The 72,089-nt window shown below is 36.2% G+C and overlaps 3 protein-coding genes and 1 long non-coding RNA gene across 11 annotated transcripts; 1 reads left to right on the plus strand and 3 right to left on the minus strand.

Moving 5' to 3' along the window:
• Positions 1-9,098: 9,098 nt before the first annotated feature.
• Positions 9,099-11,812, minus strand: LOC142553873 (3-methyl-2-oxobutanoate hydroxymethyltransferase 1, mitochondrial-like). Its single transcript, XM_075664396.1, has 5 exons — positions 11,191-11,812; positions 10,454-10,660; positions 10,105-10,251; positions 9,629-9,682; positions 9,099-9,534 (listed from the first exon to the last, which is right to left on the minus strand). The coding sequence occupies exons 1-5, from the start codon at positions 11,623-11,625 to the stop codon at positions 9,298-9,300; spliced, it is 1,080 nt and encodes a 359-aa protein (XP_075520511.1). The 5' UTR covers positions 11,626-11,812; the 3' UTR covers positions 9,099-9,297.
• Positions 11,813-13,252: 1,440 nt separating this feature from the next.
• On the minus strand, positions 13,253-42,642 carry LOC142553875 (lysine-specific demethylase JMJ31-like). Of its 8 annotated transcripts, XR_012822027.1 has the most exons (17): positions 42,455-42,640; positions 42,300-42,377; positions 20,301-20,384; positions 20,041-20,214; positions 19,421-19,489; positions 19,190-19,316; positions 17,639-17,711; positions 17,435-17,551; positions 16,521-16,640; positions 16,388-16,406; positions 15,819-15,900; positions 15,409-15,704; positions 14,986-15,101; positions 14,804-14,897; positions 13,848-14,015; positions 13,488-13,572; positions 13,253-13,405 (listed from the first exon to the last, which is right to left on the minus strand). XR_012822027.1 is itself a non-coding variant. In XM_075664398.1 (15 exons), the coding sequence occupies exons 1-15, from the start codon at positions 42,539-42,541 to the stop codon at positions 13,289-13,291; spliced, it is 1,647 nt and encodes a 548-aa protein (XP_075520513.1). In that variant the 5' UTR covers positions 42,542-42,642; the 3' UTR covers positions 13,253-13,288. The 8 variants fall into 8 exon arrangements, 6 of the variants coding, with proteins under 6 accessions (XP_075520513.1, XP_075520512.1, XP_075520516.1 ...); XR_012822026.1 differs by lacking the exon at positions 13,488-13,572; XM_075664398.1 differs by lacking the exons at positions 13,488-13,572; positions 13,848-14,015 and having other exon boundaries at positions 15,409-15,698; positions 42,455-42,642.
• Positions 21,057-22,807, plus strand: LOC142554243 (uncharacterized). The gene is made up of 2 exons (XM_075664940.1): positions 21,057-21,452; positions 21,527-22,807. Exons 1-2 carry the CDS (start codon positions 21,444-21,446, stop codon positions 22,805-22,807), a joined length of 1,290 nt encoding a protein of 429 aa, XP_075521055.1. The 5' UTR covers positions 21,057-21,443.
• Positions 24,658-33,600, minus strand: LOC142553874 (uncharacterized). Its single transcript, XR_012822025.1, has 2 exons — positions 33,537-33,600; positions 24,658-25,831 (listed from the first exon to the last, which is right to left on the minus strand). It is a non-coding gene; the product is annotated as an uncharacterized LOC142553874 (long non-coding RNA).
• Positions 42,643-72,089: the final 29,447 nt, after the last annotated feature.

The following is a 72,089-nucleotide window of genomic DNA, read 5'->3' on the forward strand; positions in this document are numbered from 1 at the left end:
GGCATGTTTGATATGTCTGATATTAATTCTCTCCAAACTTGTGAATCCTGTCTGAAAGAAAAGATGACCAAAATTCCCTTTAAGGGCCATGTGGAGCGAGCCAAAGGGTTATTGGATTTGATCCATACCGATGTGTGTGGTCCGCTTAGCATCACCACTAAGCATGGACATGCCTACTTCATCATCTTTACCGATGACTTTTGGAGGTATGGGTATGTGTATTTTATGAAATACAAGTCTGAAGCCTTTGAAAGGTTCAAAGAATTCAGAAGTAAAGTAGAGAAACAGTTGGGACGAAGCATCAAGACACTTCGATCGGATCGAGGTGGTGAGTACTTGACTGCCGAGTTCCAAGAGTATCTTAGGTAGAATGGGATTCTCTCGCAGTGGACTCCGCCCGCTACACCGCAGTTGAATGGTGTTTCGGAGAGTCGTAACCGGACGTTGATGGACATGGTTCGGTCTATGATGGGGTTCACGAAGTTGCCGCCATCCTTTTGGGGATATGCGCTTGAGACAGCGGCACTGTTGTTGAACAATGTCCATTCAAATGCAGTTGATAAGACACCATATGAGATATGGATGGGTAAGCCTCCCAAGTATTCTTATCTTAGAATATGGGGGTGCCCTGCTTATGTGAAGCAGGTAGTGGGAGATAAATTGGATAGTCGATCCATTTTATGTTACTTTGTGGGATATCCAAGGAACTCTGTTGGATATTATTTCTATCATCCCCAAGAAACAAAGGTGTTTGTTTCTAGGAATGCAACCTTTTTGGAAAAGGAATTTCTATTGGATAGAAAAGGGGAGATGATAGAACTCGAAGAGGTTCGAGAGACACCCACAATTGAAGAACCCACACCCGAAGAGCCAAGAGAGGAGATACAAGCTCCTAGAAGATCCGAGAGAGTCTCGAGACCACCTATGAGGTATGGTCTGCTTCCTGAAGAGGGCCATGATGAGCCTAACCATGGATATGATCCAAGGACCTTCAAGGAAGCGTTATCTGATGCCGATTCATCCAAGTGGCTTGAAGCAATGGAATCTGAGTTGAATTCCATGCAATCAAAACCAAGTGTGGAATCTCGTGGATCCACCTGAAGGAATTGTTCCCATAGGGTGTAAATGGATTTACAAGAGGAAACTTGGGGCGGATGGGAAGGTATTGATCTTCAAGGCTCGATTGGTGGCAAAAAGATATACTCAAAGACAAAGAGTTGACTTTGAGGAAACCTTTTCTCCAGTTGCAATGTTCAAGTCCATAAGGATATTGCTAGTCATAGCTGCATGGTATGACTATGAGATATGGCAGATGGATGTCAAGACAGCCTTTCTTAATGGGGATATTAAGGAAGAGATTTACATGTCTCAACCTGAAGGGTTTACATCTGTCGGAAGTGAGCATATGGTATGCAAACTTCAAAGATCTATTTATGGTCTAAAGCAGACATCTAGGAGTTGGAACCTTAGATTCGATAGTACAATCAAAGAGTTTGGTTTTGCTAAGAATCCTGAGGAACCCTGTGTGTATAAGAAGGTTAGTGGGAGTGCTGTGACATTCCTGGTGCTTTATGTTGATGACATTCTACTCATTGGGAATGATGTAGGAATGTTGCAATCAACTAAAATATGGTTAGAGAGTAAGTTCTTGATGCAGGACTTGGGTGAAGCATCTTTTGTATTGGGAATACAGATCTATAGAGATAGATCGAGAAGATTGCTTGGTCTCACCCAGTTCACATACATTGATACCATCGTGAATCGGTTCTCGATGGATGAGTACAAGAGAGGACATCTACCAATGTGTCATGGCGTGTCCCTATCCAAGTCTATGTCTCCCAAGACTGATGCAGAGATAGTGGCGATGACACGCATTCCGTATGCATCTGCAATTGGTAGCATCATGTATGGGATGATATCTACATGTCCTGACGTGGCTTTCGCACTAAGTGTAGTGAGTAGATATCAATCGAACCCCGGTCTTCCACATTGGAAAGCTGTGAAAGACATCCTCAAGTATTTAAGAAGGATCAATGAATTGTTCTTGATCTATGGGGGTGGACAACTGAATTGGAAGGCTATACCGACTCTAGCTTCCAAAGCGATATCGATGACTCGAAGTCAACCTCTGGATTCGTATTCATGCTCAATGGTGCTGCTGTCTCTTGGAAGAGTTCCAAGCAAGACAGTACTGCGGATTCCACCACTGAGGCCGAATACATTGCTGCATCAGATGCATCAAAGGAGGCTGTTTCGATAAGGAATTTCGTCCAAGAGTTGGACGTCATTACTAATGGAGTTGCTCCTGTCCCGATGTTGTGTGACAACACGGGAGCTATTGCTCAAGCAAAGGAGCCAAGGTCTCATCAGAAATCCAAACATGTATTAAGAAAGTACCACATCCTCCGAGAGATTGTGGAAAGAAGAGAAGTGTTGATTGACAAAGTCGGCTCCGCAGATAATGTTGTTGATCCACTAACTAAGCCTTTACCTGGATCATTATTCGAGAAGCATCGCGAATCGATGGGATTGAAGCATATGGGTAGTTGGCTCTAGTGCAAGTGGGAGATTGTTATAGTAGGTGCCCGTCGAGCCAAGTGTTGGCCGAGTGTTCACAATGAAACTCTATGTATAAACAATCTTTATTTTAATAAAATTTGAAATTTTTGTTTTGGCACTTCTTTATCTGTATATCCATGCTAGTTGCATAGATAAAGTCCTTGAATATACAAATAGTAGAAAGAATATGAGATGCTCATATGATGAGTATCATGAAACTCATATTTGGAATACTGTATATTCTAAACAGTTCCTAGTCGATTCAAGCCGCCGCTAAGAAGGATATAGTTCGAGACTAGTATCTGCGATGTGAGTACCATGTTTCATTGGTAGGGGACATTGTGTTGTCCGAACATGCAGATAGGTGCTCTTTGTAGAGTGCACTGAACAACCCTCCATAAAAGACTTTCCAAGTGGTTCTCACTTATCGAGTGGAAACGTCCTAGTTTATGGTTGTACACCATTAGTCCTTATGATCCGGGACAACATTGAGACTCTATGTACAGCATTACACTTTGACTTGTTTACCGACTCTCATAGGGTCATCAGGTGGCAAGGTTGGGTGTTTTGTAGAAACATATAGGAGTCGATGCATTGTAGTCGGGGATTCACCGCTTACCTTCGGGTATGGATATCCTATGTGAAATCATGTGTATGTAGTATGAAATCTCTGATCAGAGTATGGTGGTAATTATGAAAGGGGTTTCATAGATCACACCATCGATGCAACTACGACATGACACATAGTATCGATTCATTGACAACTCTCGATATACCAATGGTTGTCGAATCGGTCGGGATATATGAGTTGAAGGGACCGTACTGTACGCTAACCATAATTGAATGGTTCTTGCAGGCACTATCATTTGATACCTAGGGAATCATGTAAGCGATGCTGCTAGGCGTTTAACATGATTGGTTGGGTACTATCAGACTTGAATTCAGACGTTCTTGTTATCAAGGAGTTGATAATTAAGAATAGAGCAATTAGGGTATGCTCGTATAAGGACATGTTTAGTCCGAATCACATGGAGATGTGAACCCACGGCTAGTTGTATCAATGAACCATTGAGGGCCACACAAGTGCTAGCTTTCTAGATCCCGTTGAAAAGTAAAATAGTTCAATGTGTTGAACGGCTTATAAAGGAGTTTATAAGCGTAAGGAAAAATAGAAGTATGACTTCTATAAGGAGAATGTAATTTTTTTTAATTTGAGGAAGTGTTCCTAAATTAAAAGTAGGCCAAACAAATAATGTATTTGAAAATTGTGATTTTCATAAACATTATTATGGACTAAATTAAATTAATTCAAGTGTTGAATTAATTAAACACTAGTGGGCCTAATAGAGTCCAAATAATTAAATTAATTCAAGTATTGAATTAATTAAATAACATTGGGCCTTGTAGAGCCCAATTAGAAATAATTATTAAACTAGTGGGCTTGAGTAAAATCAAGTAAAATTTTAAATGGACTCAAATGTGTTTGAGACATTTAACTAAAGTCCATGGGCTTTTGTAAATGTTACAAGCCCACTTAAAAAGCATGCTATGGAGGTGAAGAGTTGGGGACTACTTTTTCATTAAAAATTGCATGGCATGCTCATGCACCATTATCACTTTTTCAAGGACCAAGAAAAGTCTCCCCCTTCTCTCCTACACTTGAGTTGGCCGAAATATTGCTCAAGAATTCTTCTCATTTTTATTTCTTCAATTGTTGAGGAATTCATACTCTTCTCTATGAAAAATCTTTTATTTTTCTTGTGCAAAATAAGAGGGGTTTCTAGCTAGTTGGTGGTGGGCCTAATGTTTGAAGGAAGGAAGCTTGAAGAATTGTCTTGCCATTCAAGAGCTTAGTTGTATATCAACTAAGTTGGAGCCAACATCAATCTTTTAATATTGATAAGTATATTTTCTTAAAAACACCCTATGTATGACATTTCGTGTTTTTCGTATTTGCTACACATCTTAGTAGAGGTGCTCGATTTTGCTATGAAATTTTTTTTTGAAACTTCCGTTGCGCATTTTGGGCACCTTAATCGATCCTCTTTCAATAGGATCGATTAACTGGTGAAAGAATGTTTAGAAGGGGAGGTTGAATAAATACTTACGATTTTCCAACCTTTCGAATGTTGATTCAGTTAGTGACAAACTGAAAATCGAAATCTTGTTAGTCGATATCAATCAGTTAACAATAAAGTGCAGAAATAAACTGACTTGATAGATAGAACAAAAACTAAAATAAGAACACACGAGATTTTATGGATGTTCGGAGATTTCAATCACTCCTACGTCACCCCTTTTATCACAAGTATAGGATATCCACTAAAAGATTTTGATCGATACAAACACTTGTACAGACCACTTCAGTTTTGAGTTAACAATACCAAAACTGAAACTCTTAGTTTACAATATGTTTCACAGTGTTCAACTGGACTTAGCACAACTGATTTCTTTAAAGATCGAATATACAACAAAAAGATTTGTGCTAGTAAGCTCGAAAAGTAGCCTAGAATGCTACGAGTAAATCTGATAAGTGTGAGCTTCTAATTTTTTATATGAGCGAGAATTTCAGCAGAGTAACAGCAAGATTGATAGAATAGTGAATCGTTATTTTTCAACTGCTCTTCCCTGCTATTTATAGGCTTCTCTTCAACGATAATAATCAATGTAATTTGAATCTTTATATCCGTTGGTTGCCACGTCAATATATTTCTTACATTCGTACACTGCAGCTTTTCTGATATGCGGCGTTCCCACTGTTACTTGCAGTCTGCTTTGTACTGTTGTCGGTTGAATGTCCTTTTAGTTAACTGATAACGTGTTCAGCTGAAGGATCATCTGAATAGCTGATAAGCTCAGAACTGAATGTAGCAACTGATCAGTTTCCAACTTATCAGTCAGTTGTGTGTGTAAGTTCAGTTCAGCTGGTTCAGTTGCTTTAGCGCATTAATCTTCAGTTATAGGCAGCTGTAAGTTTGAGTATTTGTTCAGTTACTTTCGAACATCTTGATTAGTTAATTCATTCGATTTAAGCACTTAGTTTTTTAAACTACTGAAATTTAGTTTCCAACAACTGATCTCTTTAAGATCGAATAATACAACGATATATGTTTGTGCTTGTAAGCTTAATGTATAGCCCTTGAATGCTATGAATAAATACGCTAAGTGTGAGCTTTTGAAATCTTTGAGTATGAACAGAAAGCTTAGTGAGGATTTCAGCAGAATAACAACTTGGTTTTATGTGTCACTTGTTTTCTCAGCTGCTCTTCTCGGCTATTTATAGCCTTTGCTTCCAACGGTAACAATAAATATGTTTGAATATTTCTTTCCGTTGTTTGTCACGTCAATATCTTTCTGACAGTCGTACACTGTAGCATTGCTGGTATGCGGCGTTCCCACTACATGTTACATTTTGCTTTTGTACAGTTTTCGGTTGATAGTTACATTCCTTAATTGATGACGTATCAAACTATCAGTTTGACACAGCCGATGGAACTAGCTGATAGCTCACAATTGATAGTAGTAAGACTGATCAGTTCCAACTGATCATCCAGTCGACTACACATTTCAGTTAGCTTAGTTCAGTTGCCTTGACTAATAGTTTGCGTATATTTTGGATCAGTTCTATTCAGTCTTTTTGATCAGTTAGTTCAATCTTTCATCGCGTCAAATTTCCGAAATTAAGTTTCCAACAAATTGTATTGGTTTATGCATTTATTTAGTATAATAGAGTGTGTTTGAATTTTCACATTTTATAATTATACAAATTAATCTTAATAGATCTCGTGTTATAATTTAATTTAATTTGTATAATATTTTAATTAAATAAAAAACTATTTAAACAAATTGTGTGCAATATATAATATCCACGTATTTTTACATATAATATATAATATTAATAAAGACAGAGTCTTAGCAAGTAACTCGTTTACTAGATAAAGTCGTTAAGTAGGTCTTTTGTGATACGGTCTCACGAATTTTTATCTATGAGACAGGTCAACACTGTCAATATTCACAATCAAAAGTAATATTCTTAGCATAAAAAGTAATAATTTTTCATGGATGACCCAAATAAGATATATGTCTCATAAAATACGACCCGTGAGACCGTTGTTGGAACATTTCATGTTCGCAATCTTAATTTTGATGTTAACAAAACTTGTTTATTTGTTTTTAATAATCTACCTTAGTGCGCAGATAGCTGAAACTGAAATAATCACTTATGAGCCAAAACTGAAGCTGTCGAAGACGCCAACTGAAAGCATCAACTGATCAACCAAACTAGACCAGTTCAACTGATGTATCGTAAATGAATTCAACTGATTGTTCAATTGACAGGTGGTTCAGCAGGAGAAACTCAAAAGCCCGGCCAGCTGAAGGAGTGTTCAACTGATGAAGAGCCCAACTGAAACCAATTCAACTGAACAAGAATGAAATCAGTTCAAACTGACTAATCAATTGATTTCACCAGCCCAACTGAAGATCAGTTCAACTGATCAGTTCAGAACATCAGTTAGGAGCAATCAGTTGCAGATCAAGACAAGCTGAACTAAGTGGAATACAGCTGTGCGCAAAGGTACAATAACTTTTGTCCAGTCAAAAGAGAATAATGGACGTTGCATCAGAGCTTAAAGATAAAAGTGTTCCAGAACGAACAAGACAAATTTCGAGGAACAAATTCAAAATGCAACGGATACAATAATTGAGTCTCACTGTACGACCAAACTTCGCGCCTATAAATAGAAGATGAAGATCAGTGAAGACAAAAGGAAGACATATACAACAAAAGAGAGAAAAGAGAAGGGCTCGCTTCAAAGTCATATCAGCTTAAGAGAGAAGCATTCAGCCGAGTCGAGGGAACACTTCAACGTGTTATCAGCTTAGATTAGAAGCATATTTCCCTCAGTGTGTGAGAACACTTTCGTGTAGTGTTCAGAGATCAGTTCTCTCTAACACACACACACACACCACCACTAAAATACAGTCTTGCACAAAGACGTTAAACTTGTGTATGTAGTCTTTCTCACATAGACATTAAAGAAGTGTTGACTGGAAGATGCTGTCTTCAGTCTAGTCTAGGAGTTCAGTTTAGGCAGTAGTGTAAGTCCTAGCTGGGTGGGTTTGTATAAAGTGTTGTATAGATCAAAGTCTTCTAGTGAATCCTACCCGAGGTGGTAGAAGGGGTGACATAGGAGCAGTTGAAGTCTCCGAACATCCATAAACATATCTTGTGTATTTATTGTTTTAACTATTGTTTTCAAACTGATTTAACTAGTAAGAGCATCCGTTGATTCAGTTCTCACCATAACTTAATTATTGAATGCAAAAACTAATCTAGTCTTTTGGTTATTCAGTTACACAAGATATACAAATATATCAGTGTTTCTTAACGAAGGATTATTTCGAGTGTGTTCCGCTTGGTTTTAACTCCAAACTCGATCTAAATCATCGGTAAATATATTCTTAGAACACGAGCTATTGCAGCTTTTGAAGAATATTTTGTTTGAAGCACCACAAGGTGCTAGGCAGACGATCCTACAATCGTCTAACACAAGTTTTTGCCAGAGTCGTTTTCAACATTATCTTTCATAATATCTCTACCTAACTTATGATGATGTCATATTGAGCACAATCACGGAGTATACGGTAAAATCAAATTTCATGCATAATTAATTTTTATGCAAATAATCATTAAGAAAAATTATAATGTTAATCTTATATATTCGTATTTTGGTTCTATATATTATTATCAATTTCAATTTCTCTTGTTTTCAAGTTTTGACCATTTTTTGTCATTTTTCAACGACAGATGTACAAGGTTGGACAAGACCAGACACGCGGCCGCACCTGCCAAAAGAGGGGGCCTGAATGTTAATTTATTCTTTATAATATAGATACATCATACAAAGCAAAATGATAGTGACTTAATATCAGGGATTTACTATTTTATATTTTTCTTTTGGGAAAATTGTTTCTATCTGACATGATATATCCCAACAAAAGAATTTTTAAACATCATGATACATTATTTCTTTTTATAAAATTCAAAGTTTCAGTTAAGAATTTCTTCAGCTGCTTTTTTTTAAAAAAAAAATTATTGCAGTTAGTTTTATTTTTTGATGTTGTTCTCGCTACCTTTACTTTTTTTTGTATATTTAAAATTTTACGTGAATTTTTTAACTTGGTTTTCATACTTGTGCATTGATTTTATATTTTAATCTCTTAATTTTATCTAGGATTTTTGTAGTTTGATCTTTTGGACTTTGATAATTTATTAATTTGAAATTTTTGCATATATGATTCGATGTAAAATTCGTTACTATGTAAGTGTTATTACGTTTTAGTACTCGAGTATTATTATGTGACATCAAAATGATTAGCATAATTTAAACAAAAAGGATTTGGACGATTATAATTATGAATTGAGATAGAAATGATTTGACAACAGGATTTTACAAATTTTATAAATATTATTTCTTGTAAAATAGTTAGACGAAATGGGCATCAAATCAAATAGAAAAAGAACAAAAAGTGCTTTTGACATCAATTTAATTTATATAACTCAATACTAACTAGTATCAAGATTTAGGCAGAATCTAGCATTTGTTAGTTGAAACCCCTCTATTATTTAGATGCCTTCTGTCAAACCATGAACCCAAAAATTCACATAGTAAAAAACTACAGTTTATTTCCAAAGCTTTCTTCATATACTCTGGCGCGTTTTGTACTCACTTTATCTTATAATTTCGTAGCTTCCATCTTTTCAGCTGCATTGGCTGCTGCAGATGCTGCGTCTTGTAAACCCATCTTCTGCAGCTCATGCATGAAACCGTCGACATCTGAAGTAGCAATTTTGTATGGGCTGTGAGTCGAGGTAGGAAAAACACCGGTTGTCACTTCTTGCTTGTACTCCAGAAGAGCCTTGTTGATGACATCCCCAACACAAGCATACTGTTTACAGAACTTGGGAGTGACCTGTGATGCCCATCGGACAAAGAACTTACTGACTATCAATTTTTCGAGAATACAGAAAGAAATTCTTGCGATACAAATAATGGGTCTAGTGAACCTTGGCATGGTGCGGATGTTGCAGCATTCCAAGAAGATCGTGGTAAACTAGCACCTGCACCAGTAAATTAGATTGTGTTACTGCCACTGTGGATTTGGATCTCGTAAGAAAAATACTAAGTCTCATTATGACAGGCAAAACAAGAAAACATGTGCAAGTTGCAACATTAACTTAACCAATGACAATCGCAATATTCTTGCTGGTCGTCTGTTCGAGTACTGCTTCACTCTCTACCATCCCTAACCCCTTCCAGACCAAATTCTATGACAAGAAACAGAAAAAAAGAACACGGAAAGTGACTTTTTCCTCTTTGAGACAGAATCTGAGGTCAGCCATAACCAAATGAATTTCAGTCTCTGGATTTTACAGGGACAAAAAAATTGGTAAAAGCAGGCAATATTAGAGATCATGTTGGTCTTCGACAAGAAGTGGTGTCATTACTCTTGTGGAAAATGTAGGAATAGCTAAAGGCATACCTGACCACTACAGAAAGGCCCGGCACCAATGCCAATTGTGGGGATCTTAAGAGCTGATGTGACAGCAGCAGCCACAGGTGCAGGGATGCATTCTAAAACAACAGCAAAGCATCCTACTTCTTGCAAAGCTATGGAGGTCTCAACAACCTGCGAAAACATAAATTCATCAGTAAAGCTTCAATTTATTGACTTCAACAAGTAAACAGAATTTCTATTGAAATCTATGCATAATTTTTTATCCATCTAAACTCCATTGAGTTGCCGCCCTCAAGATCTCAACTCCTCATCCAAATTTATGGGATTGCCCCTGCATTTAGAATGGTAGCCTATCAAAATTATTTAAAAAGACCTTGACAGCACTATCGACACTTTTGCCTTGGGGCCTAAATCCTCCAAGAACACTTATGGCCTGAGGAGTTAGACCCACATGCCCCATCACAGCAATCCCAGCTTCTACAATAGCTTTAGCTGCTGTAATTCTCGAAGGTGCTCCTCCTTCCAATTTAATTGCATCCATTCCTCCTTCCTTCAGGACCCTCACAGCTGTTTCAACTGCCTGCTCAAAATTCAAACTGCAAATGAGCAAACATTTTATGTTCACCACCGAAGCATCCGTCGTTGTAGAGCACAACTTTTGCTCTATTTGTGGTCATATTACATATATAGGATAAGTAAGACACTGTTCACACAATGCTATTTCATAAAAGATTTCATGTTAAAATAACTAATTCTTTTTTCGTCTCCGTAAAACATTTAGAATGCCATTCAGATAGTCCAAGCTCATCTATATGCTTCAACTACGAAGCACATCAAACATGACAAAGAAACTTCTTCTTGCTTCACAAGAATAAGAACATTTTATCCAGCCAATCAAAACCAAGCACAATGCAAGCACTACTCCCATTAAGTGGCAAAACTATCATCGTTTAATCAGAACTTACAATATTTAAGCAACACAGACAACAAATTAACCAAGATCACCATACTGTAACAAAAACAGCTAAAAAATAAATTAGAAAACAAGAAAATTAAACACCATATAACATTAGATAGCAATGTGACTATAAAGAATTTAACTTGCACCACCTGACGAGTGCTGGACTCGTAACTGCCAAAAGGCAGGTCCCCAGCGAGCAGCGGTGACTTGGCGCCGCGCGCCACTGCTCGGCAGTGCACGAGCATCTCGTCCAGCGATATAGGCAAGGTGGTGTCGTGACCGTGAACCACCATAGAAGCAGAATCACCAACAAGACAAATATCAATCCCGGCCTGGTCCAAATGCACGCCCGACGGGTAATCATAAGCCGTCACCATCGTTATTGGTTCACCCTTCTTGTATTTCTGGCGCAGCTGAGTGAGCGTCACGCGCTGATTGGGGTTCTGGGGCTTTGGCCCGCCGTAGACGCTGTTTTCTGGGACGTTGCTCATGCATTTCAAAAGGGTCGGCATAGAACAGGATTTTGGTTGCTTTCTGTTGATTGAATTGCAAAGGGTCTTTGAAATTGAAGAGAAAACTGTCATATTGAATTCAGAACAAGTTCTACGGGCCCGGAATGCAAATCGTGCGAGTATACGCGGGTTGTATTTTGCTGGGCTGCGCTACACCAGCAAGAACTAGTGATGACAGGTGCTGAGTTTGTAATATTAAGAGATTTTAGTACCTGCATTTTCTTTTTTGGTTGTACCACCTGACAATTTCATGGCTTCGCCTCTTTTTTTTTTTCTTTTTTTATAATAGGCTTTGTTTGTTCCATTCTAAGGTGATTCCCCTTTTAGTTATTGGATCAAAGTGTACACATTGTTCATGTGCTAGTATCATTCGAGCTATATCCGGTCTTATTGATTGACTCAAATGTCTCAGCAAAATCTTTAAATATAATGTTGAATTCGTGTTTGATTAATATAATAATTATTAGTGACACATTTGATATATCTATTGGTGTATTCTTTTTTCACAAATAGAGACGAACGGAAGTTTAAAAATTTTATTTTTGATATTCAAAACATCTTTTCGTATGATTTAAAACATTCATAGGTGTTTAAAACTGTATGTCACTGTGGATCTAATGGTGGACACCACATCAATTTGAAATTAGTTGAGTTGGTCCTTCTTGTAAATTCCTACGAACAGATCTTCCTCCTGTAATCACCTAATCAAGTCCACGACCGGAGACTGAATTCCTCGCTTAGATCACATTAGAGATCTAAATGAACTTTGCGCCGAAACTAGATTGACTGAATTCCAGAAATCTGCGACGATGTGGCAGTCAAGTGGACGTGAATTTTCCTTGTGAAAATGGTGGCCGAATTTTTGAGGAGAGAGGGAGGTAAAAAAAATTCTCTTCCAAAATCTGTGTTAAAAATCTTGTTTTATTTCATATGATACTTAATGAAATATTTATAAGTTTTGATTCCAGGAATCCGACTCATATTATGATTCATAATCATAATCTCATTAGGATTCACATTTAATTAAGTATTTAAAATTCTCATATTGTATATATAATGGAAAGTTAACTCTTGATACTGCATGATATATATAAATAAATATATATATACATACATATATATACATGTATAAACATATATGTGAATTTCTTAATTGATTAATTAATCAATTCTAAAATACTCTAGAATATTTCATTAAAATTACGTACATATGGTATACTATCATCACTACTAACATTGTTTTTTAATTTGTAGATTCTAAATTTACTAAATAAATAATTGTGAACTCATTATAACCTCGATCAACGATGAAACAGCGCCGATAAGTTATGGTTAACGTACAATACGATCTCTTAATGTTATTTTATAATTAGGGAAAAAAAACAAATTTTTATAGGAAAGTATATATAAAGAATATCTTAATATGCTTAGTCAGAAGTAGAGATTTTCTCCTAAAAAATATGTACAGATTTTGACAGAAATGTGCACATTACATTATAGCTTACTGAGATTCCTGCATAAAACCAATGAGTTTAAGTTGAAACTTTTTTGAACACATCAATATATGCGGTTTCAGATTTAGAAGAAGTTGAAAGTTAGCAACCACATTCCAAACAACGTGATTGTCGCGCTCACTTGGTTTATCGGTTGTAGAACCAATTCCACACGCACGCACGCACACACATGCATTATACATTCATTCACTTCATTATTATTTCATAAAAGAAATGGTTTTTTATACAACCGAGACGAAGGGATTCACATAACTATTAACTAAACATATATCACGCAATCGATGAGATTCGAACCCAAGACCACTAGGATTTTGAGACCTCGTCTCTGCCAGTTGCATCTGAACAATGAATCATATGCAGAAAGAGTTTAATTAATAGGGGTACGCCCAGATTGTAGAAATTAGTTAAAGGATCTCTCACTGTGATTCAAGTCGAACGTTTCTAGTTCAGTGAACCAAAAATCTTAACATATAACAATAAGGAAGATGACGGTGGTGTTTCGTAGCTGTATCGGCATTATTACAAACACAATGAATATTGCACCATGTAGTTTGTATTGAAGATATAAAAACATTAATTAATGTGTTTTAAGACTCTAGGAATCAGTATAATTGTTTATTAGTCCATGGTGTTTGCTCATCATATATTACTACCACGTGTTTGAAATATTAATTATTTTCTTTCACAACATCGGTTTCAGCTCTGCTGAATTTCAGGTGTCACTGTAAAAGACTTGAGAGCTCTACAAAATTCATATTCTAAGTTTTCCCAAATGAACACAAGTACGATATGAAACCAGCAAGGAGAGGCTCCATTGAAGTGATTTGCAAGCCAACAGTGGCCATTCACCAGTATAACCAATATGTTGGGATTGATGTCCTATTGAACCGACGGTCTTGGCCCATCAAACTTTATTCCCAAATACTGAAATAGCACATTCTTGAACGCCTGTTGAAAGAAAGAACCATAAAAAATTCTCTTACCTTCAACATTTTAAAATTATGGAATTGAAGTCCATCTGAAATTCTATCAAAAGAACAAATATTTGTTCTGCAGCATACTCATTACCGAAATCTTCTGGACTGAATCTTAGAAATAATGTGTAAAGATGCTTATGCAGATTAAACGTCATAATAAGTGTCTATGCTCCTGCTTCCACTTAAACAAAAAAGAGAGGGAAAGGAGCAAAAAGAAACAAAAAATTCAACTACAAAAGCCTCTGTTTATATAAAACAGGTGAGGTCAACTTTTTCTTTCTTGAATCATTAAATTAAACATAACAAAAGTTTCAGCGTTTGAGACCATTACTATGATCATATCCTTACAGATATTAGTTTCAATAATCTTCTGTGTCTGTGAGACCCCATTGAAAATGCATTTTCTACTGTCGATCATGGAAACTTTTAAGTATAGAATGTGCCCATGTGAGTAAGGAAGCAACGATGGTCTGTCCAGCTAGTCTCAATTTATACAAGCACACCACCTTGTGTGGAATGATGATGTAGCAGGGAACATAATCATTAGAGATACAGTAGCCCCTTGAGGATTTCTAATTTTCTGGATATAAAATTGACATATCCCTAACTTAAAGCGTATGTAAATGGAGAAATACCGAGAAAAGGCGCGGGGGAGAGAAAATTAAAGATGAAAAAACTAAAAACACTTTTTCATCCATTTCAAAGACAGAAATTATTCAAAGAAAAATTGTATAAATAGGTTGAGTAGTAATAAATTACCTGGCATGCAAACAACTCTTTCCGACTCAGAATGGTATCCATGGCAGAGAACTGGTCATCAAACACATTATAAAATTTCTGGTAGAATTGAACCCTAAAAAATTAGAAAAGTAATAGAAGTCAAATAGATATTCCTTCTCTACAAAGAGAAAGAAAAACCATAAAATAAAATCATTAAGTACTGCTCGTTTGTCGCTATCATTTGATCCAGCTGCTCAAATTTCTTGGTAAGGACTTCGGAACCCACTGGAGAAAGTGCATGCAACAAAAAAGCTTCCAGAGTCCTTGGGAAATTGTGCTAAACAATGCAGAGTTAGCACTTCATAGAGGAAGATGGAGGGGAGAAATTGTCAGTTTCTTACCAGTCTATTAACGCAATAAATTTACCCTGTCAATGACCAAAAGATCTTTATATTTTTACTGTTAGCACGTTTATATTATCACCTGTGCGTAGAATATCCAATATCAATCTAAGAACATCACCAGGGTAAAGAACGCTTTCAACGGATCAAGGTTCATTTTCAGAAGCTCACACCAAGCCAAGCATGTATTTCTTTCTATTTTTTCTTTGAAAACGAAAAAATTGGAAGAAATTGTTTACTCACTGCCATGGTAAGAAAGACGCTCTGAAAGGTATGAGGTTCCAGAGTCCAAATGAAATTGGCAATTGGATCTTCTTTCAAGTCGAACAAATTTGTATAAACAATTTTCATGACTTCATTTTCCTCTCGGATAACCGATGGATCTGCTGAGGAGTTGCCTTCTGGTTTGACACAGTCATGGACTAGAGAAACAAGTTCATGAAGAGATTGGAGTGCAAGTGGCTCCAATTCATTCATCATAAAACTTTTCTCTGGATTCCTCCCTTTCGAACTGGCAGTCTGATGGTTCATATCTAAATCTTTATCACGTTAGTCAGATATAAATGTCACCAAAACTTTCCCATCAAGTGAGGAAAAAAAATTAGGCAAAAGAATTCAACAGATTTTCTTGATAAAAGGGACTTGATTATTACCTGAATTCTCATGAGTAGACTGGCCATAACTACTGATCACTTTTCTATCCGCAGTATCAGTAGATATACATAGCATTCGGTCCTGTCCTGATCACAATGAGGAAAAATTTAGATTATGGTATGACAATCTCCTGGCTAAAACAGTGAGAAAAATATATTAAGAAAATAAAGTCATATTTCCCAGGAAAGAATTTTATTGCAACGATTCATGGTGAGTATCAAAAGTTGATATCTAAAGCTTGATCGTGATGTTCAAAAACTGCTTTAAGCAGAAACTCTGGTAAATTACTTTATCCTACATTCAGTAACTCAGACCAAGGCAGACGACAATATATTAGTAATTGAGACTGTATGAAGTTTGATTTCTCATTTTAATTATTCAATCTACTTGCTGAACCTGACAACCATCAAACAAGAACAAAAGTGAACCAAAAGGTAAAAGATAGATAATATGATAAGCATATAAAAAACAGCATAAATAACAGTCGTCCACCAATTTATCAACACATTAGAAATTAGGACGCGGATATTTCCTTTACAAGAGAGAAATCAGCGACGATGTTACTCACCATTTCTTTATCGGTCAACCTTCGAATTCAAATTGAATCGCAAACAAGCAAGAATGAGAGAAAGAAAGAAAAGTCAGTTTACTTTTGTGTTAGTTATTAACTAAAGCATAATGAAAAGAGAGACCGCAATTACCTCTTCAATATCCTGCGTAAATAGTATGAGTCCATATGTTCCAACATGCCAGATATCATGTCAGACCCCCACCAAAAATTGACCGCAATAGTTAAACTCTCACTGTCTACTTGGTGGAACCTAGAAAAACATTGAAAAGAAATATTTAATTGAGAATGCATCCAATACAATTTATCATATAAATGATGAAGTCACTATGCCCCTTTCTTGATATTGACAATACGTTTTTATCTCAATAATCTAGTGGGAAAAACATGGAAAACAAAAGAGAATAAATATAGACAAAATGGAATTATAGAAAATAAGCATCATCCATCAACACTAATTTCAAATTACCAAACCAACTTCATCACAGCCAAAAGAAAGGTCTTTGCATATCGTCTTAAATAAATGTCTCACAAGTACTAAAAGATATGTGATCACTCGAGAACTGCATATTTTACAATAAAGTACGGTGAGTTAAATATTTTTAGGCATGTTTAATCTTTTCTACGATAAATAAGATACAAAAGAAGCATAATAAACTTTAAAAGCAGAAATTTTTAATAAGATCACATGATGAGTCATCAAATTTGAGAATCAGACATCAAATAGTTACTATAAACTCATGACTAAAATCCACTGAGAAATTTTAATATCTTCTCACCCCAAATCCACTAACCATAAACCAACACACAGCATATTTAGCTGAGAATACATCATTACACGCCAATTCCCTCAAGATACCCATCATCCTTGATGAGTAGACCTTGTTCTCAATTCAAATCAATTCTTGCTTTGTGCTTTTAAAAACTTGATATTCAAATTTCTTCAGAGAGAAGAAATAAATAAGAGACAATAAGTACTTCTAAAACTTCAGTAACAATAAGAACTTCTAAAACTTCTAAAAGAATTCAAAAGTAGAACACAGTTACCATCCCTCGGGAATGAAAAGTGCATCCCCTGCATGAAGAATAACCTTCTGGGAGTACTCATCAAAGTTCTTTGCCCGCGGATAGATGCGAAAATCAGGGTTTTCTAAAGGAACAGCACTGGAAAGAAGAATGATTTTAATTGCCACCAACATGAAATTTCAAGTGATAAATAGAGCTACAACATTGTTGAGCGAACAAATATACCAGTGATTTGAGGCTTCTCCATATAAAGGAAATGGATATAAGAAGGGGGTCGCAGAAGGAGGCCACATAGTGACTGAGAGCGAAATATTTCAGTCCCAAATGGATCGCGCACACAGCAGCATGCATACACATAAGAGAGGTTAGAAGACTCATAATCTTTGCAAACATCGTATAAACGAAAACAGTACGTAACATGACCAATGGTATTCATTCATATATAAAATAACTAGAGTAGTAGTTTACCTCCACTTTACCCAAAATAGATGCATAGAAATGCTTCAGATGGTATAAAGTCAATAATTCTCTATTTGTTGCTTTTATGTGCATTGGTCTAAGGCATTGCAACCTTTAAGAAGTCGAGAGTTTCTCCCTCGGCCAAGTTTGATTCATACAGGGATTGAAAATCCCAAGCCTTGCCCCCCACCCTCGAAAGGAAAAGGGGGAGGACAAATAGAGTGGCAGTGATGCTAGGGTATTTTTCTATCCTACCTAGGGATGACAATGGACAGGGTTTAAACCTGGACCCGTATTAAACCATCCCAGCATTTAATATATATATATTATTAATAATCTATTTACATTTTTTATTATATTGAAATTGAATAATAAATACACTAATCTCTGATCTTGGTTCATAATATATTTGAACTTAAATAATTTATTATTATAAAATATATAATTATGATTTTTCTTTTGTTATGAGTTTAATATACCAGGGTTTCGGGTGGACACACCCTCTCTGTTGCCATACCACCCAGCAGATAGGAGCTCTCGACCATAGTAATAAAGCAAGGGTTAAATAAAACATCTACTCTTATTTTATTTGATCTAAACTCGGTGAAGATGGGAGAGGAAGAAGATGTTTTTTTAAATGTTATATCTAGTTTATGATTGATTTTCATTTTCTTTATTCGGTTCCTTCAGATTAAAGTCTTTATTTGCGGAATCTTGCTTGTGGTTTTATTCCAGTTTGAATTGTTCCTGGGAAAATAAATTCAAGAATGTTATCTTGTGTTTCTCTTTATAGTTTTTTTAAGAATTTTTTCTCTTTATAATCAGACGAACTTAAGTGCTTGCAGCGTGAAGAATGAAACTCGGTTTAAATATTTGTTTTCATATAATGGAATTGTCAAAATTTGTCTATAGGGTCCACACAAAAGAACCACAAATTTAATCACTCCAATTGAAATCATACAAAACACCACGTGTTATCCTATTATATTAATTATCTATATACTTCATTTACTTATCACTTTCATACTATATACTTCAATTGTCATATACACGATGTGAACGATACCTAAATAGATTATTATCAAGTATAATTTTCAATCTAACTTCACCTATCATCTGTAGACAGACAGTCGTATTGTCAACATAAGCTTAGTTATTCTAAACACTGAAAACTTTCCACTATGCCATCATCATTTCAGAGTGAAGTGCTCATTTTCTCATAATAACAATTGTTATCAGTGGAAACTGATCAAAACCAGCATTAAAACATGAGGTAATGATGAAGAAAATGTTAAATGCGTCTCTCTATTTGCATACCTTGTTTGCATCCGGAAATTAAGCATAAAAGGTTGTGGTGTGGATCATAGTGAGTGCTAGATCTGGTTCTATCATTGTTCATCCACAGATTGACTGAAGCCAATGTTTTACCCTCCAGAAATGCAGGCTGCTCAATGTAACCAAATAAACTTGAAAGAATTTACAAAGGTTAAACTTAGATTTATACTGTTCCGCACTAGTTAAATTATTTAATTAGAAGACAGCACACACAGTTTCAATGTCTTCTCTTAGGCATTCCAACTGAACCTTTTCATCTTTCCCCATATTCAAAATTGGTACCTGTAACATTTAAATGCCACCAATTTTCAGCTACAAAAGGAAAAGGTATTGACCCTAAAAATCGATTAAATAAAGGCACACTGCAAATTTGTAAAAATAGCAAAAACTATATAACTCGTGTAAGCAACAGAAAATCAGCCAACTTTGTCTTTTCACCAAGATTTATATGAGGATAAAGTTATTTTCCCCGTTTTGTTATTACAGAAACTGAATTACATAAGTAAGTGAAGGACATTAAAAAGGAGACTGTATCCATAAATTCATCCACGATAATTCATAAAAGTTATATCCGTGCATACCATCATTACGAAGAAAAGATGATCGAGTAAATCAGTGGATGTCAGTTTCCATCGCTGAAGTGGAATGACCACAAGTTATCACATGGTTTATGGATTACTGTTCTGGTTAATTTTTTTTATTATATGTTATTTTATGTACTAAACTAAGTCTGTGTGGGACAGACGATAAGCAAGTTAAATAAACAGCATGTGAGAATGTTTTAAACAAGCTGATCTCACGAACAGCCGAGCAAATTTCCCCCAGTCTCAGACCTGGGCTAGATAGATTTGCTGTGGAGCTTCGTCTTCAAGGGGAGAATCTCCATGTTGAGAACCAAGTCCCACTGGCTTATGCTCCTTTGATTGTGAAAAGGAGTTGTTGTCATAATGTCTAGACTGCAAAAGATTCTTGCAGTATTCAATGAAGGTTGAAAATGGCAACTGAACCTATAATAGAACAATTTCTATCAGTCAAGATCAGAGAGGAGGCGTGTCATATAATTCACAAATATATCGAGAACCAAAAGTGCAACCCTCTCGTGACTTCTTATATCACCATAAAATACAGGAGCTGATTTGGATAGCATAACCTCCACAACAGACGATCCTGCGATTTCCTATTTGCCATGGTGGTAGAATGCCATTAACGTCTAATATAAAGGAAAATAATCGATCATGCTAAGTGAAATGCAGGAAAATTTTAACTCAATTCAACTACAATTCAGCCAAACCTTAATGTAAATGCTTATTTTTCATATTCTCAACACATAACCACATTATATAACCCCCACACCATTTTTCCATCCTGATCCTTCTATTTTTACAAAGTTACATGCAAACATAAACCCACTCATATGTGATATAGGCTTGGGACGGACTTAGAGTGCGTATGCACAGGTGAACTTCATGACAAGGACAACGGTGTAGTGGCATATGAGGTTTGACTGAAAACTATCTGCAGGGCTGGAGAAACCGAATCTTGAAAATATCATCAACCGATTGGCATCTTAAACAACTATATTACATGCAGGCTAAAGATGCAACAAGGCTAAGACTCAATGCATCACATCAAACTATGTAACAAGTTCTTTCATTAACTGACAAAACTTGAATTTAATAATGAGGAATTGGATATACTCTCTTCTCAGATACTGCAATTACTGATTCACTCCTACGATAATTTTAAATAACACTAATGCATGGAGAAACATTCTAAATTAAGAGCACGGGCTCTGACAGTTTGGTATCAGAGCGTAACTGAGATACGCTCGAGTTTAGACACAAATAAAATGATCGTGCATGTGTTTGATTATTTGCTCTTACTTGTTTATATGTTTTGAATTAATTGTATCAGCATGACTAGAGCGTATTAGTTTAAGTTTATGCTTTTATACTCAACCGATTATTTTGTTTCTGCCTGTGGATTAAATCCTGGTGTTTGTAGATGGCACCTGGTCGTAAGGGTAGAAAAGGAAAAGATGTTGTTTAGGAAGCTGAAGCTCCTAATGTGAGAGGACTTAACGAGACTGAATGGGGAAGACGAGGTCATCCTCCTCGTGGTGAAGCACGAAATGTTAACGTTGAGCGTGAAGTGGATCAGTTGACCAGAGGAATGGGTGAAATGGAACTAGTGATATCCCGATTTCAGAACATGCGTCCTCCTCGATTCTTTGGAAATGAAGATGGTGAGAAAGCTGTAGCATGGTTAAAAAGTATGAAGCGTTTGTTTAATATGTTGGAATACACTCCTGATTTGCAGCTTAAGTTGGCTATTTGTCAATTAAAAGACCGAGCTCAGTTATGGTGGGAGACTACTGAGGAAGCTCTGAAAGAATCAGGTGAAAGAGTTACTTGGGATGTATTTTGCGCTCAGTTTGCTCGAGAGTATTCACCGCCTTCGTATTATTCGGCCAAGGAAGCTAAATTCAATAGATTGACTCAAGGTAATATGACTGTAGTGGAGTATGCCTCTCAATTTTCAGTGCTTCTTGCCTATGTTCCTCATGTTGCTAGCAGTGATCGGAAAAAGCTATCGCATTTTATGCAAGGATTGAATCGAACCATTTGTACTTTAGTAGTAGCTGGAGCGCCTGTTAATTATGCCGATGCTGTTGAGAAAGCCAAGGATGTGGAGGCAAGTCTACTTTTGGCAGAACCACAGTCAGTTCAACCAGGTTTTCCTCAGAGTTTCGGAGGTAATGTGCCGATGACAGTTGGTGCACCACTATATCGTCCTTTACTGCCGTATCAGCCTTCGCAGTCTTCTCAACAACCAAAGCAGCAAAACTTTAAGGCCAAAGGAAAACAGTTCAAGAAACAGACTCGTAGTAGTTTTTCTAGTTCCGGCAGTCAGCGTGGAAGTTCAGTTGGGTCCCCAGGTGGTGTATTTTGTGATCGTTGTGGTGGTAAGCATTTCAGTACTCAGTGTACGGGAGTTCATGGATCTTGTAATATCTGTGGGCAAGTTGGACATTATGCTAGAGTATGTCCGAATGCAGTAAGACAACAATTTCAGCAATCTCAGTTTGGTCAGGGTTTTAGAGGACAAGCAACTAGACCTTTTATTCCGACTCAGTCTTTTCAGCAATCTAGCTATCCTCAGCCTAGAGGTTCGGTTCAACAACGTTTTCTCAGGCCACAGCAGGCTCGAGTTCATGCTCTAACTCAGGATCAGGTTCAAGACGCACCGGGCGGAGTTATTGCAGGTATCTGCCTTATTTTTAATCATCCTGCTCGTATACTGATAGACACAGGAGCATCTCATTCATTTGTATCTGCTATATTTGTTGGTGAGCATGAGATTGCTACTACTCCGTTGATAGAAGTCTCTACACCTGCCGGTGTGTGTTTGATATCTCATGAGATAATTCTGAATTGTGTGATTAGATTCGATGATAATATTATGATAACTATTCTCATCAAGCTAGATATGTCTGACTTCGACTGTATTTTGGGAATGGATACTCTGTCAAATTATCGAGCTACCATTGATTGTTTCCATGGAGTTGTCAGATTCAGACCGTATTATGGCAGTAAATGAATTTTTACGGTAGTGATTTACAATCACGTATTCCATTAGTGTTAGCAATGGAAATGTTTAGAATCTTGTCGACAGGAAATGAAGGATTCATGATCTATGCAGTTGATGCGACACAGGGAAAAAGATTTGAAGTTTCAGATATTCTTGTTGTCAAGGAATTTCCTGATGTATTTCCCGATGAAATTCCTGGATTTCCACCCCAGAGGGAAATCGATTTTAGCATTGAGTTGGTGTCCAGGACAAATCCTATTTCTAGAGCACCATATCGTTTGGTGCCAGCGGAATTGAAAGAACTCAAAGAGCAATTACAGGACTTACTGGAAAAAGGCTATATTAGACCAAGTACGTCACCTTGGGGAGCTCCGGTATTGTTTGTAAAGAAGAAAGACGGAACGATGAGAATGTGCATTGATTACAGGCAGTTGAACAAAGCTACTGCGAAGAATAAGTATCCTCTGCCGCGTATCGATGACTTGTTTTGTAGAACCCGTAAATTGGACTACGTATAAGCCATGCATAATTCTTAGTATTTAAATTAAAATGATTTTTCAGTGCAGGAGTTTTAAATTCTTTTCTTTAAACTTATGTATTTTATTCAGTAGTTTAAGTGCTATCTTTTCAGATAAATACGCGAGGCCGGACCGGAGTTGGAGATTATAGATAAGATTAATAATAAGAAAATATTCCTAAATTTAATTTAAGCCAAGAAATAATTTATTTTAATGATAAAGAATGTTTTAGGATTTTATTTAATTAATTAGACTTAAGTTATTAATTAATTCTTTTATGCTCATTAATTAATTAAAAGTCTAAATTAAAGTGTATTAATAATGGGAATAAACTAATCTAGGCCTAATATACCAAAGAGATTATAACATAACATCTTCATAGTAAATTGTTAGACAAAATCTTACCATGCAAACTCGTGACCACAATTTAATTTATTAAAATTCATAATAAGTGTTTAAATCTTAAGCCTTTAAAACACATGATTTATTCAACAATTTCACCTTGCTTTTAGGTAGCAAACTTTCGGCCATTTATGAGCGCATCTACCCCACAATTCACGTACAGTATGGAGAGGAAAGAAAGCATTTGATTTGCAGTCAATCCCTTGACTTGCACCTTCCATCTTATCCCCTTGCATGATTCCTTTATCTTTCCTAGCAGTCTCCCTTTCATTCCTTAGCATCTTCCTCCACACCTTACCTTCGAAAATCCCATAGAAATCAGCAGCCATAATCGTGTAATCAGCAGCAAGAAGAACCGAGAACTTGCAGCAGAAAATAATAAAAACATGCAAGATTCAATTTTGCCATTCAATTATCCCATTCATCTTGCACCTTGCCCTGCATTTCCATAGCACTCTCCCTTCCATTTCCACCGAAATTCAGAGCAGATTCAGTAGGAAAAATCGTGACTTTCATTCAGTAAGAAAGCAAGAGAGTAATACCACTCCGACTCCGCCGCGTCGTATCCGCCGTATCATTTTTGTTTGCTTCTAAACAAATTTGCAGGCATGTGTATATTTTCCTTGACTCTTCAATCAAGTCATAATATGATTTTTAAACATTACATGATCATGGTTTGATATCCAAAAACCGAAATTTTTGACAGCACCATTATTGAAAATTCTGCACAGATTTTGTTCCATCTTGTGCTTCATGGTTGTGCATGGTTTTAGTGATTGCAGGGGTTGGCTCACGTCCAGGCTTTCCAGGCTACATCTAGGATTGATATAGAGTGTATTAAGAAGGGATTTGACCATTGGTTAAAGCCTCTTTTCCCCCCAGCAACTCGAATGGCAGCAACACTTCCCTTAGTGTCATATTGAGTTTCGAATTTGCAGCTTGCTGTCAAGTGGGATGAATCTGATCTTGGCTGCCCCAGGGGCCATAGCCATTGTTAGAACATCTCCTTATGATGTCTAAGACATGACCAAGTCGGCCTTTCAAGGCTTGGTCCATGGTTGCATCGGTTTTCAAATCAAAGAACAAAAACAGCCCCTTCGCCCCTTTGAATTCTGCATGTGTCCCTCGGTTTTGGGTGGTTTGGGATGGACCTCGGTTGGAATCTCGCCCTTAGCCCTGGTTCACACCATACCCCTTGATGTCTAGATCGTCCCATGGTCAACCAAATGGCCACTGGAAAGGTCCATGACAGCAAACGAAGCGAAACTTCCCAAGCGCGCAGATTACGTTCTCGGCTTGGAGTGTGGTCGTGTTTCTGGTGTGGTTCGGATTGTGGCTGGCCTAGGGCCCTTAGCCATGGTTCAAACCTTTCCTTAGGATGTTGGTAAGAGGTCATGGTTGGTGGTTCAAGCCCCAATGACCATTGGCCTCGCAAACGACGCAAGGGAACCAAAACACCGCTGCTGTAATTTTTGACAGCAAGTGGTCGGCGGTTCAGAGGTGCATTTCGAGTTCTTAGTAGGCTTTTAGCCTATAGCCTTGGACTGAACAGTGCCTCATTGAGTTAGGAAGGTCACGTTTTTAGCCGTTCGTGATTCGGATCATTTTAGAGGTCGTACGAGAATTTACGATGCAAGGTGCCAAAATGACTCTCGAAAGAGCGTTTCATGTTTTTGGCGTCCATTCACTAAAATTCGAGTACTGTAAATTTAGGAGCATTATTTCATTATTTTAGGCGTATTTTAATCATGACTAAATGATGGTTCGGTGTTGGTTCGGGTTGGTACGGAGTCACGATTAAATACGAAGTCGATAGGCGTAATTGTCTCAGTTTTTGGATTCAATTACAAAGTTTGGTCAAGTTAAATCAATTGCATAATTTTCATGTTAGATTTAAGTCGCAGCGAGCCTGGGAGCGATTCAACCCAATCAGTAAAATTATTACAGGATATAATTATATTACGTGCAAAATATTCATTTTGAGATTTATGCGATATTGCTTGTGGTCACTTTACTGTCATGGGATTATTACTTCACCCGGTCGCCAGTTACCGGTCAGTTCAGTTTAGTACCATCCGGTCGCCAGTTACCGGTCAGTTCAGTTCAGGTGCCACTTGCGTAGACCATAATCTAACCAAGAAAATTATTACAAGTTATTTCATTACAGGGCTCCAAGGAGCAAACATTTTTAACATGATATTTTCAGTTCAGTTACGCACGTATTATAATTACTCATGAAATGATATTTTACGTTGCACCTCATGACATGATATTTTCACTTGCACGCGATTTTATTATTTATATACTTGTTATTTACGATATATGCATGCTGAGTCTTTAGACTCACTAGACTTGATTGTTGTAGGTACTGATGATGTCGGGACCAAGAGCGAGGACCAGTGAGCTAGCTTGGGTCGGCAGTAGTGGAACCCGAGGATCTCATTTTTTAGCATTTGTTATTTTCCGAACTCAGATTTTATCTGTTGATGAGTTATTTTAAATTGATACTTTGCAAACATTGAATTCTTCTGCTGCTATTTTGAATATTAAACTTTATTTATCAGTTTATCTTATGAATGAGACACTTTAATTATTTAAAAAAAATAAAATAAAATTTTTAAATTTTTCCGCAAATTTTCAAACACGAATTTACGGGCCTTTACAGTTGGTATCAGAGCCTATGTTCTTGTAAAGGGTTGTACTACTACTGACCACGAGAAGCTCACGAAGCCACGTCTTTTTTAACTGCATGATCTCATGAAATATTTTACGTTCAGATTTCAATTATTCAGTCTTTATTTAAATTTAAATAAATTATGGAATTATGCATGTTAGTTACGTATGGGTTATATAGGGAACAATATACCCCCTAGACGCCAGGTTGGACGCCCGAGAGGTGATGGTGAGCACCGTCACGAGGACTGCGAGGATCAGAGGCAAGAGAGGCAGGGACCTCTACCCCCTCCACCGGATATGAATGCCCAGATGCTAGCTGGGATGAATAGGTTCTTCGCACACTTTGTGGGGAACAATGCCGCAGTGGCAGCTAGGCCGACAGGGCCTGAGGTTACTTACGAGAGATTTATGAAGATGCGTCCTAAGGAATTTTCAGGAACGACGGACCCTATGATTGCCGAGGGCTGGATCAAGTCCCTCGAGGTTATCTTCGAGTTTATGGAGCTTGGAGATGCAGACAGAATGCGCTGTGCCACCTATTTATTCGGAGGAGATGCCCGCTTATGGTGGGAAGGAGCATCCAAAGCCCTGAACTTGGCTACACTGAGCTGGACACACTTCACGGAGGTATTCTACTCCAAATATTTTACTGAAGAGGTGCGCTCCAGGTTGACTACAGAGTTCATGACCCTGAGGCAGGGAGATTCTACTGTTACGGAGTTCATCCGTAAGTTTGAGAGGGGTTGCCATTTTCTGCCCCTTATTGCGAATGATGCGGGTGCCAAGCTGAGGCACTTTCTGAATGGCCTGCGATCGATCTTACGACGAGATGTTAGGGTAGGTGGCCCCACTACCTATGATGTTGCCATCTCCAGAGCTCTAGCTGCAGAGCAGGATCAGCTGGACATTGAGAGAGACCGTCAAGGAAAGCGACCATTCCAGGCACCGTACCGTCCTCCTCCTCCTCAGCAGCAGCAGCAGAATAAGAGGTCCTTTCTACGGCCTACCCGGAAACAGAGGCCAGCAGCAGCAACGGGGACGCGCAGTCCCTAAGACCTTTGAGCACCCAGTCTGTCCCAAGTGCACTCGCCGCCATGCTGGAGTTTGTATGTATGGCTCAGGGAAGTGTTACAAGTGTGGTAGCCCAGACCACGTGCTGACACAGTGCCCTCAGAGGAACCTGCCTACCCAAGGCAGGGTGTTTGTGCTCCATGCAGCGGAGGCGAACCCGGAGACTATGCTTTTGATAGGGAGAATTTTTATAGCTCGTTCCGCTACGAAGGCCCTGATAGATTCAAGGGCTACCCATTCGTTCATCTCAGAGGTCTATGCGAATTTCCTCAAACTTAATACCATCGGGCTTGATACAGCGTTTTCAGTGGTATTACCCTCTGGAGAGGAGATGACGATTACGAATGTGATCCGGGACATAGACCTCGAACTCCATGGCAATCTTGTTTATGCGGATCTTATTGTATTACCGATGCCAGAGTTTGACATCATTCTGGGAATGGACTGGCTACTGAGGAACAGAGTTTTGATCGACTTCCAGCGGAGATCTGTTCTAGTCCGACCGCCGGGGATGGAGCAATTCCTATTTGAGCCAGACAGGTACTTACCGCGCATTATTCCTTATGTCCAGGCTAGGAAGCTCATGCATAAAGGGTGTCGGGCATTCTTAGCGACCTTTATGTCTGTCCCCGAGGCATCCAGTCAGTCAGCCGCAGATGTCCCTATTGTCAGATATTTCCTAGACATTTTTCCTGAGAACGTCTTTGGTATGCCACCCGAGAGAGAGGTCGAGTTTTCTATTGAGCTTATGCCAGTTGCGGCTCCGATCTCAAAAGCGCCGTACCGACTGGCGCCGACAGAGATGGCAGAACTTAAGAAGCAGATTCAGGAGCATCTAGACAAAGAGTTCATTCGCCCGAGTTTTTCACCATGGGGCACGCCAGTATTGTTTGTGAAGAAGAAGGATGGGTCCATGAGGCTATGTATTGATTACCAGGAATTGAACAAGGTTACAGTGAAAAACAAATACCCACTCCCGCGGATTGAAGATTTATTTGATCAGTTGCAGGGAGCTTCGGTATTCTCCAAGATTGACCTGCGTTCCGGTTATCACCAGTTGAGGGTGAAGGATACTGATGTTTCCAAGACTGCTTTCAGGTCTCATTATGGCCACTACGATTTCCTTGTGATGCCGTTCGGTCTGACGAATGCGCCAGCGATCTTCATGGATCTCATGAATCGCGTATTTCAGCCGTATCTTGACCAGTTTGTGATAGTGTTCATAGACGACATTCTCGTCTACTCCAAGAGTCAAGAGGATCACGGTAAACATTTGACCACAGTGTTGCAGACCTTGCAGAATCACAAGTTATTCGCCAAGTTCAGTAAGTGCGAATTCTGGTTAGAGAAGGTGGCGTTCTTAGGCCACATTGTTTCTAGCAGCGGTATTGAGGTAGACCCAGCAAAAGTTGCAGCAGTCAGAGATTGGGTTGTGCCGCAGAATGCATCTGAGATCCGCAGTTTTCTTGGGTTAGCAGGATATTATCGAAAATTCATTCAGGGATTCTCCTCTATCGCAGTTTCACTCACATCGTTGACAAAGAAGAATGTGAAGTTTGTGTGGAGCGATGAGTGTCAGAAGAAGCTTCGATACGTTGAAGCAAGCTCTTATTTCAGCACCAGTTTTGGCCATGCCGTCAGGGCCCGGTGAGTTTGTTCTGTATACCGATGCTTCGAAGCTCGGTCTTGGCACAGTATTGATGCAGCATGGCAAGGTGATAGCATATGCTTCTCGACAGTTAAAAATCCACGAGAAGAATTACCCTACCCATGATCTAGAGTTGGCCGCCGTAGTTTTTGCCTTGAAGATTTGGAGGCATTATTTGTATGGGGAGAAGTGCCAGATCTTTACCGACCACAAGAGCCTCAAGTTCTTCTTTACGCAGAAAGAGCTGAATATGCGTCAGAGGCGTTGGTTAGAGCTTGTGAAGGATTACGACTGTGACATTAGCTACTACCCGGGTAAAGCTAATGTAGTTGCAGATGCTTTGAGCAGGAAAGTCGCAGTGATGGCGCATTTGACGGTTCAGAAACCTCTTCGGTTTGAGATGCAGAGGTTTGGCCTAGAGGCATATCCTCGAGGTAGAGTTCCCCGTCTATCTATCCTGACGATTCAGTCCTCTCTTATTGACCGTATTCGCAGTGGTCAGCCAGCAGATGAGCAGTTGGCACAGTGGAAGCAAAGGGATGAGGCCAACGGCAGTGTCTTATATACAGTCAGCGACGGTATAGTGAGATACCGAGACAGGATGTGGGTTCCTAGTAGTGATACTATTCGAGCAGATATTCTATCAGAGGCCCACATGTCGCCGTACTCTATTCATCCAGGGAGTACGAAGATGTACAGAGACCTGCAGTTATTGTATTGGTGGCCCGGAATGAAGAAGGACATCAGACGTTTTGTATCCGAGTGCCTGACTTGTCAGCTTGTGAAAGCAGAGCATCAGAGACCAGCAGGTATGCTCAAGCCCCTTCCCATTCCCGAGTGGAAGTGGGAGAATGTTACCATGGATTTCGTGACCGGATTGCCGAAGTCAATCAGAGGATCAAATGCCATATGGGTGATTGTTGATCGTCTTACCAAATCAGCACACTTTTTGCCTATTAAGACGACTTTCACCATGGTTCAGTATGCCGAGTTGTATATCCAGGAGATAGTCCGACTTCATGGTATTCCAGTTTCTATCGTATCTGACAGAGATCCCAAATTCACTTCCTCATTTTGAAAGAGTTTGCATTCGACCATGGGTACGAAGTTGTTGTTTAGCACAGCTTTTCACCCTCAGACAGATGGTCAGTCAGAGCGAGTTATTCAGATTCTAGAAGATCTTCTCCGTGCTTGTGTAATTGATTTCTCAGGGAGTTGGGAGTCGAAGCTGCCATTGGTAGAGTTCACCTATAACAACAGCTTTCAGTCGTTATAGGTATGGCTCCGTATGAAGCACTATATGGCCGTAAATGTAGATCTCCTGTTCATTGGGATGAAGTAGGAGAGAGAACAGAGTTGGGTCTAGAGATTATTCAGTAGGCTGCCGAGGTAGTAGTCAAAATCCGTGATAGGATGAGGACTGCTCAGAGTAGACAGAAGAGTTATGCAGATCAGCGGAGGAGAGACCTAGAGTTCGCAGTCGGCGACCATGTCTTTGTGAAGATAGCACCTATGAAAGGTGTTATGCGGTTCGGGAAGAAAGGAAAGCTTAGTCCGAGATTTATTGGACCATTTGAGATCCTCGACAGAGTTGGGACGCTAGCTTATCGTGTTGCTCTTCCGCCGAATCTGGCCGGAGTACACAATGTGTTCCACGTCTCTATGCTGAGGAAGTATATGGCGAACCCTTCACATGTCTTGAACTTCGAGCCGTTACAGCTTACTCCGAGCCTGTCTTATGAGGAGGGACTAGTGCAGATCCTAGACAGACAGGAGAAGAAACTTCGGAACAAACTGGTTAAGCGAGTCAAAGTCAAGTGGCTTAACCATTCAGAGGAGGAAGCTACGTGGGAGTCTGAGCCAGAGATGAGGAGTCGGTATCCCGAGTTATTCGGTGAGTTTTAATTTCGAGGACGAAATTTCTTTAAGGGGGAAGGGTTGTAGAACCCGTAAATTGGACTACGTATAAGCCATGCATAATTCTTAGTATTTAAATTAAAATGATTTTTCAGTGCAGGAGTATTTAAATTCTTTTCTTTAAACTTAAGTATTTTATTCAGTAGTTTAAGTGCTATCTTTTCAGATAAATACGCGAGGCCGGACCGGAGTTGGAGATTATAGATAAGATTAATAATAAGAAAATATTCCTAAATTTAATTTAAGCCAAGAAATAATTTATTTTAATGATAAAGAATGTTTTAGGATTTTTTTAATTAATTAGACTTAAGTTATTAATTAATTCTTTTATGCTCATTAATTAATTAAAAGTCTAAATTAAAGTGTATTAATAATGGGAATAAACTAATCTAGGCCTAATATACCAAAGAGATTATAACCTAACATCTTCATAGTAAATTGTTAGACAAAATCTTACCATGCAAACTCGTGACCACAATTTAATTTATTAAAATTCATAATAAGTGTTTAAATCTTAAGCCTTTAAAACACATGATTTATTCAACAATTTCACCTTGCTTTTAGGTAGCAAACTTTCGGCCATTTATGAGCGCATCTACCCCACAATTCACGTACAGTATGGAGAGGAAAGAAACCATTTGATTTGCAATCAATCCCTTGACTTGCACCTTTCATCTTATCCCCTTGCATGATTCCTTTATCTTTCCTAGTAGTCTCCCTTTCATTCCTTAGCATCTTCCTCCACACCTTACCTTCGAAAATCCCATAGAAATCAGCAGCCATAATCGTGTAATCAGCAGCAAGAAGAACCGAGAACTTGCAGCAGAAAATAATAAGAACATGCAAGATTCAATTTTGCCATTCAATTATCCCATTCATCTTGCACCTTGCCCTGCATTTCCATAGCACTCTCCCTTCCATTTCCACCGAAATTCAGAGCAGATTCAGTAGGAAAAATCGTGACTTTCATTCAGTAAGAAAGCAAGAGAGTAATACCACTCCGACTCCGCCGCGTCGTATCCGCCGTATCATTTTTGTTTGCTTCTAAACAAATTTGCAGGCATGTGTATATTTTCCTTGACTCTTCAATCAAGTCATAATATGATTTTTAAACATTAAATGATCATGGTTTGATATCCAAAAACCGAAATTTTTGACAGCACCATTATTGAAAATTCTGCACAGATTTTGTTCCACCTTGTGCTTCACGGTTGTGCATGGTTTTAGTGATTGCAGGGGTTGGCTCACGTCCAGGCTTTCCAGGCTACATCTAGGATTGATATAGAGTGTATTAAGAAGGGATTTGACCATTGGTTAAAGCCTCTTTTCCCCCCAGCAACTCGAATGGCAGCAACACTTCCCTTAGTGTCATATTGAGTTTCGAATTTGCAGCTTGCTGTCAAGTGGGATGAATCTGATCTTGGCTGCCCCAGGGGCCATAGCCATTGTTAGAACATCTCCTTATGATGTCTAAGACATGACCAAGTCGGCCTTTCAAGGCTTGGTCCATGGTTGCATCGGTTTTCAAATCAAAGAACAAAAACAGCCCCTTCGCCCCTTTGAATTCTGCATGTGTCCCTCGGTTTTGGGTGGTTTGGGATGGACCTCGGTTGGAATCTCGCCCTTAGCCCTGGTTCACACCATACCCCTTGATGTCTAGATCGTGCCATGGTCAACTAAATGGCCACTGGAAAGGTCCATGACAGCAAACGAAGCGAAACTTCCCAAGCGCGCAGATTACGTTCTCGGCTTGGAGTGTGGTCGTGTTTCTGGTGTGGTTCGGATTGTGGCTGGCCTAGGGCCCTTAGCCATGGTTCAAACCTTTCCTTAGGATGTTGGTAAGAGGTCATGGTTGGTGGTTCAAGCCCCAATGACCATTGGCCTCGCAAACGACGCAAGGGAACCAAAACACCGCTGCTGTAATTTTTGACAGCAAGTGGTCGGCGGTTCAGAGGTGCATTTCGAGTTCTTGGTAGGCTTTTAGCCTATGGCCTTGGACTGGACAGTGCCTCATTGAGTTAGGAAGGTCACGTTTTTAGCCGTTCGTGATTCGGATCATTTTAGAGGTCGTACGAGAATTTACGATGCAAGGTGCCAAAATGACTCTCGAAAGAGCGTTTCATGTTTTTGGCGTCCATTCACTAAAATTCGAGTACTGTAAATTTAGGAGCATTATTTCATTATTTTAGGCGTATTTTAATCATGACTAAATGATGGTTCGGTGTTGGTTCGGGTTGGTACGGAGTCACGATTAAATACGAAGTCGATAGGCGTAATTGTCTCAGTTTTTGGATTCAATTACAAAGTTTGGTCAAGTTAAATCAATTGCATAATTTTCATGTTAGATTTAAGTCGCAGCGAGCCTGGGAGCGATTCAACCCAATCAGTAAAATTATTACAGGATATCTAATGATGTTATTTAATTATATTACGTGCAAAATATTCATTTTGAGATTTATGCGATATTGCTTGTGGTCACTTTACTGTCATGGGATTATTACTTCACCCGGTCGCCAGTTACCGGTCAGTTCAGTTTAGTACCATCCGGTCGCCAGTTACCGGTCAGTTCAGTTCAGGTGCCACTTGCGTAGACCATAATCTCACCAAGAAAATTATTACAAGTTATTTCATTACAGGGCTCCAAGGAGCAAACATTTTTACCATGATATTTTCAGTTCAGTTACGCACGTATTATAATTACTCATGAAATGATATTTTACGTTGCACCTCATGACATGATATTTTCACTTGCACGCGATTTTATTATTTATATACTTGTTATTTACGATATATGCATGCTGAGTCTTTAGACTCACTAGACTTGATTGTTGTAGGTACTGATGATGTCGGGACCGAGAGCGAGGACCAGTGAGCTAGCTTGGGTCGGCAGTAATGGAACCCGAGGATCTCATTTTTTAGCATTTGTTATTTTCCGAACTCAGTTTTTATCTGTTGATGAATTATTTTAAATTGATACTTTGCAAACATTGAATTCTTCTGCTGCTATTTTGAATATTAAACTTTATTTATCAGTTTATCTTATGAATGAGACACTTTAATTATTTAAAAAAAATAAAATAAAATTTTTAAATTTTTCCGCAAATTTTCAAACACGAATTTACGGGCCTTTACATGTTTGATCAGTTGCAAGGTACATCAGTGTATTCAAAGATCGATCTTCGTTCTGGCTACCATCAGCTTCGAGTTCGAGAGGAAGATGTTCCGATGACAGCATTTCGAACGCGTTATGGACATTATGAATTTCTAGTTATGCCTTTTGGATTGACTAATGCTCCTGCAGTTTTTATGGATTTTATGAATCGTGTTTTTCGAGAATTTATTGACAGATTTGTTATTGTCTTGATAAATGACATTCTGATTTATTCAAAAACAAAGAAGGACCATCGAGAGCATTTAAGGTTGGTCCTCCAAACACTCAGAGCATCGCAGTTGTATGCAAAATTTTCTAAATGTGAATTCTGGCTGGACAGAGTAGTATTTCTGGGTCATGTTATATCAGCTCAAGGAGTATCAGTGGATCCTAGTAAAGTAGAAGCTGTTATCAATTGGCCAACACCGACGAATATTTCCGATATTCGCAGTTTCTTGGGATTGGCAGGATATTATAGGCGTTTTGTAGAAGGATTTTCTATTATAGCAAGGCCTATGACTCAATTAACGCAAAAAAGATCGACGTTTTGTGTGGACTGATGAATGTGAGTCAAGTTTTGAGACTTTGAAGGAAAAGTTGACAACAGCTCCAGTGCTAGCTTTGCCATCAGGCTCAGGTGGATATGTTGTTTGTTCAGATGCATCTCTAAATGGACTTGGTTGTGTTCTAATGCAAAATGGGCGAGTGATTGCATATGCTTCTCTTCAGTTGAAGCCGCATGAGACCCGATATCCAGTTCACAACTTAGAGTTGGCTGCCATTGTGTTTGCATTGAAGTTATGGCGTCATTATCTGTACGGTGAGCAGTTTGTGATTTATTCGGATCACAAGAGTCTTAAATATCTTATCTCACAGCCTGACTTGAACATGAGACAGCGTCGATGGATGGAGTTACTTAAAGACTTTGATTGTGAGATTCAGTATCAACCAGGTCGAATGAATCTTGTTGCAGATGCTCTCAGCAGGAAAGTTCAGAATGCTATGCTGACATCTTTGACTATCTCTAAACTTCACGAGCACTTGGGAACTTTAGGACGGACTTATCAGATCAGTGGAGACTACTTTATAGTGTCATCTATTCAAGTCGAGCCACAGATTTTGTCCAGAATCAAAGCAGCACAGAAGACCGATCCGTATATTCATAGATTTGAAGAATTGTCTCGAACAGGTCAGACACAAAAGTTTAGTGTTGCTTCAGATGGTAGTCTGCGCTTTAATGGTAGACTTGTGGTTCCTAATTTGATAGATTTGAAAGAAGCTATACTACGGGAAGCACATTGTAGTCGACACAGTATTCACCCAGGAATTCGAAAGATGTATCATACCTTGAGAGCTCATTATTGGTGGGAAGGTATGAAGAAAGATATTTCTCGTTTTGTGGCTAAATGTTTAACGTGCCAACAAGTTAAAGCCGAGAGAATGAGACCTGGTGGAATGTTACATAGTCTTGAAGTGCCGCAGTGGAACTGGGAGCACATTGCTATGGATTTTGTGACTCATCTACCTCGTTCTAATCGTGGTTGTGATGCGATTTGAGTGATTGTCGATAGATTGTCTAAATCAGCTCATTTTAATCCGTATGATCGTACTTGTACTTATTTGAAAATGGCGAAACTGTACATTGATCATATACTAAGATTGCATGGTGTGCCAGTAACCATAGTATCCGATCGTGATCCAAGGTTTGCTTCGAAGTTTTGGGGAAGTTTGCAATCAGCTTTGGGTTCAAAGTTGGTTATGAGCACTGCCTATCACCCACAGACAGATGGTCAGTCAGAAAGAACCATTCAAACTCTTGAAGACGGGTTACGGGCGGTAGTGATGGATTTCAAAGGTGGTTGGCAAGAATCATTGTCTTTGGTTGAGTTCTCTTACAATAATAGTTTTCAGGCAACAATCGGTATGGCACCATTTGAAGTTTTGTATGGAAGAAAGTGCAGATCGCCGATATGTTGGGAAGATGTAGGAGAAAGACAGATGTCACAACCAGAATTTATTCAAGAAATGAAAGATAAAGTTGAATTGATCAGAAAAAGGATGAAAGTTGCCCAGGATCGTCAAGCCAGTTATGCTAATAAAAGGCGTAGACCTTTAAAGTTCAAATGGGCGACTATGTTTTCTTGAAAGTATCACCATTCCGGGGTACTATGAGAATTGGACATAAAGGGAAGTTAGATCCGCGTTATATGGTCCGTATGTGATTGTTGAGAGGATTGGCACATTGGCTTATCGTTTGGACTTGCCGCCGAGTTTGTCGTTGATACATAATGTGTTTCATGTATCTATGTTGCAGAAGTATGAGCCAGATCCATCTCATATCTTGAATGTCGAGGATGTGGAGTTAGACAGTTCCCTTAGCTATGTTGAACATCCAGTGCAAATTTTGGACCGCAAGGAAAAACAACTCAGGAGCAAGACGATTCCATTGGTTTTGGTACAGTGGAGTAGACTTGGAAGAGAAGAATCTACATGGGAATTAGAGGCAAAGATGCGACAAGAATGGCCTCATTTGTTTGAGAATGTAATGAATTACGCGATGTATTCTGAATTTCCTATGTATTATCAGTCGTAATGTTTTGGATATCAGTGTTGTAATTGTAAGATTTCGAGGACGAAATCTTTTATTAGTGGTGGAGAATGTGAGGCCCAATAACTCCATTAGGCACAGCCCATTTCCATTTAATTATATAAACCAACCCATTTGAGAAATCAGTACAACAGATCGCTCAAATCCAGAAGCTCTTCCTCAGCCTTGCAAGTCGTCTTTTCTCTCCTGTTTCTGCAGCCCTCGCGTAGCGCCGCCCTCGGTCGGAGAAGTAGCCCAGAAGCTAGTAATTTTCTTCCTCCATTTTATTAGCTTCTTTCTTGCCTTGAATCGGAAGGTTGCAAGCTCGATCGGCCTTGTTTCCAGCAGCTGTGCGTGAGCTTCGATTCGGTTTTAGGTAAGGTTTTGGCTTCGATTATTGGTTGTTCTCGGTGGATTACTTTGTAAAAGTGAAGTATTAAGCTTTTCCCCTAATTTCCAGCTCGTTTTTCAGACGTGAACAGTATTTCCGGCGACTTGTTCCGGCGAGCCACCTTTGCGAAATTACCGTTGTGCATTATAGCCTCGAGTATTGAGGTATTAAGCTTGAAATTCCAGATTTTGATCAAGTTTTATAGGCTGTCCGGAATTCGATTTTTTAACCGAGCCGATTTAAATTGTTTTAGTCAGTTGGGATGCGTTATATTGAAGTGTATAGCGGATTTATATTGTAGGTTATATCGTTGGACGAGTTCATCTGATATTTCTTAAGATTTTCTGTGGTATTGTAAGCTATAGTTGAGGTACGCTCAAACCTACATCATTATGACACTTATATTGGCGTGTAAGAATATTCGGTGAATGTTGTTTGCTATTATGTGCATTGAATGTTTAATCTGATGCATTCATGCATTAATTGTATTGGCATAACATATTGAGCCTTGACTCCTTTGACGGCTATTTATGTTGATTCTGTTTAGATATATTGAGTCATCAGAGGGACGAGTGGGTTAGGATTAGCCACATTCCCAGATGACAGCTAGGGACGAGCGACTTAGCTACTCGCATTCCCGATGCTACGTGCATGGACGAGCGGCGATTTGATGCTGCATTCCTGGCACGGGTGGTCACTGTTACTGTTGATGATGATATTCGTTTGGACTCCATTTGGTATCCGTTATTCCATTGTTATCATTCATGCATCGCATATCATAGCATTTACTTGGTATTATTGCATGTCCTTTATATACGTCGTGATTTTACTGGTTTGTCGTACTGGGGTCCGACCCCTGTTTTTTTTTATGTTGTGGTTGTTTTTGATGCCATAGCAGGTCATTACAGGGGATTTGACGCGTCTGGTGGAGCGTCAGCGAGTGGTACCCAGTAGTCCGTCGGTTTGTGTCAGAGTTCCCAGATATTTATATATATATATATTATGCTGGTTTGATACATTTGCCAGGGAGATGCCCTGTGTAGCTGTATGGTAATGTTTTTATGTTGTTTGGATTTTAATTGTGGTATGTTGTGTCTAGTCCTGGCCAGTGCGGCTGTAGGATATTTGTTTGGTTGATTGTGAACTTGATGTTATTTTCGAGCGTATATTATGTTGTTGTGTTTTGAGATTTTTGGGATGTCCTACTTACGGAGAGGTCATGCCGAAATTTCTGTAGGCCCAAATGAACGTTTTAAACTCGTTTTAGCTGTTTACACCATTTAATCCTTGTTGTTTGGTAATTAAATATTAATTAAGAGCACGGGCCCTGACAAAATGCATTGTAGTCGGTTATTCACCGTTTGCCTACGGATAAAGATATCCTGTGTGATATGATGAGTTAATAGGGCAAGGAGTTTCTGGCAGAGCAAGAAATGTGCTTTAGGCAAAAGGGTTTTCCTAGTTGCACATACCATGTCACTATTAGTACTCAAAGATAAATCACATCGATATCATATTCATATGCAACTCTCGATATACTAATGGTTGCATATTCGATCGGAATATATGAGTTGAAGGGACCGTATTGTACGCTAACCATGACTTAAAGTTTTTGCAGGCACTATCAGCGATACCTAGGGGATCATGGGACAACGCTACTAGATACTCTTACCATGATCCGATGGGTGTAATCAGAAATGAGTTATAACATTCTTGACCGAATAAGAATAAATGTTATTCTGAATCACAATGAGATGTGAACTCAAGGCTAGCTGTATCACTGAACCATTGAGGATCAGACAAGTATCGGACTCTGTGTTCCCATTGAAAAAGTCAAAGTTCAAGGAATTGAATTTGACTACTATAGTTTGATGGAGATCAAACATGATGTTTATAAAGGAGTTTATAAGTTGATTCCATAATATGAAAGACATGAAAGTTATCTTAACTGCTAATTAAGGAAGGAGTGGAACAGTCTGTTTTGGTGAAGGAGTTCACTAAACTGGCAGCTGCCCAATATGGTAAGTGAAAAATTTTGATCTTCAAAATTTTCGTTTTTCATTATATGAACAAGACTTCCATCCTTGATACATTGGCACTGTTGAATTGTCGATCAGGATTATAATGAATTTGGAATCATTTATTTAGTGGATTCAGAATCTAATGATTAAATGATGGTACTAGTAGTGACGACTACTAATATGTACAATTTTCATAAAATATTCTAGAAGGGTCTAGAATTAATTAACTAGTGAGTTAATTATATAATTAAATAATAGTTATTTAATTTAATCAATATGTGTGCATGTATTAACTGTGCAAGTATAAATGTATTAATGTTTATATACATTTTATATGGAGACATAAAATATGTATATATTATTAATATATCATGTATTATCAAAAGTTGATAAATACATGATATAATAATAATAATAAGAGAATTTTAATATAATGAAATAATAGAGTCCTGGTGGGACAAGGATTAGGAATCCTTGTGGGAGAGGAACTCCTGATGGGATCAGGAGACGCACTCTATAAATACACCATAAGGAGACATGATACATGAGTGAATTTTTGTCCACCAAAAGCATACAAAAATTCATGAAAAACCTCCCCAAATTACCAAACAAGTTTAGGCCATCACAATTTATTGCGAAGACATTTTTAGTCCTTTGATTTCTTCCATCACCGTCAAGCCTCTGCCGTTGCACTGACTCCCAATTTTGGAAACTCGAACGTCACAGTCTCAACGCAAAAATCGCTTACAATTTCTAGTGCAATCTAAGTGAAGTATGCAATCTCCGATCGTGGATCGGATTTGACGATCAACCATAGGGAGATTCGTACGTAGGGATTTACAAGAAGAACTATCTCCGCTTAAAATCTGAAATAGTTTGAAGCCAGCGTTATGTACGCACAGGTATAACATACAAAACACCCTAAAAAATTTTTACTAAACAAGAGACACAGGGACAGTTTCGAATGTCGAAACAAAATTTTAAACTTCTGTTGCGCCTTGGATGCGAGAATACAGTGCCCCAACAGTGGTATCAGAGCCAGTAATTCTCAATCGCATGTTTAAGTTAAAATCGTGTTGAGTTTATTATTTCTAACCACATAAGAATTTTTCCAGGAAATCGCAGCCCATGAAAAACGTTTCAGAAATCTAAAAAAAATTCGCACGCTGCCCGGAATAGTTCCGCTGGGCGGCGTCTGGGTGAAAATGGTTCAAAAAAATATTTTAAGGAGACTGCACAGCGTCTCGGCCAGCCCAGTTCATTCTGCACTCAAAAAGTTCGGGTCCAGAATAATTTTCTAAATTTTCAAAAAATTTGGGGCTAAATTGTTATTTTAGAAAAATAAAGACAAATTTATCCCTGGAATATAGTTTTGATAAAATTATTTTCTTACAAGTTTAATTATTTATGGTAAAATATGTTTTACAATAAATTTAATTATTTGAAGTTAAATAAAGGTATTTATTTAAACTCGGTTAGTGATAATTTATGAGATACATGATTTATAGATAAGATGCAATATTATATAATAAATATAATATATGATATTATATGGTAAAAAGATGATCGAGAGTTATGACTAATTTGTTAGGTTTATGTTAGGATATTTTGTATGTCTATGTTATAATTTTAATTATTGGATAATTAAAAGTGGACCTGGTTTATGGTCCGTTCTCACCCCTAAATTTGTATATCAATATGTCATGGATATTTATTGTAAATATTTGATTTAGTGTGATTTAGAATCTACTAACTAATTGATGGTATTAGTAGTTGCGACTACTAATATATACAATTCTCATAAAATGTTCTAGAGGGGTCTAGAATTAATTAACTAGTGAGTTAAATATAAATTAATGATTATTTAATTTAATTAATATGTGTATGCATGTATTAACTATGCATGTATAAATGTATTAAAGTTTATATACATTTTATATGGAGATATAAAATATGTGTATATATGTATTATTAATATATCATGTATTATCAAAAGTTGATAAATACATTATATATATATATTAGAATTTTAATATAATGAAATAATAGAGTCCGACCTCTTGGTGGGACAAGGATTAAGAATCTTTGTTGGAGAGATCAGAGGTCACACTCTATAAATACACCATAAGGAGACATAATATAGGAACGAATTTTTGTACATTTTTGTCCATCAAAAACATACAAAAAATCATCAAAAACCTCCCCAAATTACCAAACAAGTTTCGGCCATCACAATTTCTTGCGAAGATATTTTCGGCTCTTTGTTTTTTTCCATCGCCACCGCGCTTCTGCCACTACAGCGACTCTCGATTTTGGAAATTTGGACGTCACAGTCTCAATGCACAAATCGCTTACGATTTCTAGTGCAATCTAAGCGAGTTACGCAGTCTCCGATCGTGGACTGGATTTTACAATCAACCAGAGGGAGATCCGTACATTGGGATTTACAAAAACGAGTATCTCTGCTTAAAATCCGGAATTGTTTGGCGCTAGCGTTATATACGCGTAGGTATAACATTCTAATCTACGCGACACCCAAGGACAATTTCGAATGTTGAAACAAAATTTTAAACTTCCGCTGGCGGTTTGGGTGCGAATGGTGCCCCAACACTTATATCTCCCGTGGGTGCTGAAGACCATACAAAGCTTTGATGGGCACATGCTTAGCTCCTTTCATCGACCAGCCACACTCTCAGAAAGGGCCTTTGTATATGACCAGCTGAATCGAGTTCACATCTCTCCCAGAAATGCCTGAGAGACAATACTAAGCAGAACTAAAGATCTGCACAGCTCCTTTCAGTGGCCAACCAAATCCTCAAACTCACCACTTCCCGAAATTTATCCTTCAGATAATGGTTTGTTTGTCCGTAAAGGATGATCATGTTGGCAGTTACTCTTAGCATATAATATTCAATGGCAGCGAATGAGCACCTGGGTGCCCAAAACATTCAAATATTTGCGTACACACGTGTAAATAAAGGGAGTCCCCCAGCTCTAAAAATGCCACATATTACTCCTTCATTACACATCGAAAAGTAAAACCAGTTGATTTTGGAACCTCTGATATTCATTTGATTATCCATACAAATTTTAACCAAAACAAGACCCGAATAACATACCTGCAAGTAATCTAGGCCGCCATTCGATACGTCCCATTTTGAAAATGCTTTCCAGAGCCTCACGCATCCACTGATAACCTGCAAAATCACGAAACAAAAATACAAGTAAATCGTATAGATAGCTGATCGAGTGTGTTGCTTATCGAAAGAGCTACCGCTGGAACATTGCTCTTCTCAATCCGACAACTGAATTCTTTGACAGGTGGAATTTCGTTCCATCGTCGAATCTGCAGAGATTCCATCGCAATTCTTCTCTGCAACGCAGATAGAACTGGTGGAAGTGTGGAGAAGATGTAAATCGCGTCTTCTAAATCGTTCTCCCTTGTTGGGTCTCCTATTCATATAGTCGCATTTTAAATGTCGACGTATAATTTTAATGGTTAAAAGTATATTGTTACTTCAAACCGTGGTTTAAGCACTGAAGCCCGTAATGAACCCTTTGTGGGCCACAGAAAGCACTAAATCGGGCTTGAAGCGGAAAATCTAGCCCAATATGGTCGCTTTCAGCTTATAACAATAACAAAAAACTAAAAAGGAAAAATGAAATAGGTGTTAAAAGTAAAATTTACCAGTAAAAAATAAAAATCTCAAACTCTCAAAATTTAACAAACTACACATTTTATAAAATTTTCTCTCTACTCAATTGTGTTTTTCTTCACACATTGAGAGACCTATTTATAGAATTTCTTTGAAAATAATCCAAAAATAAATATATTATTACATACATCATCACACACTAATTTTAAATATTTACAACTCTTATTTTCAACATTCAACTTTCTTATTTTCAACGTTCAAATATTACAACTCATATTTTTCAACACTCCCCCTTGTGATGATGATCATGATACAATGATTGTCTTCTTTACGTGTTTTATACTGACTCGTTAAAAACCTTACTAGGAAAAACCCATTGGGATAAAAACCATAGTAAGGAAAAAAAGTGCAGTCACGTAACTCCCCCTCATGTTAACACGAACTATTCTTCACAAATTTCGTAGATTTCGCATCCCAATGTTATATATATGATTTCTGAATATTGTCGTAGGAAATGCCTTTGTGAAGAGATCTGATGAGTTTTTACTCGATTGAATGTAACGAATATCAATATCTTTATTCTTCTCAAGCTCTTGTGTGAATGCGAAGAACTTAGGGGGGATATGTTTAGTTCTGTCGCTTTTTATGTGTCATTCTTTCATTTGAGCAACACATGCAACATTATTTTCATATAGAGTCACGAGCTTCTTGTCGAATGATAATCCGCATGAGGTTTGGATATGTTCGGTCATTGATTTTAGCCATACACATTCACGGCTTTATTCATGTAGTGCAATAATCTCGGCGTGATTTGATGAAGTTGTTAAAAGTGTTTGTTTCTGTGAACGCCAAGAAATTGCAGTACCTCCACGAGTAAATACATATCCTGTTTGGGAACATGCCTTGTGTGGATCAGATAAATACTCAGCATCAGCATAACCAATTATGCTTTGATTAGTATCTTCTGAATACAAAAGTCCCAAGTATGTCGATCCTCGTAGATAATGAAATATATGTCTAATTCCGTTCCAGAGTCTTTTTGTTGGATATGAGCTAAATCTTGCCAATAAATTTACAGCAAAAGATATATCAGGTCTTGTGTAATTTGCAAGATACATAAGGGCACCAATAGCACTTAGATATGGTACTTCTGGACTAATAATAACTTCATCATCTTCACATTGACAGAATGGATCATTTTCTATGTTTAATGATCTAACAACCATTGGAGTACTTAAATGATTTGATTTATCTATACTAAAATGTTTAAGGACCTTTTCTGTATAATTTGACTAGTGAACAAATATTACACATTCTCTATGTTCAATTTTCAAACCCAGACAATACTTTGTTTTTTTAAGGTCTTTCATTTCAAATTCTTCCTTCAAGTACGACACAAGTTCTTGAATTTCCTTATTCGTTCCAATGATATTTAAATCATCAACATAAAAAGTAATAATTACGCATCCAGATATTGTTTTCTTAATCAAAAAACACAAGGGCATATTGAATTGTTTACATAATCCTTTTTCATTAGGTGTTCACTTAGTCGATTAAACCACATTCGGTCGGATTGCTTTAACCCATATAATGATCTTTGTAATTTTACAGAATAACATTCTCTGGGTTTTGAATTTTGTGCTTCAGGTATCTTAAATCCTTCAGGGATTTTCATATATATTACTATCAAGTGATCCATATAATTAAGTTGTGACAACATCCATAAGACGCATTTCTAAATTTTCAGATATCGCCAAACTAATCAAATACCGAAACGTAATTGCATCCATAACATTAGAATGTGTTTCTTCATAATCACTTCCAGGCCTTTGAGAAAATCATTGTGCAAAAAGTCGAGCTTTATATCTTACTATTCCATTTTTCTCATTTCGCTTTCGAATAAAGACCCATTTGTACCCAACATGTTTTACACATTCAATTGAAAGGACTATAGATCCAAAAAAGTTTCGTTTATTTAGCGAATCCAATTCAACCTGGATGACGTCTTTCTATTTTATCCAGTCCTGTCGATTTTTACATTCACCAAATAATTTTGGTTCATGATCTTCATTGTCATTTATGATGTCAAATGCCACATTGTAAGAAAATATCTCATCAATTTCTTTTATATCTTTTCGCTTCCATATTTTTCCAGTATTAATATAATTGATAGAGATTTCACAATTCTCGTCAGTTTGTGGTTCTGACGGAACTTTTTTATCATAATGTATTTTTGTTGGAATATCATTCTCTATTTTGTGATCATCGGGTTTCTCTATGCTTTTTGTTTTTCGAGGATTTTTATCATTGGAACCGATTGGCCTTCCACGCTTCAAGCGTTTACTGACATCATGAGTGTCTTCAATTTTTTTCTTTGGAATTTCAATTCGAGCAGGGGAATTTACAGCATATGTATATGATTTAGTTACCTCTTTTGTGTCTGCAAATGCATCTAGTATCTGATTTGCTATTCTTTGCAAATGCACAATTTTTTGTACATCTTTTTCACATTATTTCGTTCTTGGATCAAGATGTAACAATGATGATGTATACCATGTAATTTCCTTTTCGATATTTTTCTTTTCTCCCCCTAACATTGGAAAGATTTTCACATTAAAATGACAATCAACAAAACGTGCTGTAAACAAGTCGCCTTTCTGAGGTTCAAGATATCGAATTATTGATGGGCTATCATAACCAACATAAATTACGATCTTCTTTGAGGTCTCATTTTTGTTCGTTGAGGTGGTGCAATAGACACATATACCATACATCCAAAAATTCTCAGATGAGAAATATCTGGTTCTTTACCAAATGCAAGCTGCAATTGGGAGTATTTATGATATGCACTTGGTCTGATGCGAATTAATGCAGCAGCATGTAAAATTTCATGATCCCATATAGAAACACGGAGTTTTGTTTTCATAATTATTGGTCTAGAAATCAGTTGTAGACGTTTAATCAATGATTCAGCTTATCCATTTTGTGTATGTACATGAGCCACTGGATGCTCAACAGGATTCCCATTGACATACAATAATCATTGAAAGTCTGGGAAGTAAATTTACCAGCATTATCAAGTGTAATTTTCTTGATTGTATGATCGAGAAATTGATTCTGTAATTTTATTATTTGAGCAAGTAATCTTGCAAATGCCACATTGCGGGTTGATAATAAATATAGGTGATTCATTTTGGATTTTAGCTGGTGATGGTCATATAATAAGTTTTCCAAGAGAACATTCTATGCATTGAAACTTATTATTTTGAAAGATCTTCTGGTCTTTCAGCGGATGACCATGTGTATTTTCTATAATTCTTCGCATCATTGTTGAATCAGGATGTCATAATTGATCATGCCAATTGATCAATATTGAAGAATTATCAACTACCATGTTTGATTCAATTGGACTTATATATGTATAATGCAATCCAGTAGGGAGCATTGGTAGTTTTTCAACTACATATTTCTTTCATGATTTATATGTGGTAAGACATATATTTCTCATTTTCTTTATTTATTGTCTTAGTATCATACCCATGAGAACATATGTCATTAAAACTCAACAAATTTCTTTTCGTGAAACATGGAAAATATTTTTTCAAGTATTTCTGATTCCGTAACTTCATGTCCACAAAATTTAAATTGCGAGATTATTCGATATATTGCCGAATTGTAATCACTTACTTTCTTAAAATCTTGGAACCTCAACATATTCCATTCATCACGGGCGGTCGTAAGTATAATTTCCCTTATATGTTCAAATCTTTCTTTTAATCTTTTCCACAGAGCCATGTGATATTTTTCGATAAGATATTCACATTTTAAATCTTCGTCAAGATGTCGACGCAAAAATATTATAGCTTTTGCCTTTTCTTGTGATGAAGATATATCATTTTCTTTAATGGTCTCGCTTAGACCCAGTGACTCAAGATGCATTTCTACATCGAGAGTCCACGGAATATAATTTTTTCCTGTAATGTCGAGCGCAACAAATTCGAGCTTTGTCAAGTTTGACATGGTGATGCTATAAAAATAATAATGCATTATATTTGTTAAGTTCTATTAATAATGCAATAAAAAATAACGGATAAATTACAAGTACAAGCATTCTTAAAAATAAAGAAAAAATGCGAGGCGAATATTCTCCGATAAATACAAGACTAGTGAGTATAATAACCAAAATACTTATACAAAATAACTTTGAAAGAGCCATCTTCTTTTTCTTCGAAAATTTTGATGAAGAAAATTTTTTGGGAGGAAGAATAAGTTTGGAGTGATTGAATGTGTTTGTGAAGTCATATTTATAGGGTAAAAACTAGCTGTTTATGACCGTTACAAATTCTTAAAAAATAAATATATGTATATGTAAATTTTATGGTAATAATATGATGTATATAATGTTAATAATGTTTAAATAATTATGTATATCATATCACAATATTATAATAGGTATCATAGACTCCTTTTATATAATAACATTATATTATACATTAAATATATATACAATAAAAATAAATAAACAGTAAAGTAAATACTCTTACTTTTGAATATTGTTACCTTTTTTTGTGTTTTGGAGCTTGAAAAAATATGGAGAACCGAAACTTCGAGTATTGTGCTGATAACGTGTTAAAAGTAAAAATTTACGGTAAAAAGTAAAAATCTCAAACTCTCAAAATTTACCAAAATTTTTATAAAATTTTCTCTTTACTCAATTATGTTTTTTCCACACATTGAGAGACTTATTTATAGAATTTCTTTGGAAATAATCCAAAAATAAATACATCATCACACACTAATTTTAAATATTTACAACTCATATTTTTAACATTCAAATATTACAACTCATATTTTTCAACAATAGGATGTTTTTTTTAAAAAAAAAATTAATCCTGGTGCATTATAAACATATATGGAGCCTTTATCACTTCTTGCCAAAATTGTTTTATAAAAAACGAGGCAGAACCCGAGGAGGAGGGACTTGCTGCTCACGAAACAGCCGCACTCGAGGTCACACGTGGTCAAAGGAACTCGCGCCCTTTAAAATTTACGTGAAACAAATAACAAAAATATGATAACATCGACGTGTCAATAAACGGATTTCTACTTGCTCATCCAAGAAAACTACGACACCACCATAACTAATCAATTCCATCAATAATCAGATAAAATTATGAATATTCTCGTAATTTGATTTTTAATTCCCTGAGAATGGATTTGCATCAAAATATTAAGTGTTTCCTTGAAATTTCTGCAAGAAGGTTCCCGAAATATATTACAGAAGTATGTACATACTTTTACACCCAGACACCGTGTACAGTAATATATATAAGCATAAACCGAGAGTATGGGGCAATGTTCTCAAAAAGCAATGTTTCCAAAAAAAATAAATTTTCACGTAAACCATAATATTATATGACGATCTCATCGATACGTAAAGAAACGACGTTATACTTGCTTTAGAAACTCATAAATCGCATGAAGAAACAACGTTATATATATATATTAGACTTTTAAAGTTGCTAGACTAAATTCAAACACATTTTCTTATAATTTTATTATTAAATTTATAAATGGATTTCTAGTTTTTAATTTATTTTAATTTCATAAATATAAATAATTAATAAAAGCTTTGATTTAGCAACAACACAATATAAATGTTTGAAGATGAATTCATATTATGTTATTTTTTAAATAAATTCTGTATTCAAACTATTTATTGATTTTAATAATAAATTACTTGTAATAATTCGTATTAATTTTGATTTATCCTTCTATAATGAATTAAAGTTAAATAACTAAATTAAAAGACAAAATTTACTTGAGAGAAAACAAATTAGTTAATTTTGTGATCAATTGGGAAAATTCAAGAAAAAAATAAATCTTATAGAAGGAAAATTTTGTCTGAAAGACAAATAAATAAGAAAAAATATAGAAAAGAACAATAAAAAAGAAAACCGTGACAAACGAAAAGAAGATACTAAAAGAAGAAAAAAAGTATCTATTGTTTGTACAAAATGTAATAAATCGGATCATTATGCTAATCAATGCTAAGTAAAGAAAAAATAAATAATTTAGAGATTAATGATGATCTTAAAAAAACTATATTTAAAATACAAATAGATTTTAATAAAAACTCCGATTTTAGTAATTCAGAAAGCTATTATTCGGAAGATAATGAGTCAGAATATACTATAATATCTAATGATTCTATCTCTTTTTTTTCCTTTTCCATAAAAAGATGAGTGTGATGCTTGTATTCAAGGACAATCTTTTATACAACATTTAAATGATGATACAAATGATGAATTTTATAAACTTATGTTTCAATTTTAGGATCTCAATATTAGTGTCTTAACTTCTAATAATATTTTAGAATTTCTTAAAATGATTAAGGATCCAGATTTAAAAAATCAAATTATTGATCAAATGGAATACATTCCTTCTACTTAATCAAACTTATTCTATGAAAACAGTAAATAAACAGTGGGGGTAAGAGTTCTTCAATTAAAAATATTCCAATACACATGGTAGCTTTTTACCCGTATAAAAACTGAAGACCTCTAAGGTCATTTTCAATCCATATCCTCTATTTTTCATCCACTATCATCCAAAATAGAGATCCACGATCTCTATTTTCAAAAACCTTTTCCAACCCATATTCTCTAAATATTACCAAATACTCTATTTATTTAATTTATTTCATTTTCAACCCATATCCTCTAAATATTACCAAATACTTTTTTTAATTTATTTCATTTTCGAATACACATACACACACATATAATTAATTAATTTAATAATATATTATTTAACTAAACTTAATTAATTCGCTAAACATGACACAACTACATGTGTATCTGACTCGATATATTTAGTATTGTCTACGTTTTTATGTCTAAAAATATCACATGTTTATCGATTTAAATTAAGTCAATAATAAGTTTTTGTAATAAATTGTGTTATTTATTTCTTTGTCATTAAATTGTTCATTAGTTCCATTTGGTAACTATTATAAATAGTAAATTATAATCAATTCACTAAAAAAATAAAACAACGTTTGATCAACAAGGTCGACCCAAAAGCAAAAACTGTCGATTCTTTCTTCTTCAAGCCACCAGTCGATCGATGAAAAGTGATACTTTCCTAACTTTTTTTCAAAAGGACTATATTGTAATTTTTAAAATATCTATTTTGTAATTATTTTCCACTCCTTTTCAATCCTCTGTATGAACAATGATACTCCATAAATAGATGATCACTGTTCCATACTCTAAAATGGAGGAAACAAATAGAGCACGGTTGGAGAAGATTTCATCCTCCATAATGGAGGATGGTTGGAGATGCCCTAAGAGCAAAGAAGACTCAGTGAAGGCAACTGCTGGTGGGTCATGATGAATGTGGGTGCTTGGAATATAAAACTTAGGGGCCTCAATAACGAGGTGAAGTGGAGAGAGATTTATTGAGTCATTCAGAAGCACAACACAACAAAATATAATAATCAAAATCCACTTACTATACAAGACCAATAAAAAAAATTAGTAATCTCAAAGATCAAATCAAAATATTACAACAAAATAATAAAGATGGATTTTATTAATACTGAATATTTTGAAGAAAATCTTACAGAAATAATGTTGGGGATCGATATAGAGTTTAGAGAGGGGTGAACAAACTCTTTCCTTTAACGGTCGTTTTTGCAAAGGGTGCTAGAATCCTGTTAGAGATTATAGCTATTCTTGTTTAAGAGTAAGTCCAGCAGATCACAATAAATAGTGTGGAAACGATCTGATGGAGTACGGTGAAACACAATAAAAACAGTAGGCAGTAGACAATGGTTGTTTATGGAAGTTCGAAGATAAAATCTTCTACGTCTCCCCTTCTTCTGTTTCCAGAAGATATCAATAAAAGACTTTGATTTTTACAGTACAACACTTGTACACACCCACTTCAGCAGGACTTATCTTTCGCCTACTGAAACTTTTAGTTTCTCAACACGAAAATATGAATACAGCAAAGTTCTGGAAAAGACTCTTTTCCAGATTACAAACTCTTCTAAAAAATATAGTAACTAGAATATGATTATAGAGAGAGTAAGAAACAGTCAGCACAATATGATCTCAAAAGATCAGATAAATAATATGAAGCGTGTGCTGCTTTTCTGTATATTGAGCTTGAAGATGATAAGAAGTTCTGAGTGCTCAAATCGACGTTCGTATATTAGAGAATGTAAATGTTGTTTCGGTATTGGTAACCTATAAACATCGTCAATCTTGTGTATTTATAGAAGTCTTGAATCCAACGTCTATAAACAAAACGACTTCTTTGACATATGATAGGATCAGCTTTATTACCTAAAAAGGTTCTTGCAAAAAGCTTCAGAACAGTCAGTCTTGTTTCATACCATATTTGGTAAAGCGTATTAAATGACTTTGTTCAGCATTAATGATGCATTTAATACTTGTACTAGTTAAAGTAACGGTAATATTTAATATAAGATCGCTATGTTCTGTTTCAGTAAAAGTCAAGTTCTTCTTCTGTTTTTCTAAGCCGATAAGTACTCGAAGAGTACTGCTTTGTTAAGGTGACACGATAACTTCTGCTTTTATACTATCTTTTGGTTTTACTAACGCGATCTACTGGTTTAGACTATCATCACCACAATTAAATTAAGTCTATCAATTTCCCCATTTGCGGTGATGCCAAAACCTAGAAGTTAGTATGATGAAGAAAACGGTTGAATAAAAAATAGATAGCAATAATAACCAAATATATGAAAAGTCAATAATCAGTAAAGTAGTGTTTAAAAGAGTATTAATCAGAAATATTAATCATCAGTCCCAATATCCTTGAATAGTGCATCATCATCATCTTGAGGATCTTGGCTTCTGAAGGATGATTATGCTTGATGATGTCCTCCTGATCTACCTTCCTCTGTCCTTTCATCTGTCCTCCGTTCTACCCGTTCTACTGCTTCCCCATTTTTGGCATCAATGCGAGTAAGCTGTTCATCCATTCGTCCAGAAAGACTGATAATGCTATCATTCATCATCTCCAAGAATGGGACTTGATTCGAAACACAATCATTTAGGGCCTGAAGGGATTGAGATTGTGACTCAATCTTGGCATCAATGGATTTCAGTTTCAAATCAGTAGCCTCCACTTTAGTTGAAATTGAGCATAGAGACGACTCATGATCAGCGACAGTTCGAATAACCTCTGATTGACTAAGCATGATGTTAGCATGACTGGACAAAACATTTTTCCTGAAAAGGCTTGAGTCAACTTCAAGTTTTGCCAATGATTCAGCCGTGTTAAAGACCTGTTTTGAAATGCGGGCACGAAAAAATTTGGTGGAACTGACTTCATCAGCATGATCATAAGACAATCATTTGACGATCTCTGAAACTCTTTCAATATTCCGTCTCAGAGTATCAATCTCAGACTGAAGATCGAAGTGCTCTTCTTTTGGTGATGGAGTTCTTGCGAGTAAGCGTTCTGAGATTTCAGCAAGATGCTCAACATGAGCAGTGCGAGATGGTGAATCAGTAGGAAGGACAACAAGGTCAGTATAAGAAACACGATGAAGAATCGATGGGGGGGATCGTCGTTGAGCTGCAATAGCTCGATTCTTGAAATATTGAACACCGATGAATTAAATCGAGTTTGGTTTTCAAACCAAGCGGAATACACTCGAAATAATCATTCGTAGAATCCGATTAAACATTTTGTAAAGAATTTAAAATATATGCGAGTTGAATGAGTAAAAATATTTTTCGTTGAAGCATTTTATCAAACACTTGGTATCCAATATTTTGGTATTTGAAGAACACATAAAATGCTTCAACAATGCCTCTTTAAAACAATGAAAATGATAAGTAAATACAATAAACAAATAGACACGAATTTGTTTGTGGATGTTCGGAGACTTCAAACGCTCCTACGTTACCCCTTCTTCCCCTTGTGAAAGATCCACTAGAAGAATTTGATTTATACAAACACTTTGTACAAACTCACTCAGCTAGGACTTACACCAGTGCCTAAACTGAACTCCTAGCACTCAAGATTGTAGGCAGCACCTCACAATCGGCATATTGTTTGATGTCTCAAATGCAAAAACTACAAACACAATGTTTTACGTCTTTGTGTGAAGACTCACTCAACTAATATTTGAAGTTCAACTCTCTTGTATATGTGTGAGTGATTGTGTGTGAGGAATTTATCCTTTACAGTATACATCTCAAATGTATCCTCACACAAGGGGTTTTGCTCTCAACTAGCTGATTTCTTCTTGCTAACTTCCCATGCTTTGAATCTTTTTCAAAAGCTCTTGTTTGATCTTCAATATGTTGTATTTATAGGCTCCAACAATGATATATACGTTAGACACAAGAATATGACCATTTGAAAAGTTTCTGTACTATTTCTGGAATTGCAACGGTCAAATTCGCCTTGCTAGACATTTTCCATCTGGTCAACTAAACTGGTCGTTCAGTTCAACTGCTCAGCAGCTGGTTCAGTTCAGTTCAGTTGGTCAACTTCTGGTTCAGTTCAGTTCAGTTCAGCTGGTTCGGTTCAGTTCAGCTGGTTCAGTTGATCAACAGCTGGTTCAGTTCAGCTGGTTCAATTGGTCTGGTTCAGTTGATCAGTAGCTGGTTCAGTTCAGTTGGTCTAGTTCAGTTTCAGTTGGTGTGCTGAAATCAGCCTAACTGGTTTCAGTTTGCGCAGAACCAGTAGCTTCATCATCATTTATCAGCATCTCAAACTTCGATTCAGACTTTTACTTCTGAAGATGATTTGTAGATTTTCGTCTCATCTTTCCAAAGCATACTGAATCGCTTCATTTGGATAACCGAGCTGAGAGATATAACCAAAATACCGCAGCTGATCAAACCCAACTGATTGTTGTCTTCGTGCGATCAGTTACGATTAGTTGCGATCGGTTTGACCTAGATAACATCTGATTTTGCCCAACTGACGTGAGATAAGACTTGTTTCAAATTGAGTTTTCTAATCAGTCTAGTTGGCGGATTGTCATTTGGATCATCCAGTTGAGAGATATCTTCAAAACACCGAAGCTTGCCAGAAATTCAGTTTGTGCAGAATTCGGTTTCAGTTTGCTTCTTGTGTTTGCAACTTCACACATGAGTAAATATATTAGAAATACAATAAAAAGTTTTGTTAACATCAAAATCAAGATTGCGAACATGAAATTTTCCAACACACAATCTGTAGGTGCAGTAGAAACAGCAGTAGTCTGTCCAGCAGAAGATCCTTCAGCAGCAGCAGAGGGTTCAGGAAGTGTTCTTTCTTCTGGTTGCCCGGCTTCCATGGCCTCTAGTTGTTCAGCTGCTGGAATATGATCATTCAGGATGGCTACCATTTCTGCTTGATGTTCTGCAGAGAAAATCTCTAAATTTGGCAATGATTAAGATGGGGCAGCATCCGATTCTGCTAAATGGTGTTCTACTGGGAGAGCTACTGGTTGGACCAAGTCATCAGCCTGAGCTGATTCAGGTGCAGCAGAGACAGTAACACCGATGGATTGAATGACTTCATCCACTGAAGCCAATTCACGAACAGATAGGAGAGAAGAAAACTGAGTAGGCAACTTCGGAGATGCAGGAGTAATAGAGACCTTAGCTTCTGGTGGAGCTGTAGTCCTTTCCTCAACTGGCTTAGTCTGAGAAAAGTCTGAAATGAAGCCTACTGAATATGTTACAGATTCTCCAAACGTCTGTTCTTGAGCAAGAAGTTGCTCATTCATCATTCTCAAACGGTCAGATAGAATGTGGATAACATTCTGATCCTGAGCAGTAGTTGGAATCATAGTATCAAAATTAGACTGAAGAGTCTTCAATACTGATTCCAGCTTTTGTCGTTTCAGTTGCTCAAGAATGAAACTCGGCGTCTCATAGCTTCAATCACATTTTCAGTCTTGGCAAGTTCAAACACCTTTTCTTCATTCTTTACCATTTTAGTGAATGCACTCGTGTTCTGAAGAATGTGAGAGGATGGAAAACTTGAACCTTATGCCAATCATCAAAGAAAGTTATCCCTTCATTGGCAGATCTCTCAATCTCTTCCAAATGAAGATTAATACCAGTTAAAACAGATGATTTGGCGTCATGAAATTGTGGTTCTGCAACGAGTTTTCCTTTGCCTTTATCTGAAAATGAGGGAGGCATCACGGGTCGAAATTCAGAAGACCCTGCAGAAGATTCACGAATTACAACTCCAGACGATGGTCTGAAGGTCGGTGCAGTAGAAGAGGTGGTAGCAGAAGTGGTTGCTGGCTTAGTGACCGGAACAGATACTTGCAAAGAAGACGTGGCTTCTGGAAACACTTGTCTCAACAGGACAGTTTCTAAATCAGCAATTGCTGCTGTTTTCTTAATGCGAAGCACCGTGCAAGCCTTCTTCTTGCTGGGGGTGGCAGGGATAGATGCTTGTGTAGGAGCAGCAGACTCCTCAGAAACTATTTTATCAGAATCAGAGAAGATAACTACTCTTTTTCTCTTAATCTTCTTCTGAGGTCCTTGAACCTCAGTCTGAGCATCTCCAATTTCCCCTTTTTAGAGCAACAAATTCCGCCACAGATGGCTTTGGCCTCAAGGCGAGCACATTATCAGCATCGGCCATTGTCACATAGGAAAAGTCATGTTCAGTAGCGAAAGGAAAACCAGCATCCTTAAGCATTTTGCTGATCTGAACAGCAAAACCAGAACTCTTCCGCAGAACCATATCCTTCAGGATTCTAAACAAGAATCCACTCCAATCCACCTTAAATTCAGAAGTGATGGCCAACATCACTTGTACCTTTTCCTTGGTCAATTTGTCAAAAGTACCAGCTTTGACCAAAAGTGCTTTTGCAACAATATCAGCAAGCACTTGGTATTCCATCTTGAGTAGCTTTTTGAAGCAAGAAGGAGAGAGTTCCTCTCCAGAAGCTAAGAAAGTAACGAGGGCAGCCGACATCTCCTCCTTAGAGGTATTAGAGAAGTCCGAGATACCTGAGCATGGGAGGAAGAAGGTTGATCCCAATAAGTCAGCATCAATTGAAATATATACATCTCCTTGGGAATAGACTACTTTCCCTTCATCTACCTTAGCTTTTGCATAAAATTTCAGGAGAGCAGTCTTGTAGATAACTGCTGGTGCTTCCAGAAACCTTCTGAGACCAGATTTCTCGATGGCTTTGAACATGTTGACCCGATTTTCGTCCTCGATTGTCAAAACTGAAGTAAAATTAACTAGATAGGCATTGAGTGTGTAAGCTCCAGCCATCTTTCTGCAAGTATAAATTAATTCGAAGTAGATTCTGCAGTAGAATGTGAATACGAGAGAAAACAGTAGCTAGTATGCGAAAGATATGAAAGCGTAAAGGTGAAAAGACTGAGAAGTAGATATTATCATAAGGACATGTGTCAATATGTTTACGGTCGAATTTGAAAAGTTGAGCAGTGAGTGTAAGATACGCCAAAATTTGAAAAGTAACTAAAATAGGCGTGATGTCCAAAGCGGTTACTAAAAAAATCAGAAGAGAGTTTGTCGTCTTATGATAATATCTACTGGAAGTTATGAAGTGCTGAAATATTTTCATCATCTTGACGAAAACCAGTAGACACATTGTTTTATCGAAAAGACAAACCTTCTTCTGCTTCCGATAAAGCAAGAAAAAAGGAAAAGACAGTATAAAATAATATTCACCCTCAATTAATGCAACTAATAAATGCAAAAGATACGATATCTGAGGGAATGATAGATGACTCTTGATATTCGTGCAAGATGTGACCGGTTGGACGTCTCTTTAGCTTCTCAATACTCTATATAAGTCCCTGCAATCTCACAAATAAGGTTATATACACAAATAATAACAAATCACAAATGGATGATGCACAAAAGCTCTCGGAGTCTTCTCCAGAGGCTGATTCAGCAGAGGAATTGCAAGGACCATTTCCAGCTTCTCGTAAGATGATGTCTGAAGACATTCTTTTTCAAGATATGAAGACTTGGAAGAAATTTCTTGGCCTGTAATATGAACAATCAGTTAGATTGTTCGTTCTTAGAAGGACTAAGCTGCGGAATAACCCCTTTCAGCAACCACGATCACACGAAAAGATGGGATTCCAGCAGAGCTTAGTTAGGTTCCTGCTGAAGTACTTTGCAGTACTTCACGCTGCTGAAATCAACAAAATGTAATAGATATGACAATGTAATGCATCTGGTTTTATGAATGAAATATTCTATTTTTTCATATATCTGTTTATCTACTGCTTTTTACTAAATGCAAATAAATAAATAGATAAGAAAATAACAAGAAATAAACAGAAGAAAGGATGAGAAAAACTGAGTCTGGATAATTTAATGCTCGATGAGTCTTTGTCTTCCTCAAATCTTGTCTATAAAAAAAGATAACTTCTGCTCCTAATGACATTTGTATTCCAATGGATTGTGAAAGCAGCACTCATCTTCCTCATCCTTCATGGACACATCAACATTTGCAAGAATTAAAACAAGGTTCAGAAGACTTCATCTTTGCAGAGGTTATGTCCATTTGGACTACTGCTCATGACCTCCAATCAATCAATACCGGAGAATTTCCTCCTGCTGCTAAACAGAGGTCACTTCGCAAGAAGATTCGATATGCTTGCTCGAGTTGATCACATATCCGAGCTGGTCAAGGATGATGTGCTGAACCATATGCTGCTGTCAAGAGAGTGAGAGTTGCTGGATATAATTTCTAATTCCAACAACTTACGGAACATTAAGAGTCATGATTTGAACAATTGTTTTAGAATGTGGCAAGATGCTGTAGAAAGAAGTTTGAATCAAGTTGTAAGGCTTCGATTCTATTCTTAATAAAATATCAGTAGTTGCCACAAGTTGTCTCCTTTTTTTTATAAACTGACAAACTGATATTAGTTGAGTAACAGGCAACTGATAATAATCAACAAACTGAAAGCAACAATATACTCAAGTTAAATCAATTAAACTAAGAACATTTCGAAAATAAGAAAACTTATTCTCAGGCAGAGGCTTTGTAAAGATATCTGCTGCTTGTTGGTCAGTTGAAACGTATTCCAGATGAATGTACTTCTTCTGCACATGATCTCTAATGAAATGATGTCTGATATCTATGTGCTTTATTCTGGAATGAAGTACTGGATTTTGCGTGATTGCTATAGCACTGATATTGTCACAGAAGATGGGTGATTCAGAAGCTTGAACTCCGTAATCTTTAAGTTTTTGTTGTATCCATAGTATTTGAGAGCAGCAACTTCCTGCAGTAAGGTACTCTGCTTCTGCAGTAGACGTAGCTAGGGAAGTCTGCTTTTTACTAAACCAGGAGATTAGCCTATCACCAAGAAATTGACAAAAACCACTTGTGCTTTTTCCTGTCTAATTTGCAACCTGCATAATCAGCATCTGAATATCCAATAAGATTGAAAGATGAATCATTAGGATACCATAAGCCGACATTTTGAGTGCCCTTAAAATATTTAAGTATGCGCTTAGCAGCAATGTAATGTGACTACTTAGGGTTAGATTGAAATCTTGCACAAATGCAGACATCAAACATAATATCAGGTTTACTGGCAGTAAGATATAACAGTGAACCAACAAGCCCACGATACTGAGTTACCACTACTGAAATTTCATTTTCATCCTTGTCAAGTTTAGTAGATGAGCTCATAGGAGTATAAGCAGCAGAGCATGTTTCCATGCCAAACTTTTTCAGTAGTTCCTTAGTATACTTTGCTTGATTTAAGAAAATTCCAGTATCAAGTTGCTTGATCTGTAGTCTTAGGAAGAATGTTAATTCTCCCATCATGCTCATTTCAAATTGTTCCTGCATCAATTTGGAGAACTTTGCACATAATTTGTGGTTAGTTGACCCAAAGATAATGTCATCAACATAAATTTGTACTTACAAAATGTATTTATTCTTAAATAAAGTGAACAAAGTTTTGTCTACTGTTCCTATAGCAAAATCATGATTAACAAGAAATTGTGAAAGAGTGTCATACCAAGCTCAAGGTGCCTGTTTTAAACCATACAGGGCTTTGTGTAATTTTAATACATGATTTGGTAAGAAATGATCGATAAAACCTGGAGGTTGTTCAACGTAGACCTCTTCTTACAGTAGACCATTTAGGAAGGCGCTTTTCACGTCCATCTAATAAACTTTGATGTTTTTGAAAGCAGCAAAGGCTAAGAATATTCTGATTGCTTCAAGCCTTGCTACTAGGTGCATATGTTTCATCATAGTCTATTCCTTCTTCTTCTCTGAAACCCTGAGCCACCCGTCTTGCTTTATTTCTGACCACAGTGCCTTCTTCATTTACTTTGTTTCTAAACACCCATCGTATTCCAATTACAGCTTGATGAGTTGGTCTAGGTACAAGAAACCAAACTTCATTTCTTTAATTGATTCAGCTCTTCTTGCATAACTTCGATCCAACTAGGATCCAGAAGAGCTTCTTCAATTTTCTTTGGTTCATCCTGAGAGATAAAAGCAGCATGCATATATTCATTAATCATTTGCCTTCTGGTTCTTAATGAAGCTGCAGGATTACCAATAACCAACGATGGAGGATTGGATTTCCTCCAAACAAAAGGGTTTAAAGAAATTTCTTCCTGATTTGATAAATTTGAATCAGGCTCAGATAAAGCAGCAGCAGGTTCTGAAATGTTCACTTCTGGTTCTGGTAAAGCCTGTGTCTGAGCAATTTGTTCTACCAGAGGAATGTTTGGTTCTTGATTTTGAGCATCTTTAACACTAGGTTCTGCATCATCTTCACTGTCCAATTCCATGATAAATCCTGTCTAACCTGTTACTTAGATTTGACATGTTAGAAATTCCAAGAGCACTGCTATCTTCATCGAAGACAACATGAATAGATTCTTCAACATTAAGAGTTCTATTATTGAAAATTCTAAAAGCTTTGCTTACTGCTGAATATCCAAGAAATAGTCCAGCATCTGATTTTGAATCAAATGCAGAAAAATAATTTTTACCGTTATTCTGAACAAAACATCTACAACCAAAAACATGAAAATAAGATACGTTAGGCTTACTCCTTTTCCATATCTCATACGGAGTTTGATTGTGCCTTTTGTTGATCATTGTTCTGTTCTGTGTGTAGCATGCTGTGTTGATTGCTTCTGCCCAGAAGCGTTGAGAGATGTCTGCATCTGCTAGCATTGTTCTAGCAGCTTCTTTAAGATTCTGTTTCTCCTCTCAGCTACTCCATTCTGTTGAGGAGTTCTAACAGCTGAATATTCATGATGAATGCCCTGTTCATCCAAGTATAACTCAAGAATCTTGTTAGTAAACTCAGTTCCCCGATCACTTCTAATTTTAATGACATAAATAGATTTTTCATTTTGAATCTTTTTCAGAAGCTTGACCAGGAGGCTACTGGTTTGATCTTTTCCAGCAAGAAATATTACCCAAGTAAATCTAGAAAATTCATCAACAACAACAAGTGTATATTTCATTCCCCAAAGCTCATGATAGGGATTGGACCAAACAAGTCCATATGAAATAATTCCAAACACCTTAAAGTTGATTTACTACCTTTATGCTTGAAGCTAGATCTGACTTGCTTACCAAGTTGACATGCAGAACAGACATGATTCTTAACAAAGTTTATATCAGGCAAACCATCAACTAGGTTCTGCTTCTTGAGATTATTGATTGGTTTGAAATTCAGATGATTCAATCTCTTATGCCAGAGCCAATGTTTATCACTAAGAGAGGCAACTAAACACGTAGGAACATTAATATGATCTATATTCCATGAAACTTTGTATTTGTTGCCTTCTCTTCTTCCAGTTAATATAGTAGACTTATCAGCATTTTTAACTGTGCCCATGTGCTTCTGAAAAACCACAGAGTAACCATTATCACACAGTTGGCTAATGCTTATCAAATTGTAACAAAGTTTTTCAACTAATAGTACATCAATGATAGTGATGTTACCATGGATAATCTTACCCTTACCCACGGTTTTACCTTTTGAGTTATCCCCAAATGTTATCTTTGGTCCATTACATCTCATTACTTCTGATAGTAGATTTTTCTGTCCAGTCATGTGTCTGGAACATCCACTGTCCAGATACCATGTGGAGCTGCTGATTTTGGCTTTCATCTCCTTGTACCTACAGACACAAATTTTAGTATCTGGTACCCAATCTATTTGGGTCCAATCCTTATCAGTCTTTAGGACCCACATTTGTACAATTCTAGTTGACCTCGTACTTTGGGTATCCAAAGCGGTGTGTGCAACAGAAGGTCTGTTATTTCTAACAGAATGCATTTTAGGATGTTGTTCTTCCCTTCTATTTTTGTTGTCTGGTCTGTATCTCTTCTGAACAGGTCTAGAATTATAGTACTGGTAGTTTTTAACCTTTATAGAGGGTTGTCCTCCTAAGTTGAATCCTCTGCTGGATCCAGAACTCTGGTGAACTCTTCCCTTAGGTTCAACATAACCCAGACTATAATGATTCCTTCTGTTCGTCTGATCTACAGTTTTTTCAACACGAACAGTTGGTACTTCAGGTTCATATACCACACTGGATTTGACAAAGTTAATGAATTTCCCTTTGCCTTTATCTAGCTCTGGCTTAGTACTTGTTTCAGAAGCTGATAAAGATAAAAAAAAAGTGTATATTAATTAAATGTTTTATAATATAAATTTATAGTTTTGTTTTATTAAATGTTTAAATATTAAATGTTTTATAATAAATTGTATAAAATATAAGGTGTTGTGTAATTATAAGTTTTTACTATTTTTAAAGGTTCGATAAAACAAGAATAACTTTGGCGTTGCAAATAAGATTAAGATGATTCTTGGACCTGTAGAAAGTTGATGATAGTATCTACAATATTGGTGACAAGTATGAGATAAAAATCTTCTCACAATTGGGATCAAATTAAGCAACAAATAAAGTTATCAAAGGAGTGACAGTTTTACCATGCTATAGCATTTTGACCATATCTATCAAATTACTTGGTCAAATGGTGGAAAAAAACCACAATTCAAAGAATTCAATTATCTACATGTTTTGTTTTATGTGGAAAAGAAAATTCGGATGTGAAGATTTTAAAAAGTGATGTGTATTAAAATATAATTTCTTGGAACACCAATGAACACTTTGTGTAAAAAAATAATATTTTATTTGTGGTTGTCTCCCCAAATTTGGCTATAAATAGGGGTGCATTGTAATGTATTGAGATATTTCTCATTTTATGAACAAACCTTAGAGTTCATAATATTTCTCTCTTTGTTTTTCTTTTATTTCTCCATTTAAATATAATTAGCATATTAATTTTATATTCAAAGTTTTACATTTTGAATAATGAGTAGCTAACTTCCCAAAGTTGAGATGAAAAGGTGAAACTCTTGGCATGATAATAAGGTTATTAAAAGGTAAGAATCTGTATTTTATATTATTTAATCATTATTTATTGTTTATGTTATATTTATTTTTTTAAGTATTATTATACCCTAATTTTAAGTGGGAGTTTTGATTTATTGTTGCTATATGTTACACTAAATTTTTGGAACCATTTAAATGTTAGTTTGGTATTTAAAGTGGATGCCTTGATTTATTATATACGAATATATCATAATATTAATTTCTTGGTACCATTTAAATGTTTGTTTGGTATTACCAACCATTTAAAGTGGATGCCTTGATTTATTATATATGAATATATCATAATATTAATTTCTTGGTACCATTTAAATGTTCGTTTGGTTTTACCAACCATTTAAAATGGGAACCTTGATTTAGTGTTTACAAATATATATATAACACAATAAATACTTGCCAACATTTATAAGTTTTGGTATATATACTTATAAGATAATAATATATAGCATAATATAAATATGATTATTTAATATATATTGGAACCATTTTATTAAGTGGATTTCAATAATGTTTATTAATGTTAACTTTATTAAATTACCAAGAGTGGATTCTTTAATCTCAAGTACTTAAATTAAAATTTCAACAATTAAAAATTACCAATTAAAGACTGAAACAATTAAACAAAAACAAAACAAAAAGACATTGTAGTGGACTTGTAATTACCTTAGCTTCCTTGTGGATACGATATTCGGACTCACCGAATTATACTACTTGTGGACAACCTGCTCTTGGGAGTGCAACAATCAAATTTGCAACAAGTTTTTGGCGCCGTTGCCGGGGAGTATAATTTAATTTCAATTCTATTTAATTTTATTTATAGTTTATTTTTCTTTATTTGAATTTTTATTGCTTTTGTGTGTTTTTATTCTTTTTTTTTTTGCATTTGCATGATCATTTGGTCACGTACACTTAGTGGTCGACTCATTCGAAATAACCCTTTGTTTTTACAAAACATGGCGGTAGAACCCATCCAAGAAAATGAAGATGAAATTCAATCTCAACATGATAATGTTAGACGAAGAACAGTTAGAGATCATATGAATCCTACATGTACTAGTGCACCTTCATGTCTAGTTTTTCCCCCTGATGCATCTCATTTCAATTTTAAGCCTGGTATTATCCAACTTTTACCCAACTTTCATGGCTTAGATTCTGAAAATCCATACATGCATTTACGAGAGTTTGAAGAAGTGTGCAACACATATAATGATTTAAATTGTAGCATGAACACTATTCAACTTAAACTTTTTCCTTTTTTTTTTTAAAAGATAAAAGCTAAAACTTGGCTACAAAATCTTAGATCAGGATCCATTCGAACTTTGGATGAATTGCAACAACAATTTTTGAAATTTTTTTTTTCCATCTCATAAAACAAATTCTTTCAAAAGGCAAATCATCACTTTCACTCAAAAACAATGGGAAAATTTTTATCAGTGTTGTGATAGATACAAAGAATTGCTTAATCTTTGTCCACATCATGGTTTTGAAATTTGGAGAGTTGTTTCTCAATTTTATGAAGGCTTAACACCTAAAGATAGGCAAATGGTTGAATTTATGTGCAATCAAACATTTGAAGATAAAGATCCAAACGAGGCAATTGAGTATCTCGATTCATTAGCTGAAAATGCTCAAAATTAGGACACTATAGGTACAATTGAACCATCAAACAAGATTCAATCTCACACATCTGGTGGAGGTATGTACACTCTCAAAGATGAACATGATCTCCAAGCTAGATTTACCTCTTTGGCAAGAAAAGTTGAGGCACTTGAATTGAAAAAGAATGGTCAATTAAAATCTGTTCAAGAAATTGCGTGTCACATCTCTGATACAAGTGATCATTCTACAAAAGATTGTCCCACTTTGCCCTCTTTTAAAGAATGTCTGCATTAACAAGTCAATATTTTGAAAAATTTCAAAAGACCAAAGTTTGAACCATTTTCTCAAAATTACAATCCATGTTGGCGAAATCATCCAAATTTTAGTTGGAGGAATGATAATGCTGCAAAATTTTCACAACCACATTTCCAAAATCAACAAAATTTTCAAAATTATGCACCTTATGTTCCTCCACCTAAAAGGAACTTGGAAGATACATTGAATTCTTTCATTGCAAAGCAAGAGTCTATCAATACTCAAACTGCTCAAACCATGACAGATTTGAAAGATACTCTTGCTAAATTTGCATCTGCACTTAATGTTCATGAAAAAGGTAAATTTCCTTCACAACCATATCCTAATCCCAAGGATCATCATTCACAAACTGGAACTTCTGGAACTAAACCAATGGATCAGGTAAAATCTGTTATTACCCTTCGCAGTGGTAAGGTTGTGGAAAAATCCATTCTTGAACCTTGTGAAAATGATGATAAATCAACTCCAAAGGGTAAGGAAGTGGAACCCATAACTTGCTAATAGGAGGATCAACAGACTGTGTCACCACCATTCCCTCATGCATTGAAAAATACAAAAAAATCAAATTTGAATTCTGATATATATGATATTTTTAAACAAATAAAAGTTAATATCCCTTTATTAGATGCAATAAAGCAGGTGCCATCATATGCCAAATTTTTGAAAGACTTGTGCACTGTGAAAAGAAAATTGAATGTGAAAAAAAAGCATTTTTAGCCGAACAAGTAAGTGCAATCATTCAAAGTAATAATACTTTGAAATACAAAGACCCTGGTTGTCCTACTATTTCATGTATTATTGGAGAACGAAAGATTAAAAAAGCCTTGCTTGATCTTGGAGCAAGTGTGAATTTACTTCCATATTTAGTTTATCAAGAACTCAATCTAGGCGAGTTAAAACCTACTTCGGTAACACTTTTACTTGCCGATATATCTGTTAGAGTGACAAGAGGTATGGTAGAAGACGTGTTAATCCAAGTTGATAACTTTGTATATCCTGTCGATTTCATTATTTTAGATACACAACCTATCGAAGCTTGTAATGCAATTCCCGTAATTTTGGGTCGTCCATTTTTAGCAACTTCTAATGCTCTTATAAATTGCAGGAATAGAATAATGTAGTTGTCATTTGGTAACATGACCTTGGAGCTTAATGTTTTTAATCTTTGTAAGCAACCACATGACAAAAGAGATGAAAGTGAAGATGAAAATCTTATTGAAACTCTTGTGGAAGAAAACATTCAAGAAGGGAGTACTCGTGACCAATTAGAAATTTTTCAATTGAAACTGTTAAAGAAAATATTGAAATTGATCTTGATGATTTTATCAGGTATCAGTCGTTACAAGGATCAGAGAAAGAATTTGAGGCAAAATATGAGAACAAAGATGAAACACCCATATTGGAGTTAAAACCCTTGCCAGAAGAATTGAAGCATGCATTTCTTGGAGAAGATGAAACATATCCGGTGGTAATTTCTTCAAACTAGCAAGTGATCAAGAAGGTAAATTAGTTGATATGCTTAAAAGACATAAAAATGCAATTGATTGGACACCAAAAGATCTCAAGGGCAATAATCCACTAATTTGCACTCACAAAATTCATTTAGAAGAAAATGCTAAAACATCTCAACAACCACAAAGGAGATTAAATCCACACATGAAAGATGTTGAAACTGAAGTTCTCAAACTACTTGATGTTGGGATTATCTACCCTATTTCTGATAGTAAGTGTGTAAGCCCAACACAAGTAGTTCCAAAAAAATCTGGCATCACAGTGATAAAAAATGAAAAAGGTGAATTGTTAACAAGTAGAGTCCCATCTAGTTGGCGGATGTGTATTGATTATAGAAAATTAAATGACGCCACTAGAAAAGATCATTTTTCATTACCATTTTTGGATCAAATTTTAGAAAGAGTAGCAAGTCATCCTTACTACTGTTTTCTTGATGGATATTCAGGCTATTATCGAATTCCCATTGCACTCGAAGATCAAGATAAAACTACATTCACATGTCCTTTTGGAACATTTGCATTTAGAAGGATGCCATTTGGATTATGTAATGCCCCAGCAACATTTCAAAGATGTATGCTAAGAATTTTTAGCTACAAGGTTGAAAATTGTTTGGAGATTTTCATGGATGATTTAACTGTTTTTGGGAATACATTTGATAATTTTCTTGAAAATTTGGAAAAAATTTTAAAAAGATGCGAGGAAAAAGGTCTTATTTTAAATTGGAAAAAATGTCATTACATGATTACTTCTGGAATTGTTTTGGGACATGTCGTGTCATCTCATGGAATTGAAGTTGATAAAGCCAAAGTTGATGTCATTGCCAATTTACCCCCTCCAAAAATCATTAAAAAAATTCGCTCATTTTTGGGACATGCTGGATTTTATAGGAAGTTTATAAAGGACTTTAGTTAAGTCTCTAAACCCATTTGTAACCTCTTAACAAAAGACACTGCATTTGAGTTGACTCAAGAATGTCAAAATGCTTTTGATAAAATCATTCGACATTTAACATCAGCTCCTATCATGCAACCTCCTAATTGGTCTTTACCATTTGAAATCATGTGCGACGCGAGTGATTATGCAGTCGGTGCAGTACTGGGTCAAAGAAGAAACGGTAAGCCTTACGTGATATATTATGCAAGTAGAACTTTAAACAATGCTCAAATGAATTACTCCACAACTGAAAAAAAATTACTTGCTGTAATATTTGTATTAGATAAATTTCGTTCTTATTTGATTGGATCAACGACTATTGTGTTTATTGATCATTCTGCTATTAGATATTTGTTGACCAAACAGGATGCAAAGCCACGACGGATACGATGGATTTTGTTGCTTCAAGAATTTGACATTGCGATCAAAGATAAAAAAGGAACCGAGAATGTCGTAGCCGATCATTTATCGAGACTAGTAACAGGATCATCTGGTGAAATGACACCAATTAACGATAATTTTCCTGATGCACATCTATTTTCAGTTACTACTACAACGTGGTTGGCTAACATAGTAAATTTTCTTGTGACAGGAAAAATGCCACCGCAATGGAGTTCCCAAAATAAAAGAAAATTTTTGAATGAGGTAAAAAACTTTTATTGGGATGATCCGTATCTGTTAAAGTATTGTCCAGATCAAATTTTTCGATGTTGCATACCCGACGATGGGGTAAGTAGTGTCATTAAATTTTTGTCATTCAGAAGCATGCGAAGGACACGCCCCAGATTCGACGACTGTCCTCACTGTACCAAGACGAGTCTTTCCAGCGTGCTTATGTCCTCACTCACACGCACCCTGGGAAACTTCCCAGGAGGTCACCCATCCCAAAATTTCCCCAAGTCAAGCACGCTTAACTTTGGAGTTCTTATGTGATGAGCTACCGAAAAGAAGATGCACCTTCGTGATATGAGTAGTACACATCAAATCTTTTAAACCCTCTTCAACTGTACAGTCCATTACATTGAACAGTCTCGGAATCCCTCTCATTCCGGTGTGGGATCGGTTCATTCATGTTCCCTCCACCTAGAAGCCTGCCAGGAGCCGCTCATTGTCCGTGCAACCTCATGGCACCGGCGATCACCCCCCGCCCTCTTCGGCCCCGGGCCTCACAAAACAATTCTTAGAAAATCTTTTGAGATTGAAAAAAAAGTTTTGCTTTATAATTCTCGACTTCATATATTCCCACAAAAATTACGATTAAGATGGACATGCCCATATGTTGTAAAGCATGTGTATCCTTATGGAGCTATGGATATTGAAAATCCTAAAAATGGTGATGTTTTTAAAGTAAATGGACAAATGCTTAAACCATTTTTAGAAAATGAAATCTTTTAAGAAGAATTTATTTCCCTTTTCGATCCTTAAATTTTTATGTTGCATTTAATTTTGTTTGTTTTTATTTCAGGTTTTCTTAATCTTTTTATTTTCTCGGTTAAATGGCGGATAACGGTACTCCGTGACTCTCATAGTCGGTTAAATCAGTTTCTCACAATTGCTGATACAAAAATTAAAAAAAAATCATTTCTTTTCTTTTCAAAATGGATGAAATTCTCTCAAAAATTTGTAAATATTTTCCCTCTGTTTCTGAAAATGTTCTAAGAAAAATTTATGCAAGTAGGTATGAAAGATTGATATTGCTAATGCAAAAAGGAATTCCAGAAGATATTCGTCTTGTAATAGAAGCTAAGATCCGATTAGGAGGAGAAGTTCCACAATCATTGCTCATTCGGTATTTGCCTGGATTAGGTAAAAGCACTTATGCAAAAAAACGAATGGCAAAAAGGTTAGGGGTTTGTCATAAGTGTGCAAGATGGACTTGTGACAAACGATGCAGATCTTTGGGATGTGTTTCCAATAACAGAGAAGATAAAATTGGTTTCATTAAGAATGGGCTGAGTAAGGAGTCTTTAGATAACATCTTATTGACTCTTGAGACACATTCTAGTGAACATGTGCATATTGAACTTCTCCGTTATGGAGAAAATTCCAAGATGAACGTCATAGTCTTGGGAATCCGACTAAAAAAGACCCTGTTTGTCAATTTATAAGAAATTGGATGGGAAGCATATTCTCGACTCATAGAAGACGTTGAAGTTGTTTCTGAACGTAAAACCAAAGGAAAATTGTGAGCCACAATCACACTACTGTTTATATGAATGTGTCTCATTATTGTTTTTACTGTTTATTCTGCTTACAGCTGTGACCCATAGTTTTGTCATGATAACATATTACCCCTATAAAATCTCTCATCTTTCTCTCTATTTTCGCAGACCAAAAAGAAATTAAAAACATGGTTAGATCCTCTGTACAAACATTGAAAAATATTTTTGTATTTTCTGGGTCGAGTCCTGGAAAAAATGAAGTGTTTGTAGAAGCAGCGAATAATCTTGGAAAGATATTGGCTGAGAGAAAAATTCACTTGGTATATGGGGGAAGTAATATTGGATTAATGAGATCTGTTTCAACATTTGCTCATCTTGGAGGTAGTCAGGTTTTGTGTATTATTCCTGCAGCTTTAGCTGAAGAAAATAATACAGGTGTTACGATTCGGGAGGAATTAAAAGTTTCTTTTATGTATGAAAGAATCACCAAAATGATTGAAAATTCTAATGCTTTTATCGCACTACCAGGTGGTTTTGGTACATTAGAAGAAATCTTTCACACTGTTTCTTGGGCACAACTTAATATCCATAATAAACCTGTAGGTTTGTTGAATATCAATAATTATTATGACAGTTTGTTGACATTTTTTGATAAAGATGTGGAACATAATTTCATTTCAGAAAATTCACGAAGGATGCTCACCTCTTCTTCTAATGCTGACCAATTAATTGATGATTTGGAAGCTTTTGTTTATAAGCCTGATCCAATGATAACAAAGATCAATTGATCGCAATCAAGCAGTGAGAAAAGAAAGTTGGATTATTTATTCAAAAATCGTGGATTGGTTTGCGTTTGTTTCAGTTTATTATCTTCAATAAAATTGCAGGTGATATCTCTTTCATTATGTGCTCTTTATTAATAATTATTTTGATATTAGGGACAATGTCATATTCTGATTTGGGGGAGAACAAACTTAAAAAAATAAATTTTAAAAAAAATTTTAAAATATTATTTTCAAATAAAACCATATTTATTGTTTGTATCTTAGTAATTTTTTCAAAAATATCATTACATTACATGTTTGAAAGGTTTAAATTAGAAAATGTAATAATATATCTAAGGATATTTAAATTTTTATTTGAAAAAAAAGTCAAGTTTAATATTCTGATCACTATAAAAATAAGATTTATAAAATCTTTTTGAGTGATTAACCATTGTGATAAGATAATGTATTAAAGTATATGGCCCAAGATATATCTTATAAGAGTGCCTAGAATTTTAAACTCACACATATTTTGCGAGTGAGTGGAGATGATTGAGAAAACAGCTTGCGAGCCTTTATTGATCATAGGAGAGGCTATCAATTGTTTAGATATTGAGTTCTTATTTTGAAAAAAAAAATTGTTATTTCCTAAAAAAAAAGAGAAAAAAATGTTGAAGATCTATGTAATTTTGAAGTTATATGCTATGACCCATTTATCTATCATAAAAATAAAAATAAAAAAAAAGAAAAAAAAAAGAAATAAAGAGAGAAATATATTGTACAAATTAAATAAATATGTGGTAAAAAAAGCATAAACCTAGTCTGATTCCATGATGAAAAAAAAAAGATCAGGAAAAAATATATAATAAGAACAACTGGATTTTGAATCAATGGATTTCCTATCTTTTGATTAGTTTGGCTCGTTTGTCTGTCTGCATTCTGTAAACCATTTTCCTGAGCATTTATCTGTATTTCAACTCCATGAGAGAAATCGTTCCCGTAAATTGAAACATTTATTAACCTGTGAGGATATGGAGTTGAGACTCTTACTAGGAATTTCTGAAGGCCATGTACATTTAACTACCCGAAAATAAGCTTTGAATTGATCAGTTCATATTATTTCATAAATTATAATTATAATGATCTTGATATAACTTTGACAGTTTTCAAATTTAATTTAAACACTTGGATAGTTCCGATTGCATTTTTATTTAAATTAATCAATAAGTTTTGTGCTGCTTTTAACGCTTAAATGGCTAGATACTAGCAATAAGCTGGTTGGGAGAGTGTGATAAAGATAAAAAATTGTATATTAATTATGTAGAACCCGTAACTTAGACTACGTATAGGCCATGCATAATTCTAGTATTTTAAATTAAAATGATTTTATTGCATGAGTATTTAAATTTAATTATTTTATGCAGTAGTTTAATTTTTATCATTTCAGTTATTTCAGTGAGGCCGGACATGAGTTGGAGTTTTGAGATAGAATTTAAGATTCAGAAAACATTTCCAGGATTTATTTTTAGCTAGCAAGTAAGTTGATTTAAGTTAAAAAGGAGGTTTGAGGATTTATTTTAATTAATTGAGGTGAGTAGGAAATAAGTCCATATAAGTTCCTTTAATTAAGGGATTAATTCACTAAATTATTTAAGGGATTAGTGAGGCTTTTAAGGGTTATAAATTTACTAGCTAGAAAACATTTCCCCTCCATTTATTAGTGAGATTTTCGGCCACCCTTATGTCTAGACAACTTCTTTGCCAACTCATCATCTTTGACCTATTCTTTGTTTAGTTAGTATGCAAACCTTTTTAATTAGTGATCAACCTTAATTAATTAATTAATAAGCCATATCCTAACTTATTCCTAGCCTTGAATAATCGGCCACCTCACCCCCTTCAAGCACCAACAAATTAATTGATAGCAACAAAAATTCAAATTTCAAAAGATGGAGACTTGGTCTTGATTTATCCCCTATATCTTGCACCCACTTCCCTCACTCTCCTAACCATCTTTCCCCCTCTCCCTTGCTCGAAATCTGAGAGAATTTCAAAGATAAAAACCGTGGGAATTCAGTAGGAAACAAGAGAGAATAATCGAGTGAAGAACAAGCTAGCAAGAGCGCTCCACTCCTCCGCGCCGCGTCGTCGTCTTTTCGTTCGTTTTCTTTCAAAACGAAACCAGGCATGCATATATTCTTCCTTGAATCTTCAATCAAGTCCTATTATCATTATTTTTACATTTCATGATCATCACTTTCATGCTAAAACCGAAATGTACCAACAATTTTCAGAAAATTTAACATGCAGAATTTTCGGTTCCATGACAAGCTTCACGGTTTCTTTTGTTTCCATGGTTTCAGGTATTGGTTTGATTCTAGGCTCCTAAGGCGACATCTAGACATGTAATAGGATGCATTAGGATCATGTTGGTCCACTCATTCAACCCCATGCACGCTGGAAAACATGAAGATGACAGCAACTCATCACCTTTGCCATATTGAGTTTCGAAAATCTGTTGT

The sequence above is a fragment of the Primulina tabacum genome, chromosome 8 (assembly GCF_025594145.1).
Source record: "Primulina tabacum isolate GXHZ01 chromosome 8, ASM2559414v2, whole genome shotgun sequence".
In the NCBI taxonomy this organism is placed as follows: domain Eukaryota; kingdom Viridiplantae; phylum Streptophyta; class Magnoliopsida; order Lamiales; family Gesneriaceae; genus Primulina; species Primulina tabacum.

Bases quoted from the DNA above. Each gene is read 5' to 3' on its own strand.
- LOC142553873 (XM_075664396.1), bottom strand. From the start codon at position 11,625: ATGACAGTTTTCTCTTCAATTTCAAAGACCCTTTGCAATTCAATCAAC. The intron at 9,683-10,104 runs GTATGCCTTTAG...TTACTGGTGCAG, and splicing joins GGCCTTTCTGTAGTGGTCAG to GTGCTAGTTTACCACGATCT. The intron at 9,535-9,628 runs GTTCACTAGACC...TGGGCATCACAG, and splicing joins AACATCCGCACCATGCCAAG to GTCACTCCCAAGTTCTGTAA.
- LOC142553875 (XM_075664397.1), bottom strand. From the start codon at position 42,541: ATGGAATCTCTGCAGATTCGACGATGGAACGAAATTCCACCTGTCAAA. The intron at 19,490-20,040 runs GTCTGAGACTGG...TAAATGTTACAG, and splicing joins AGCAAATCTATCTAGCCCAG to GTACCAATTTTGAATATGGG. The intron at 15,102-15,408 runs GTGAGTAAACAA...TGCATTGTTTAG, and splicing joins GCGTCTTTCTTACCATGGCA to CACAATTTCCCAAGGACTCT.